This window comes from Schistocerca serialis, chromosome 2 (genome assembly GCF_023864345.2).
Source record: "Schistocerca serialis cubense isolate TAMUIC-IGC-003099 chromosome 2, iqSchSeri2.2, whole genome shotgun sequence".
In the NCBI taxonomy this organism is placed as follows: domain Eukaryota; kingdom Metazoa; phylum Arthropoda; class Insecta; order Orthoptera; family Acrididae; genus Schistocerca; species Schistocerca serialis.
Window position 1 is genome coordinate 790,162,188 of NC_064639.1, and position 72,089 is coordinate 790,234,276.

General features: G+C 42.0%; 1 protein-coding gene across 1 annotated transcript; it reads right to left on the reverse strand.

Moving 5' to 3' along the window:
* Nucleotides 1-4,862: 4,862 nt before the first annotated feature.
* LOC126456420 (ice-structuring glycoprotein-like) lies at nt 4,863-51,325 on the reverse strand. Its single transcript, XM_050092171.1, has 4 exons — nt 51,286-51,325; nt 48,789-49,555; nt 44,907-44,973; nt 4,863-5,876 (listed from the first exon to the last, which is right to left on the reverse strand). Exons 1-4 carry the CDS (start codon nt 51,295-51,297, stop codon nt 4,968-4,970), a joined length of 1,755 nt encoding a protein of 584 aa, XP_049948128.1. The 5' UTR covers nt 51,298-51,325; the 3' UTR covers nt 4,863-4,967.
* Nucleotides 51,326-72,089: the final 20,764 nt, after the last annotated feature.

Below are 72,089 nucleotides of genomic sequence, written 5' to 3' on the forward strand. Positions count from 1 at the left end.
AGGAGTATATAGAGGGTTTATACAAGGGCGATGTACTTGAGGACAATATTATGGAAATGGAAGAAGATGTAGATGAAGATGAAATGGGAGATACGATACTGCGTGAAGAGTTTGACAGAGCACTGAAAGACCTGAGTCGAAACAAGGCCTCCGGAGTAGACAACAGTCCACTGGAACTACTGACGGCCTTGGGAGAGCCAGTCCTGACAAAACTCTACCATCTGGTGGGCAAGATGTATGAAACAGGCGAAATACCCTCAGACTTCAAGAAGAATATAATAATTCCAATCCCAAAGAAAGCAGGTGTTGACAGATGTGAAAATTACCGAACAATCAGTTTAATAAGTTACAGATGCAAAATACTAACACGAATTCTTTATAGACGAATGGAAAAACTAGTAGAAGCCAACCTCGGGGAAGATCAGTTTGGATTCCGTAGAAATACTGGAACACGTGAGGCAATACTGACCGTACGACTTATCTTAGAAGAAAGATTAAGGAAAGGCAAACCTACGTTTCTAGCATTTGTAGACTTAGAGAAAGCTTTTGACAATGTTGGCTGGAATACTCTCTTTCAAATTCTAAAGGTGGCAGGGGTAAAATACAGGGAGCGAAAGGCTATTTACAATTTGTACAGAAACCAGTTGGCAGTTATAAGAGTCGAGGGACATGAAAGGGAAGCAGTGGTTGGGAAGGGAGTAAGACAGGGTTGTAGCCTCTCCCTGATGTTATTCAATCTGTATAGTGAGCAAACAGTAAAGGAAACAAAAGAAAAATTCGGAGTAGGTATTAAAATCCATCGAGAAGAAATAAAAACTTTGAGGTTCGCCGATGACATTGTAATTCTGTCAGAGACAGCAAAGGACTTGGAAGAGCAGTTGAATGGAATGGACAGTGTCTTGAGAGGAGTATATAAGATGAACATCAACAAAAGCAAAACGAGGATAATGGAATGTAGTCGAATTAAGTTGGGTGATGCTGAGGGAATTAGATTAGGAAATGAGACACTTAAAGTAGTAAAGGAGTTCTGCTATTTGGGGAGCAAAATAAGTGATGATGGTCGAAGTAGAGAGGATATAAAATGTAGACTGGCAATGGCAAGGAAAGCGTTTCTGAAGAAGAGAAATTTGTTAACATCGAGTATAGATTTAAGTGTCAGGAAGTCATTTCTGAAAGTATTTGTATGGAGTGTAGCCATGTATGGAAGTGAAACATGGACGATAAATAGTTTAGACAAGAAGAGAATAGAAGCTTTCGAAATGTGGTGCTACAGAAGAATGCTGAAGATTAGATGGGTAGATCACATAACTAATGAGGAAGTATTGAATAGGATTGGGGAGAAGAGACGTTTGTGGCACAACTTGACCAGAAGAAGGGATCGGTTGGTAGGACATGTTCTGAGGCATCAAGGGATCACCAATTTAGTATTCGAGGGCAGCGTGGAGGGTAAAAATTGTAGAGGGAGACCAAGAGATGAATACACTAAGCAGATTCAGAAGGATGTAGGCTGCAGTAGGTACTGGGAGATGAAGAAGCTTGCACAGGATAGAGTAGCGTGGAGAGCTGCATCAAACCAGTCTCAGGACTGAAGACCACAACAACAACAACATCTTATCTATTGCATTTTTCTAGATTCAGGTCAAACAAGCCCGTTTTAGCTTCTTTGAAAGTAATCATTAGGTTGTCCGTTTAAAAATAACGAGAAAAGGGAACTACTAAGCAACTAACAAACTAAATTGCAAACACGAAAACTTCCATACACAGCTCCAGGCACCTCAACACGTTACATAGTAGCTCATCACAATACAAATGTATAATGTATTCAGATATTCGAAAGTCTTCTTAACTTTTATGTAACATTTGTAGAGTGCTCCACAAAACTGATTAAAATGTGATTCTCATACTTTTTAGCAACTGCTATAAAAGTATTACACATTTAACGGGAGTAACACAGTTTCGAGTATTTATGTTTCGTACCGTATTATCACCTAGTTCCAGTTTTCTCTGGTAGGCAGATACGAGAGTTATTTGATTTTCTCATTGTAAAGAAAACGTCAAACTAAAATTTTACGTGTGTGAAACAAGTTGGATCTATTTCTTTTCCTAATGAGTATCTAAAATAGTTGTGCGATTCCACTCTGAAATTGCAGCTACTTGGTTGGTGGTATATGTAGACACTAGAATATCCCTTACTCCAGTCAAACTCAAAAATTTTGTTTGGTAGAGCTGCAATTCTTTTTCCTTTTCTCAACTAATCCACGATCGCTTATGAAAGTTTGCACAGCTTACGAAATAATGAGTTTTCCTTCTCGTCTAGCTGTCAAACACCTCTAACCTTAATTGCTTCGGTCACGAGAAGGCCTCAGGTTATTAATGTTATGAATCGAGCTAACACGTCGAGCAGTCGACGTGGACTAACCGGTTGGACTCGGCTAATAATTCGTAAGTATCTACGCGAGAGCAGTTACAACCAGTATGTTGTAACCTCTTTCTTCAGAGGATATGAGTGTGTCCATGTCACGAGAAGGACTACATGTCTAGGACAACTAGCCACGAAAATAATGCCCAGTGAAACAGCATTTGATGGAGCACAATACTAAAAAAAATGCAGTAACTATCTACGTATATGTATTCAGAATCTGCTTACCGTAGTCGTCTCTTGGTTACCCCCTATGACTTTTACCCCTCACATTCCATTCAGTACTATACTGGTGTCGGCCGCTGTGGCCGCACGGTTCTAGGCGCTTCAGTAAGGAACTGCGCGACTGCTACCGTCGCAGGTTCGAATCCTGACTCGGGCATGGATGTGCGTGATGTCCTTAGGTTAGTTAGGTTTAAGTAGTTTTAAGTCTAGGGGACTGATGACCTCAGATGTTAAGTCCCATAGTGCTTGGAGCCATTTGAATTTTTGAACTAAACTGGTGATTCCCCAATCAGTAAACTTTACCAACAGCCGTATACTTTAGGTTATTTTATTTTATTTCGGGATCAACCAGTTTCGGCAGTTCATTTTGCCATCTTCAGGCCCCATACGCTTTTTTCGAATCAACGAGCTTATCGTATAGCGCCATAAAACTGGATACTGTGAATCCACTGAGAGCTCAGTTGGTGTTTCCCTTTCGTATGAATCATCTGCACAACGATTGGGATTCGTGGTATCCAGTTTTATGGCGCTATACGATAAGCTCGTTGATTATAATAAAGCATATGCGGCCTGAAGGTGGCAAAATGAATTGCCGAAAGTGGCTGCGTTCGAAATAAAATAAAATGACCTAAAGTATACGGCTGTTGGTAAAGTTTATTGAATGGAGAAGTACGTACCAGCTGACATCCCCTGGCCATAATAGCCCGACAGAGAGTAAACTGGTGATGTTTCAGAATGTTCTATCAGCCGATCCCATCTTGAAGTGACGTTGAACTACAAATTTCTCTTCTCCCCAATTCTATTCAGTACCTCCTCATTAGTTACGTGATCTACCCATCTAATCTTCAGCATTATTCAGTTCAAAAGCTTCTATTCTCTTCTTGTCTAAATTGTTTATCGTCCATGTTTCACTTCCATACAAGGCTACACTCCATACAAACACTTTCAGAAAAAGACTTCCTAACACTTAAATCTTTATTCGAAGTTAACAAATTTGTAATCATCAGAAACGCTTTTCTTGCCATTGCGAATCTACTTTTTATATCCTCCCTATTTCAGCCATAGACAGTTATTTTGTTGCCCAAATAGCAAAACTAATGTACTGATCAGAGTATCGTATTGATGTTCTATGTCCAACCTATCAACAGTTACACTATAAAAGGTTTCAATAATTACAGTTTCGACAGATGAAGTTTGACACTGTAAACTGAAACATGCGGCCTATTTACAGCATACTCTTTTTTTTTCACAGATATCTTCTTCGTATTTGATACATAACTTACAGCTAACTGGTTTCGATTCTACGGAGGCATTGTCAGAACTAAAAATGTATAAAAGACAAAAGGTAAAACTACTAATAAAAACGAGAAGTTACAAAAATTAAAAAAAAAAAAACAAAAGATAAAGAGAAAAGAAAAATGCACAAAACAAACTGTAATCAGTCATTGTGATCTGCCGTGCCTGCTCGTGAGTTAACTGTAATTTACCCATCCAATGCGACCGAGGTACTTATGAATAAAAGAGTGTCGAGATAGCCTGTGCAACAGTGTTAATTGCAAGACGATGGAGTAACACAGTCTGTGGATCATCTCTCACAGAACATTTCAGGTGCGTCACAAACCTTACTTGCGAAGCTGACATCGCGTATGAAGCTAGATAAAAACATTCCTTCCTCATACACAAACGTGTAAGTGTAATTAGTAACATGCAGTTTGAATCATTTACACTTAACAATCGCACACATTGGGTGTGATGTTAATTACAAGAGTGACACCTAGCCTATGGCATAAGAAATAGATAAAAAAGGCTTTTATTCCTCCGTCTGATTTTGTTCTTTCCATTAGAAGGTGTTTTAATTACATGTTATTTACGCCAGGTTTGGTAATAACATTTAGTTTTATAAGGCACATCTAAGAGCATTTAATTGTTAAAGAATTTTCTCCACTGAGTGACATTTAGCTTCCTGTAACGAGAATAAGTACTAATAAAAACTTCGACAACTTTATTTTCTAGAAGTTGCGGCAGTACTTGCCGAAGAAAGTAAAAAACAAACAAAAGTAAGACATAAATAAATCTAATACTTACGAAAACTCAAATGTTTCCCTTCTGCTCAGAAAAGTGTTCTCATTCAATAGTGTTACAAAGACGTAACATGAATTGTCAACTTCTTGTTTTGTCTCACTGTCATGACAGAAGGAAGTAAACAATAATTACAACGTTACAGTGAACAGCGATTTATTTACATAGAAGAGTTTGTAACACAGGAAGTGTATGATAATAGAAACATTCACGAAAACGGAATGAATAGTTTGTACAAAGGGGTTTAACCAAGAATAGCCTTGCCGTATCCTAATCCGCCATATCCGTATCCTCCATACGCCAGTGCGGGCCCGGCAATGGCAGCCCTAGCAATGGGGGCAGCGTAGGCGACTCTGGCGACGGGGGCAGCGGCGATGGCGGGGGCGGCGTAGGCTGCCCTAGCATAGCCGTAGCCGAGGCCGGCACCGTACGCCAGCGCTGGCGCGGCGGCGATGGCGGGGGCGGCGTAGGCTGCCCTAGCAATGGGGGCGGCGGCAATGGCGGGGGCAGCGTAGGCTGCTCTAGCATAGCCGTAGCCGAGGCCGGCACCGTACGCCAGCGCTGGCGCGGCGGCGATGGCGGGGGCGGCAGCGATCGCCGGGGCCGCGGCGATGGCGGGGGCGGCGACGGCCACACGGGCGGGGGCGGCGGCAACGGCGGGGTGGGCTCCGGCCTCCTTGTGCACGACGGCGTTGAAGCCGTTGACGGGGTCGGCGGTGTAGTCGACGGTGCGGATGGAGCCGTCGGGCTCGGCCAGGCTGTAGCTGCCCTGGACGACGTCTCCGCTGCGGCTCTCGTGCTGGCTCTTGGAGTCGCCCGTCAGCGCGTCCTGGACGTTGTAGGCGAAGCTGTACTCTGGGTGCGGGTCGTACTCGGCAGCGACGGCGGCGGGGGCGGCGGCGGCCACGGCCACGGGTGCGGCGCGGATGGCGGGGGCGGCTGCGATCGCTGGAGCGTAAGCTCTGGCGATGGGGGCGGCAGCGATAGCTGGGGCATATGCCCTTGCGATGGGGGCGGCGGCGATAGCGGGGGCGTAGGCCCTAGCGATGGGGGCGGCGGGGGCGAGGACTGCAGGGGCGCCCAGGTAACCAGCGTGGGCCAGCGACAGGGCTGCCACGAAAATTATCACCTGCTGATAAACAGAGATCACAACCTTTAGGCGGCAAAAGAAAATTACGGGTGTTGGGTACTGAGGCTATTACATTAAACATCGCTATCAGCAAGTAGTATTTCAAAAATGTTCCTATGTGTGTGAAATCTTATGTGACTTGACTGCTAAGGTCATTAGCCCCTAAGCTTACACACTACTTAACCTAAATTATCCTAAGGACAAACACACATAGCCATGCCCGAGGGAGGACTCGAACCTCCGCCGGGACCAGCCGCCCAGTCCATGACTGCAGCGCCTCAGACCGCTCGGCTAATCCCGCACGGCAAGTAGGATTTCAATTTCTCACTGTGGCCGTGGCTTGTCTGGACAAAACTTACTAAAACAAAATATGATCGTATTTAATCGGAAGATTTCGGTAAGCTTAGCTGAGGAATTTTGCTGAAAAGCAAACTAGAGTGTGCCAGAATAACTCATTTGGTAAAAAAGTTCGGTAATGTTGTTGCCCTCGAAATTCTGGGTTCCAGGATCGAGCCCCAACCTGGTATTCAGTCTTAATCTTTCAGGAAATTTTAAAACAGCACACATTCTTGTGTACAGCGATGCACAGTGGAAGATTCATTCTGAACAAGACATCAGATCAGCAAATTATTACAGCAAATGGACATGTCTAACTCCTGTCTAGGTAGTGCTGCATAGCTTAGAAATCTTATACACAGGGGCTAGTGCAAAGTATTAGACGCATTATGTCGCGATTTTAAAAAGGTAAAAGCTGTGTGTGTGTGTGTGTGTTTTGTGAGGAATGCAACACATTAAATACCTACTCTGAAACCGATACATAGTGTGTCCCTCCTAAGAGCCGCCAGGCTCACTTTCTCTAACAATTAGGCAATTTCTTTTTAACAACGTGTAGCTCGACTCATCCCAAACAAATTTCTGCTCATTACGTCTTTCATGCGACGCACAGCGTTGGCTTGTTTCCCATTACAAACAAACGATTTTTAAGTGAAATTTTACGTGTCCATTTGACAGAGCGGTACCAAATTTGTGCAATATTCCTTTGATTGATGTGTAAAACGAAGAATAACCAGTATCCAAGCAGTGACAGCAGTGCTATAGCTCGCACTGACTGCTACTGCTGTGCAGAAGCGCTACTCTCTCACTGCTGGAGTAGTGATTATTCTTCCTGTTTTGCTGTTCTGTTAGTATGTACACATCAACAAAACGAATAACGCACTAGACCATGGGCACCCAAGATTTCGCCTCGCAGGCCTTGCCTGGGCCCTAGTGCAAAAGCGCTCAGTCTCACAGCACATTTCCCCCACCTCCACGCCACACTGACTGAGTACGAGGAGGGGGAGAGGGGAGAAGCTGCGAATGAGCCGCATTTAAATGCCAATGCAGTCACACTGCATATGAGTTGGTTTTATACTTCACATTTCTCAACAAAACCAAACAAATTTTCACTATTATTTAATTATCTTTGGCGCGCTGAAGACATAATATAATTGTTGTATGGTGTCAACTGCCGGCATACGGACAGACGCAGACAGTATCACAATTTCGTACTCAGGTTGCTACGTAATCGTGACTTATTAGTTTCATAATCGAATAAAGATCTTTCACATAAATACGCACAACGAAATATTGTAGCACTTTTGCTAACTCATTATGGAGACTTCGAAATTCTATCCGAGGAAAGCAGTGTATATGTCTTGGACAGTTTTAACATATAAAGACTTGACATTACAATGGGAATTACTTTTTAGGTCGATCAGTTACACGTGCACAAAGGCGCTTTCAACTGAGACAGCAAACGAAGATGAAAACATCTCGAATGCATGTGTAAGATTTACAGTTTGCAGAAAACTATCCTTGTAATTCTTTAACGGCCACAATAAATTCCTGAAACTCTTCGTTTTCTTTAATGGTAACGAGCTTAGGGAACTGGACTGTTTTGTCAGACTGTGTCCCTTCTACAATGCCATTTTCTTTTTAAATGCGTCCCCAACAAATCAGAAAGAAGTTACGTTGCAATGTCTCACTGCGCGCAGTGTGCAGTCAAGTCTACTTAAAATGCGAAGTCTGCACTCCATTCGCGATGTTCTAATTTTAGATCCTGCACTCTTTTTTTCTTTCATTAATTCAGCAATGGCGAGTTTTAAATCGAAAAATCGTTTCAGTCCTGCCCCTTGACTTAACCTACGTACTTTGCAGTAACACATGAAGTCTGCATACTCTTCGTTCAGTTGCACTGAAATGTATTGCAGCTAACAATGGAATAATATGTGCGACTTCAGAGATTTTACTATTCGTACCACCAATTTCTTCGCGTGATCTAGGCCTTCAAATTTAGCACAAAGTGCTTTTTGATGTACAGAACAATGAATCCCACCTGTCTGCATCTACATCTACGTACATACTCCGTAATCCACCATACAGTGTGTGGCGGAGGGTACCTCGTACCACAACTAGCATCTTCTCTCCCTGTTCCACTCCCAAACAGAACGAGGGAAAAATGACTGCCTATATGCCTCTGTACGAGCCCTAATCTCTCTTATCTTGTCTTTGTAATCTTTCCGCGAAATGTAAGTTGGGGGCAGTAAAATTGTACTGCAGTCAGCCTCAAATGCTGGTTCTCTAAATTTCCTCAGTACCGATTCACGAAAAGAACGCCTCCCTTTCTATAGAGACTCTCACCCGAGTTCCTGAAGCATTTCCGTAACACTCGGGTGATGATCAAACCTACCAGTAAGAAGTCTAGCAGCCCGCCTCTGAATTGCTTCTATGTCCTCCCTCAATCCGACCTGATAGGGATCCCAAACGCTCGAGCAGTACTCAAGAATAGGTCGTATTAGTGTTTTATAAGCAGTCTCCTTTACAGATGAACCACATCTTCCCAAAATTCTACCAATGAACCAAAGGCGACTATCCGCCTTTCCCACAACTGCCATTACATGCTTGTCCCACTTCATATCGCTCTGCAATGTTACTCCCAAATATTTAATCGACGTGACTGTGTCAAGCACTTCACTACTAATGGAGTATTCAAACATTACAGGATTCTTTTCCCTATTCATTTGCATTATTTTACATTTGTCTATATTTAGAGTTGGCTGCCCTTCTTTACACCAACCACATATCCTGTCCAAGTCATCTTGTATCCTCCTACAGTCACTCAACGACGACACCTTCCCGTACACCACAGCATCATCAGCAAACAGCCGCACATTGCTATCCACCCTATCCAAAAGATCATTTATGTAGATAGAAAACAACAGCGGACCTACGGCACTTCCCTGGGGCGCCCCAGATGATACCCTCACCTCCGATGAACACTCACCATCGAGGACAACGTACTGAGTTCTGTTACTTACGAAGTCTTCGAGCCACTCACATACTTGTGAACCAATCCCATATGCTCGTACCTTAGTTAGGAGTCTGCAGTGGGGCACCGAGTCAAACGCTTTTCGGAAGTCAAGGAATATGGCGTCCGTCTGATACCCTTCATCTATGGTTCGCAAGATATCATGTGAAAAATGGGCGAGTAGCGTTTCGCAGGTGCGATGCTTTCTAAATCCGTGCTGATGCATGGACAGCAACTTCTCTGTCTCAAGGAAATCCATTATATTCGAACTGAGAATATATTCGAGAATCCTGCAACAAGCCGATGTTAAGGATATTGGTCTGTAATTCTGAGGATCCGTCCTTCTACCCTTCTTATATGCAGGCGTCACCTGCGCTTTTTTCCAGTCGCTCCGGACTTTACGTTGGGCAAGAGATTCGCGATAAACGCAAGCTAAGTAAGAGGCCAATGCAGTCGATCGTGCAAACAGCCACTGGACCTGTGAACGGCCTTCATGTGCAGTCCTAAAGCGTCGACTGCACACCAGCCACCGTAGCGCCGTGAAACGGTATCAAGAAGGCGCTGACCAGCACCAATGGAGAGAGCGGTCAGCGCCACACCTCCAGGAAGGCAGAGTTCAGCGCCCCCTGTCAACGCTGACGTAACCAGCCTCCCATCGCTGCTCGGACCCAGTTCGGTCCAGACTTCGAGAGCATCAGTACCGAGTAATAGCAAGCTGATACTTAGTCTGCGTTCTGCGACTAATAATGGTATGTCAAAGAAATTTGCACGTAGGAGGCACAGGAAGCAAGTTAAATTACGTTTATTTTCCTTTTAGAAATAAACTGTCCTATTAATCTTCAAATGTTATGATTTTGGATTCCTGTCTCCGGCCATGGCAATTTCTGTCTTTCCTTGCTTGCGTCTGTGCTGACTACCACAGTAGCCGACACAACACTTCACCCAAGAACGCAGATTAAACAGCGCTAATAGCATCATTCTGCTGAACTGGAGAGGGTTGTGCCGACCGAAAAATGCCGCACAGCAGTGCTAAATGCAATGTTGCGCTGTTCCGGGTACTTCCGAGAAGGAGCGAGCAAAGCCGAGTGACATTAAGGGCTTTGGCCCACCCGTGGCTCACAAACGCCCCATGCGTGAAGTTTGGCACCCGTAGCCGGCACTAAAACAGACTAATTTGGGGCCACTCCATGGAATGGACACGTAAAATTTCACTTTAATAATCAATTTCTCTGTAATGAGAAACAAACTGACGCTCTCCGTTGACGTTGGGTGTCGTATGAAAGACGTGAGAGGCAGGATTTGTTGGGCTAACTCTGGCTACACGTTGCAAAAACTAAATTGCAAACATTTGGCGAAACACCAAAGAATGTGTTGGGAAGGGCACCCACACACGTTTTGCAAAGGCAAATGTAACAGACCAGCGTCTTTGCTGAGTCAAGATAATTGGTGCAGAAGACTAGCTCAAAGTATAGGGATTTAACCAGTAGTCAAAATTCTAACTGAACCATCAAGATAACCCCCTAAAGTAATTTAGCACGCTGAAATAGACCCAGAGGATGGAGAACAGAAGACTGGCGGGGGCTGGACACCTAATTAGGATGGAAGAGGAAAGACTACTGTGAGTAACATTCTCAGGATCCGTGGAGAGCAGAAGGGGCCGAGGACGCCCCCAGACAAGACGGGTTGATGATGTCGACAGGTATACTGAGGCGATGGGCCTGAGAAAAGGAGAATGGGTTGCGAAAGTTGGGAACACAAATGACTGGCGGAGCCTAACGTGAAATTTTGAAGAAGAAGAACTAGAGGGCCTCCTAACTCATGATGCCTTGTCGTGGATTTATGGCTTGCTCCCGCCAAGTGTAGGCCCATTGTGGTAACCAATGAACTACTTCCTTCGTATTTGTTCTCCGCCCCCGGTAGCTGAGTGGACGCCGGCACGGTAGCTCAGCGTCTTCGGTCAGAGGGTTAGCTGCCCTCTGTAATAAAAAAACTGAGTTAATCGATCAACAACGAACTTAAACGGGTGTTTTACGACGTCCGCCCAAACCAGATGCAACGAACGAAAGCGAAAAAATTGAGATTAAAAAAATAAAATGTGGTCAGCGCGAGAGAATGTGAATCCTCAGGGCCCGGGTCGATTCCCGACTGGGTGGGAGATTTTCTCCGCTCAGGGACTGGGTGTTGCGTTGTCCTAATCATCATCATTTCATCCCCATCGACACGCAAGTCGCCGAAGTGGCGTCAAATCGAAAGACTTGCACCCGGCGAACGGTCTACCCGACGAGAGACCCTAGTCACACGGCATTTATTTATTTATTTTCTATTTGTTGCAGCCATTTCCTGATGCTCATTTGCAACAATAGACCATGTATAATGTACTAACCTAACACTCTAAAAGCGGATCTTCTTAATATACGGAATGTACTGACGGCAATCGAATTGTTGATTTAATTATTCTGTCCAAAAACTGAAGCCGATCCTCCTTTAACACTACTTCCTTTGTATAAATAAACTTACGCCACGTAGCCAGACAAATGGATGACGTATTCACAGATACAAATCTTTGCAGATTTGCAACAGATGAAAAAGACCGATACGATGCCCAAATGGGCGATGTGTAGAGGATATTAGCAAACTTGCAGGAACAGCATGGGTAGCAATGGTCGAAAACGTAATGCTGTGGAAGCATAGTTTAGGCCTATCACAACAGTGATTCCCAAATGGCTAATGATGATGACTATGATGATGAAATCATGTCATTCGCAGACGGCCAGGGATTGTCTGAATATTGAGAGCTACAGACTCGGCGTTGTAAAAAATGGCTCTGAGCACTATGGGACTTAACATCTGAGGTCATCAGTCCCCTAGAACTTAGAACAACTTAAACCTAACTAACCCAAGGACATCACAGACATCCATGTCCGAGGCAGGATTCGAACCTGCGACCGTAGCAGTCTCGGCGTTGTAACAACATCGAGTGTACTGCCAGTGTGGAGCCTCACCTTACAAGCCATGTCGTCCGCTGGTCAGTGCTGGCGTCCGTCTACGGTGACGGCCGGCGGCCGCCGCTTATATACTGGTCCACGGCGGTCGCTGGCAATCCCGTTTGACAGGAACGACTCGAGAAGTGCCACCCGCAACCTCAGCGCCGCTCCGGTCCTCCGATCAGCGTGACAGCAGTCTGGCATTCCGCATTCCACATGTCGGATACGCGCGTGCGGTGTCATCTGCTGCGCTGCACACACCTCTTTTTCTTATTTATTTTGGCAGTTGATGATCATACAACCACCCATAATTTAAACACATCAGTAACACCAGCCAGTTTTAATTTTGACCTATGTACAAATCTCAGTGCAGTTGTAGAAAACGGAATATAAATTTTATAGAACTGGAATGCACAGGGTGCACCATTAATAGTGACCGGGCCAAATATCTCACGAAATAAGCATCAAACGGAAAAATTACAAAGAACGAAACTCGTCTAGCTTGAAGGGGGAAACCAGATGGCACTATGGTTGGCTCGCTAGATGGCGCTGCTATAGGTCAAACGGATATCGACTGCGTTTTTTTTTAATAGGAACCCCCATTTTTTCTTACATATTCGTGTAGTACGTGAAGAAATATGAATGTTTTTGTTGGACTACTTTTTTCGCTTTGCGATATATGGCGCTGTAATAGTCACAAACGTATAAGTACGTGGTGTCACGTAACATTCCGCCAGTGCGGACGGTATTTGCTTCGTGATACATTACCCGTTTTAAAATGGACCGTTTATCAACTGCGGAAAATGTCGATATCGTGTTGATGCATGGCTATTGTGATCAAAATGCCCATCGGGCGTGTGCTATGTATGCTCCACGGTATCCTGGACGACATCATCAAAGTGTCCGGACCGTTCGCCGGATAGTTACGTTATTTAAGGAAACAGAAAGTGTTCAGCCACATGTGAAACGTCAACCACGACCTGCAACGAATGATGATGCCCAAGTAGGTGTTTTAGCTGCTGTCGCGGCTAATCCGCACATCAGTAGCAGACAAATTGCGCAAGAATCGGGAATCTCAAAAACGTCGGTGTTGAGAATGCTACATCAACATCGATTGCGCCCATACCATATTTCTATACACCAGGAATTGCGTGGCGACGACTTTGAACGTCGTGTACAGTTCTACAACTGGTCACAAGAGAAATTACGGGACGATGGCAGATTTTTTGCACTCGTTCTATTTATCGACGAAGCGTCATTCACCAACAGCGGCAATGTAAACCAGCATAATATGCACTATTGGGCAACGAAAATCCACGATGGCTGCGACAAGTGGAACGTCAGCGACCTTGGCGGGTTAATGTATGGTGCGGCATTATGGAAGGAAGGATAATTGGCCCCCATTTTATCGATGGCAATCTAAATGGTGCAATGTATGCTGATTTCCTACGTAATGTTCTACCGATGTTACTACAAGATGTTTCACTGCATGACAGAATGGCGATGTACTTCCAACATGATGGATGTCCGGCACATAGCTCGAGTGCGGTTGAAGCGGTATTGAATAGCATATTTCATGACAGGTGGATTGGTCGTCGAAGCACCATACCATGGTCCACACGTTCACCGGAACTGACGTCCCCGGATTTCTTTCTATGTGGAAAGTTGAAGGATATTTGCTATCGTGATGCACCGACAACGCCTGACTACATGCGTCATCGCATTGTCAATGCATGTGCGAACATTACGGAAGGCGAACTACTCGCTGTTGAGAGGAATGTCGTTACACGTATTTCCAAATGCATTGAGGTTGACGGACATCATTTTGAGCGTTTATTACATTAATGTGGTATTTACAGGTAATCACGCTGTAACAGCATGCGTTCTCAGAAATGATAAGTTCACAAAGGTATATGTATCATATTGGAGCAACCGAAATAAAATGTTCAAACGTACCTACGTTCTGTATTTTAATTTGAAAAACCTACCTGTTACCAACTGTTCGTCTAAAATTGTGAGCCATATGTTTGGGACTATTAAAGCGCCATCTATCACAAAACGAAAAATGCGGTCCAACTAAAACATTCATATTTCTTTACGTACTACACGAATGTGTAATAAAAAATGGGGGTTCCTATTTTAAAAAACGCAGTTGATATCCGTTTGACCTATGGCAGCGCCATCTAGCGGGCGAACCATAGCGCCATCTGGTTTTCCCCTTTAAGCTAGACAAGTTTCGTTCTTTGTAGTTCTTTCATTTGACGCTTATTTCGTGAGATATTTGCCCCGGTCACGATCAATGGACCAACCTGTAGACACGAAGGTTATTTATGTGGAAAATGTAATTTAAAGTCTCTTACAACAAAAGGCGTATTATTTTAACAAAATAACTGTGTACAAATACACTTCACTTTATGTGTCCGACTGGTCTGCCGATGTGCTGGGTAAATGGGGCTGTCCTCCAGGCAATGCAATTCTTCTTCTCAGCTCTGCTCCCTAGGAGTATCCGCTGTAGCCTATGGTCTCGTGCTGCGAGTCTCCTCCTCCTCTAGTTTTCGACGTGAGTGGTTATATTGAAGGCCATAACTCCTTGAGAGCTGTGTTTATTAATTCATACACCCTAACATCTGTTGTTCCCAAAAGAGTGGTAACCAGAGGGAGCCTTCGTACCCAGTAGCACTCAGTTGATTTAGCGTCCCACCTATCCCGCTTATCTTTATTATATGGTTCATCTCTACTTCTTCTCCACGAGTACAAAAAGGGCTTCGGTCAGTCCTAGGAGGTACGAAAGTTTTTTTAAAACGACCGGGACTAATTTCATTCGTGTTATGGTTGTATAAAACCCTCTTCACACTATGTGATTCGTGTACTAACACGTTGACGGGATCACAGGGCGTATTGCTCTATAATGTTTCCCTTTGTCGCTGGTTCAGCTTCTCCATCCCCCACCCCATCTCTTTCGCATCGTCCTTTTAAGTCGTTGAATGAAGTCCATCTGTGGTAACGATGGATGTCATGGCGTTCCCGAAGCTCCGCTTTGTTAAGTCTTTGCCGCCGATGCCGCTGTAGTGATTATTTCAAAAATGTTTCAAATGGCTCTGAGCACTATGGGATTTAACATCTGAGGTCATCAGTCCCCCAGAACTTAGAACTACTTTAACCTAACTAACCTAAGGACATCAAATACATCCATGCGCGAGGCAGGATTCGCACCTGCGACCGAAGCAGTCGCGCGGTTACGGACTGAAGCGCCTAGAACCGCTCGGTCACACCGGCCGGCTGTAGTGATTGACACAAATTATTTCTTTTTGCTGACTTATAGCCTATTGACTTGAGTCATAATTTCATAGACGCCTGGTTGGTGTATTGCTGTGTAAAATCGTTTTCCAAGATGATGACTGTTGCTCGGGAGTCGGTTAAGATAATAATTTTGCCGTCAGTGCAGTTTCCTGCGTACTTAACTGCTTTTAAAATGGCTACTAGCTCTCCGTCACAATAGACATTTCGTCAGGAAATTTATAACATTCTCATGCTCATGTTATCTGGTTCACGAATGCACATATGATGACATCAGCATTTTTGGAATAATCTGTACATAGTATTTTAACATCGGTTACTTAGTTAGTTACGTGTTCCATCGATCAACAGCACGGAAAAACCGTTATGATGTGGAACGTCTCAAATGCACAAGAAATGCGCACAGGAAACAAGTTGTTTATTTTTACATTATACTGTTATACCTAAATATTTCTATTATCTATCCCATTCCCTTAAATGGCACAAAATGCGTATATTGTATCTCCACATTTATTTACTCATATTCAATAATTCATCAATGGTATAGAAGAGTTGTCAAGGAAGTATGATTTCAATTTGTTTTTGAAACTATTACTGCTGTCTATCAGAAATTTTATTTCTTCTGGTAATTTATCAAAAAGTTTCATAGCAGCATATTTTACCCCTTTCTGTGCCAAAGATGGGTTAAGTAAAGGATAGTGTAGGTCTTTCTTTTTTCTAGTATTGTAAGCATGAATGTCGCTGTTGATTTTAAACTGGTCCATGTTGTCGAGAAAAAATTTCATTACTGAGTAAATGTACTGTGAAGCAGTGGTAAGAATTCCTAACCCTTTAAACAGATGCCTACAAGACGTGCGACTATGAACCCCACACATTATTATAACTGCTTTCTTTTGAGCAGTGAATACCTTTTGTCTAAGTGTTGAGTTGCCCCAGAATATTATTACGTATGACATCAGAGAGTGGAAGTACGCAAAGTATGTTAGCTTACCAATTTCTACATCCTCAAAATTGGCAATTATTCTGATTGCAAAAGTTGCTGAACCTAGTCGCTTTAGGAGATTCAAAATATGACTTTTCCAATTAAGATTATTATCTATATGTACACCCAGAAACTTAGTATGCTCTATCCTGGCTACTGACTTCTTTTGATGTGTTATGTTTATTTATTTATTTATTTATTTATTTGACCTGGCAAGATTAGGGCCATCAGGCCCTCTCTTACATCTAACCAGGCATTCTACTTATTTTACATTCATATGTTTTAGTAGGCATGTTAAACTACATCTAGTACAAAAAGTGAAATAAACAATTAGAAAGGTACACCTGGAAAAATACATACATATAGAGTTTATATTCTTAGATCATAAGTACTGTTATAATTAGACATTATTGAAGAGACAAATTTTAGATAGGAGTGCTGGCAGCAGGGAGTATGAGGGAGACTCATGGTGAAGGGAGGAGAAAGATATAGAGACATGATGAAACATAATTAAGGAAATATAAAGGAAAAGAAGATTACGTGGCTAATAGATATAGATGAAGAGGAAGGCATCTCAGGAGCAAGATAGGAGACGCTAGCTTTGCTGTTTGACAGATGAGAGGACTGGCCTTGTACATTAATTTTGTGGAGAACTTTATGAGGATGATAGTGGGAAATGCTTCAACTTCTTCTTAAAAGCAGCAGGAGACTGAATTTTGCGCAACGTAAGGGGCTGTTTGTTCCAGAGGCGGACAGCGGCAACTGAGAAGGAGTTTGCAAAAGTTTTTGTTGTGTGAGTGGGCACAGTTAGGATACCAAATAAGAGTGACGTCGTGTTTCGATTATGATGGCATGACAGGTTTTTAATCTCTGAAGCAAGGTACTGGGGTGCTTGCGCGACGAGGAGTCGGTGAAGTAGACATGGAGTGTGGTAATCACGCAATTTGTCCGGCCGCAGCCACCCTAGCTCGGAGTATGAAGCACTAACATGATCGTATCGGCGGATGTTGCAGGTGTAACGCACACAGGCATTCATGGTTAGTTCTAGCTGTCTTTTGTTTTCACTACTCATGCCTTGTTGAATCACATCACAATAGTGGAGGTTCGGTAGAACAAATGCTTGCACGAGCTGGCGTTTCAAGTCCTGTGGAAATATGTTCCGAAACCTTTTGAGAGCATAGAGACAAGCAGACGACTTTCGGCACACTGCGTCTATATTCTCCGACCAGTTGAGATGCTCATCCAGAGTTACACCCAAGTTCTTCACTGTTTTCTGATATGGTATTGGAGTACCGTCGAGCAGAATAGGAGGTAGCCGTTCGCGGAAATCTGAACTTATTAATTTCTGATGGGCTATTAAGATTACTTGCGTCTATTTTGCATTTAGTTTAAGCCCCAGGTTTTTCGCCCATGTCACTACTGAAGACAGATCATCATTCATCTGAGCGATTGCAGTGTTTACATCTTCAGGTCTGACATTTAGGTAGATCTGGAGGTCGTCAGCATAGAAATGATATTTACAGGAGGACAGAACCGACGAAATATCGTTGACATATAAAGAAAACAAAAGTGGTCCTAAATGGTTCAAATGGCTCTGAGCACTATGGGACTTAACTTCTGAGGTTATCAGTCCCCTTGAACTTAGAACTACTTAAGCCTAACTAACCTAAGGATATCACACACATCCATGCCCGAGGCAGGATTCGAAACTGCGACCGTAGCGGTCGCGCGGTTCCAGACTGTAGCGCCAAGAACCGCTCGGCCACTCCGGCCGGCTAAAGTGGTCCTAAGACTGATCCTTGTGTCACTCCCGAGGAAACGTGTTTCCAGGAAGATTTTTCATTTACGCAGACAACACATTGCTATCTGTCTTTTAAGTAGCTTTCAAACCATCTCATTGCACTATCAGAGAAATTAAGCTGTTGCATTTTTCTGAGCAATATGTCAAAGTTAACAGTGTCAAAAGCTTTTCTGAAGTCCAGTAGCGTCAATATTGTTGCCTTTCGACTGTCGATGGCATATTTCAGGTCATCAGTTACTTTAATTAGAGCAGTGTTTGTGCTGTGATGTTTACGGAAACCGGATTGAAATTTGTCATATAGGCTGAATTCATGCAAGTGTTCAGTGATTTGGTCATGAAAAATATATTCAAGTGCTTTGGAAACAGCAGGCAGTATGCTAATTGGTCGGTAATCACTAGGCAGTTGCGGGTTTTCGATCTTAGGGATGGGTCGAATTATGCTTCTTTTCCATGCAGTGGGGTATATTCCGTTCACGAGGGAAAAATTAAATATGTCAGTTAAGACAGGTACTAAGATATCGGCAACATTCTTAATCATGGTTATACCGATACCGTCGTTGCCTATTGCATCAGAAGAGATTCTCATTATTGCTTTTCTTGCCGTATTTGTTGTTACATGTTTTAGATGGAAGGTATCGTTGTTAGTTATCCTGTTTGGGGATTCTTGTGGACGGTAATTATCAGCCGTGCGGGTATTCAGAGGTGCAAAGAAGAATTCATTTAATTCGTTAGCTGACACATGAAAAGTAGTTTCCGATTTTGCCTTTCCGACCCCCAAGCTACGGAGATTCTTCCATAGAGTCGTGGGCGTCAGATCGCTGCATACAAGGGAGCGAGCGTGCCTGATTTTAGCATTGCGAATGCATTGTTTCACTCTGTTCCGTAGCTTTCTATATTCTTCGAAACGCTCGGGTTTCGGATCTGCTTGAAACGCCTGTGGGCAGCATCCCTATTAGTCATCATTTGACGTAATTCAGCTGTCAGCCATGGAGCAGGAGATTTTCTTACACGGATTGTGCGCACAGGTGCATGTTTGTCATAGAGGGCAGTGAGTTTATCACCAAGTTCATTAATTTTGCCGTCGATTGTAGGTTCTCTGATTATTTGATGCCATGAGATTTCTGAGCAATCGGCTGTTAGAGCGTCAAGGTCAATACGTTTCATGTTCCTACAAGTTATGTAACGCGATTTGATCCTTGGGGGCTGCACAGATTAGGCCAGGAATATGACATCATGTGCTGAGAGGCCAGGGGGCGATGTTTGACCAACATCTCTTACTTTGTCAGTCTGTTTCATTGCGATTACGTCTATAAGAGTATGACTGTGCGCCGTATGGTGTGTAGGTTGCAATGGAAGAATGTTCATGCTATTGCAACTAAACAGTCTTCTTACGTTTATTGCGGAGGGAGTGTCTCTTAGCAGGTTTATGTTCAAGTCACCCATTACGATGACATGTTCGTATTGACACTGAAGTGAATGTAATTCCGACTGGAAGGAACTCATTGAGCTTATTTTTGGCGGCTTGTACACGACGCCAGTCAAGAATTTCCGACTTTGTGTATTTATTTCAATGAACATGAATTCAGCCTCTTTTTCTTCAGCAGGATTTGACGTACATAAGACTTTCGCTTTGAGATCTGTTCGTATATACGCGCCGACCCCGCCACCTCGCTTTTTTTATCTGTCTGCCCTAAGAAATGTGTACCCTGGGAGATGAATAGATGCAGAGGATATGTGTGATCTCAACCACGTTTCGGATAAGAGGATTACGTGGTAGTTTAGTTGGTTGAAGAGGAGGCTAAGTTCTTCGTAATGTGCAGGTAAAGACTGGATGTTGCAGTGAGCTGCTAAAAGCTCTGACGCGTTCTGCTGAGCAGCCTGGAGTAGGGTGGCAGACTGGTTGTCCCTTTGTTAGGCACTACCTGCTGCGAGGGTCACTGGCCGGTGCTTCCGCCAAGTGACATAACACAGGGGTGTGCGAGATTTTGCGCGCCCTGTTTGTGGCTCCGCGCGTGCCGAAAGAAACACGACTGCAAGAGATTTCCTGAGGTTGCGGGAGTATAGAAAATGGATTAGTGGTATCCGGTGCAAGGAAAATATGACCAAAATAGTGACGGCTGTGTGTCACTATGTATCCTATGTCGTAAGAGGAGAAATATAATTAGAGTATTTGAAACAGCTTAGGGTGGAAATAAGGGAAAGGGGAGTGATTTAAGAGGCCGATGCTGCCAGCAGAGAGATGTAAGCTTAATAATTAATAGATTATCGTAGGAAGCTAGAATTAAATTGAAATTTGCTAAAGTGATACTGATAGTGATTTTTGTTATGAACAATTTAAACCGAAGAGATGGGTGATTAATGAACTAAAGGAGAGACTAATAATTGCAATAGAACTATTACAGAATGGGAGAGAATAAATTGAGAAAATGAAAAAAGTATTAGCAGTAACTAAAATTAAGTAATGGTTAGCGCTACAGACACAAAAAAATAGTAAAAAGTTAATACAGTTACAAAAACAATTAGTTGAAGGTACAAATATGGGTATAATCAAAAAGTTAATACAATTACAAGACTATATCTGAGTATAGGGCGCTTACAATTTGCAAATGGTGTTAAGTTTGCACTTTTGGCTCGAGTAGCTTCACTTAATACTATTCGGTTCTGTCATGTTTGTGACTGTCTTCTTTCCAGCTGCTGTCTTAATGATTACTCTGCCATCCTGAGTCCACACATTCTGAAGACCGAAATGGGATATGGCACTGTTTAAAATCTTTAGCCGTTCTTGTGTCAGATCTTCCCTTATTGTAAGCCCCGTCCTTGCTAACTTCTTCTTCTGGGTAAAGATGTCTGCCCTTTTTCGGTATGAGGCAAATTTAATTATTATTGGACGAGGTTTGGTAGCACCTGGTAGTTTTCGTCCCACCCGATGGCTCCTGTCACTGTCTGCCTTGGTCACTTCAACGCCTAATTTTTCACGCGCAACCTGTATAAGCAGATTGTTTGTGTCTTCTTCCTTATTTTCTGCTACTCCAAACAGTCGTATACTATTTCGCCTTTGGTACTGTTCTAGCTCGTTTGTTGCGGCAGATAGTTTCACTTCCAACTCTCGTGCCTTTTTCTCGTATTCAGACACAGACTTTTTTAGTGCTGTAATTTCGGCAGTATTGGCCTCAACAGTTTCTCGAATTTTGGCCAATACTGCTGCCATTACAGTATCTGATATAGTGCCTGCTATCAGATCGAGATTGTTTTTATCGCGAAGCGCATTGTTTACCTCAGAGCGGACCAGCTCCGCTATACCGGGAGCCGCGGCCGCACCTTCCGCCAAGAGCAGACCCACCGCACCTGCTGCTACCCCGCTGCTGGTCGCGCTGCTGTTGACTCTTCTGTTTACCATTTTCTCGAAGATATTGGCGGAGCACAGAAAGAAAATAGCACTACTGCACAGAACACTGTTGTTTACACGATTTCCACTGGTACTAGACAACACCACCTGCGAGAACACCTTCGAATTCAACTAAATTTCGTGAGCCGAACCTAACACGTGTTACACTGCTGCCGCCATGACAGAAATTATACTTTTGCAGCAGAAAATTGGATGTACTGTGTTTTTTCAAAGTTCAGAGCAAGCCCATTCGCAGAAAACCAATTAATAAGTTTTTCAAAGACCCTATTTATATCATTTTCTATCGGACTTTCTTTTACTCAATTAATAATTATGCTTGTGTCATCAGCAAACAGTGTCAGTTCAGCATCTTGTTTCACATAAGAAGGGAGGTCAGTCACATATATCAAAAACAGGTGGGGACCCATGATCGAACCTTGTGGAACACCTAATGTAATTTCGCCCCAGTTAGATGAAGTGGCAAACTCCTCTGAATCACTTGAAGCATATAGAGACTTTTTGCTTCCTGTTCTGTAGAAATGGCTTAAACCACTCATATGTTGTTCCATTTATACCATAGAGTTATAATTTCTCTAACATAATTTTATGGTTCACACAATGAAATGCTTTGGATAAGTCACAGATTATTCCTACTGGTGACATTTTACTATTTAAAGACTCTAATATGTGGACAGTGAAATTTTATATTGCTGTCTCAGTGGAACAGCATTTCTGAAATCCGAACTGTGCTTTACTAAGTATCCCATTACTGCTGAGATGGCTAACCACTCTTGAGTACATTACTTTCTCAAAGATTTTTGAAAATGCTGTAAGCAAGGATACTGGCTGGTAATTATTGACATCAGTGGTTTCCTCCTTTTTCTATAGAGGCCTGACAATGGCATATTTTAACCTGTCTGGAAAAATACCCTGAGTCAGTGATGCATCACATATGTGACTCAAAACATCAGCTGTAATTGCTCCATATTGTTTTAATAACTTGTTAGGGATGTCATCTACTCCAACAGAACATTTATTTTTCAAAGATTTAATAATTTTCCTTATTTCACAAGGGGTTGTTAGATGAATCTTAATCTGACTAAAATTTTTCAAAACTGACTCTTCCATTTACTGCCTGCCTTTTTCTTTTGAACTATTCTCACCAATTTTTTCTCCTGCACTTAAGAAGTGATTGTTAAATACATTGGCTACCTGTGTACTGTTGGTTAAGATGGTCTCATTCTATTTAACATTAATACTATCTACCCCAGTGGTTACTCTTCCTGTCTCCCTTTTAACAACATTCCATATCGATTTGATTTTATTGCTGGAGTTGGTAATTTCTTCCCTAACATACATATTTCTTGATTTCTTTACAACTTTCTTCGGTATGTTACAATAATTTTTATAGTGTAATACTACATATGGATGTTTACTAGTTCTTGCTGTCTCTTACAGTTTCCTTTTTCTTTCTGAAGACACTTTAATACCTTTAGTAATCCAAGGTTTCTTTGAAAAGTTTGTGGTGTTACATTTAGTAATTTTATTTGGAAAACAATGTTCAAAAAAGAATATAAATTTATCAAGCAATATGCTGCATATATCATTAGTATTTGACTCATTATATACATCTTCCCAGTTTACATTTTCTAAACTTTCTCTGAAGTGATCTATAGATACCAGGTTGAGGACTGTCACACTTTTACTTAATGGTTTCTGAAGTGTACGCCCTGTTACGTTTTGTAAGTTAATCAGTTGTGCATCATGGTCAGATAATCCATTTACCACAGGGAAAGCATGTGTTTGTTCTACATCCTCTTGCTGTACAAATACATTATCTATTAGAGTACTACTGTCCTGAGCTAAACGTGTAGGGAAATTGATCACTGATTCTAAGTTATAAGTTGTCAGCAACACTTCTAGTTCACTTTTCCTATCAGAATTGATTAGAAAGTTAACATAGAAATCACCACAGATTTATAACTTCTTCTTTTTGTCTTACAGATAGCATAATAGTGGAGACCTGTACACTGTTGCTAATATCAACACAACATTATCTAGCTGAAGTTCACATGCACAAACTTCAAAGTGCTGATCAACATAAAATTTGCTTGCTTCAACAGTTCTGTATTTATACCCTTTCTTATGACAATGGCAACTCCTCCTTTATCCATACTAGATCTACAAGTGTGAGATGCTAAACTATGCCCATTTATACTGACATTTTCCATTCCCACAGTTACATGGTGGTCACACAGACAAAGTATATCAATCTCATTCTTATTTTTGAGATCATGCAGTTCCGACTCTGTTAAAAAGCTATTTTACACCGACTTGAAAGAAAAACAGCTGACTACATTAATTTTTTCCTTTACTTGAGAGAGAGAGAGGGGGGGAGGGGGAAGGCGACGACCTCCTCTGCTCCCAGGTATGGGCGCCCTTGTGTCAGACCGCTAAAACAACAGTAGGGCCGGCAGGAGTGGCCGAGTGGCTCTACGTGCTTCAGTCTGGAACCACACGACCGGTACGGTCGCAGGTTCGAATCCTGCCTCGGGCATGGATGTGTGTGATGTCCTTAGGTTAGTTAGGTTTAAGTAGTTCTAAGTTCTAGGGGACTGATGACCTCAGATGTTGAGTCCCATAGTGCTCAGAGTCATTTGAACAACAGTAGGCTGAACAGTTGCTTACATTACACGAGGAAACATTCACGGCATGACAGTGGAATATTGTGTGTTTTTGCTTAGAGCTGTACTTACTATACTTTGTTCTGTCGCAGTCAGTGCTCTTTGTCAAAGTCTTCTGTTAGTAGATTCCAGTACTGGCTGTAAAATCAGAAGCATGCAAAGAACCCCTCTAAAGCTACCATAACCTTACCATTGTTTTCGACGCATTTTCCTGCCACATATTTCTCTAGATGTGATAATCGGTGGAAGTCAATTTGTCACTAATCTGCTGAATATGAAGAATATGTCTACAATTCATATTTAAAAACCCCTCAGTGTCGCAACACCGAGGCATTTTCTGGGCAGGGGCATTGTTCTGATAAAAATTGATTTTCTTTTCTCACATATTTCTTTATTCACCTGGCTAAGAGTGCTTGAGAGTTATTAAGCGATTAGTGATTTACTTGTTGGAAGGTAACAAATAAGAAGAAAACACCTTCCGGTCAGATGTAACCTACTTAACTTTTGCTTGGTGAAGGTCACGGGATTCCTGCTCACTACGTTGGTTTCTGATTAGTTTCTGGCGTGGAGTCGCAGGTACATGACTATTAAACAGTAACATATCAGCGAGAACTGCTTTAAGGCTATATCAAGAACCGCAGTCGCGGGCGAGCCCGAGCTTGACGTTCACCCCCGTCTGGTTTCGTGCTAAAAGAAAAAAGTTCTTCAAACTGAGAATGTTAATAGGCTGCATTAACACTACTCCCGCTGTCGAGAGCACCTTCAGTATTCGTCCTATCAGGATCGATCAAAATTTTCCGTTCAAAGACCTTGCAGTCCGGAATCGGTAAGCCAATCAAGCAAACTCGCCGTGAGCGTTGAGGCAGTGATCCCTCCGACTCATCAGTTTGGAGACACCCGTTTGGTAAAACATGTCCTGCCCCGGGAAGAAGTCAGTAACTGCTTGCTGTACATCCTCGACCGATAGGAATCGTCGAACCCTTCAAGGGCTTTTTTAAGAGACAGAAGGCATGATAATTGAGTGGGGAGAGGTCAGAACTATAGGGCGGGTCTTCTGCGCTGCGACATTTGCGATATAGAGACGTCTGTTATCATGAACCAGCAGCATCCCTTGGCGCACCATTCCACAACGACTGTTTTCGACGGACATGCTGCCCCATACATATCCTCCATTCTGCGACAGATGTCTACCGGTGTTTGTCATTCGGCAGCCAAGAAAACAATAACAGCACTTTGGTCGTGTTGGATGCATTTGATAATAATGTCGTCACAGTTCATGTTCCAGCCTTTACCACACACAAGTCGGCCGGCCAGAGTGGCAGAGCGGTTCTAGGCACTTCAGTCTGGAACCGCGCGACCGCTACGGTCGTTAGTTCGACTGCTGCCTCGGGCATGGATGTGTGTGATATCCTTAGGTTAGTTAGCTTTAAGTAGTTCTAAGTTCTAGGGGGACTGATGACCTCCAATGTTAAGTCCTATAGTGCTCAGAGCCATTTGAATTTTTGAATACCGCGACAGTTGTTCCCCACGTAAACCGACGACAATATAAGAGGGCTGTTCAATAAAGAATGATCATAATTCTTTATTGTCATAATTTCTCGCGCTTAAGTTTAGTCTTATGACATTCTGTTAGCTTAATGTGCAACAAACACGCCGTAGTAGTTTCATTGTTGGGTCTCCTGGTTCGTGCCTGTGAGAGGCAGGCAAGGTCAGACATGTTCCGTATCGCATACCGCTGCAATGGAGGTAACACGCAAGGAACAATAATGCGGTTTTGAAATTCTGCTTTCGGCTCAATAAAGTCTTCACCTGATGCCTATACAATGTTACAGGAAGCCTGTGGAGAGTCTATTCTTCGCTACAGCACAGCTCGAAGGTGGTGTAAAATGTTTAAAGAGGGGAGACAATCAATTTGAATGGGAGGTGTACCCGGTGCTCCAGTTACTGCTCTTGCGGAAAAAAAATGCACACTGCTGCTGTCATTGTGAAAGAGGATCGGCGAATTACCTTAAGATCACTTTCTGAAATACTGAACATTTAATTGAGTGCCACCCACACGTTGGTGACAGAATAATTACATATGACAAATGTTTGTGCACGATGGGTTCCAAGGCTGTTGATTCCCGAGCAAAAGGACATTAGCGTGTAGGTCTACATGCAATTAAAGTTGATGTTAGAGTAAGATGGAGAGTTTCTTTCAAATATAATCACTGATGATGAAACGTGGCTACAGCATTTTGATCCTAAGAGCAAACAGCAAAGCTCAGTGTGGAAATCTCTATCACCTAGCCCCAAAAAAGCAAAAGTGGTTGCTTCTGCTGGGAAACTTATAGTCACCTCACTCTTTGAAATTCATGAAGTGGTTTATCAGCATGGTGTACCAGCACACACATCAGTAACTGTAAAATACTACAGGGACGTCATGAAAACATTGCAAGTCCATTTCAGGCGCAAAACACCACATTTCCATGAAGTAGGCTGGATGCTGTACCACGATAATGCGCGGCCGCATGTTGCCAATGTTGTTGCTGAATATCTTCCAAAAATGAACGTGGAGTGCATCCCTCACACTGCCTGTAGTCCGGATTTAGCACCACGTAACTTTTTTATATTTCCTAACATGAAGAAACGCCTTCGTGGGAGGCATTATCAATCATCAGAAGCAGTGGTGAAAGCTGCGGAGGCGATTTTGAAGGACCTCTCAAATAATGGTTTCCAGCATGTTTTTGAAGACTGATAGAAACGCTGGGACAAGTGCATCGCATTCATTAGAGACTACTTTGAGAAGAACCATCAAAATTATGAGGATAAGGTATGTCGTTATAAAAAAATGATTATCATCCATTATTGAACAGCCCTCGTAGATTTCCATTTCTCTCCCAGGCGGGCTCCGACCTGTCCGGATATAACAGAAACGTTTGATGTCACCGACCTGTGCGGAAAGTCTTTGTGCCTACAACGCTAACCAAAGTGCGGCATGTAGGCCGAAATCATCAGGTACGCCGGGATTGACAGCCCTCAACCCTTGCATGCCAGACTTAAGGACTCTCATATTTTCGTTATTTTGATTCAGCAACCCAGGCAGGCGTGAAGTGCGAACGCAGTCCGTGTGTCTGTGTCTGGTGCTATAGGAGTCTGTGATTCGTTTTATGCAAGTTTTCGTCGGGTGAAAAAGAAAATAAAAATAAAAGCGTGGATGTGACATCCTGAAAGATCAGTTGTGACAAAAGTGTTCATGAAATAAATTTTTAAACCGAACTGGCAGTGTTTGTTTCTTCGGGTGTACAATTTGATATAAAAAAATATAGTGTTACTATAGCTTCATCTTTTCATGCAGCTGAAGAATCGTATGTTTCGTGCAAGTAAGGATTAGTGGCTGCTGAAACTGTTCCTACCAACAGACACAGTGTATGACAGTGTTATTGGGGAAGGAACTATAGCAACACAAAGAAAATCGTCTAAGGAAAGTAACGCCCTTCGAGTTGACGATGATCTTAGCGATCCGAGAACAGGCTGGTATTATAAACGGTAGTTATAGGATATGAGGAATTATGGAAGACCCACGAGATATTATTGAAAAAATCTAAAATTTGCTGTGGATAGCGAGACAAGAAATTGGTTTACAGTTTTTCATTGCTTTCGTCATATTTTAAATGACGACAAAGTTACCGTATCTTGAACAGGTACATTCTCTAATAAAAGATGCCTTATATTGACTTTGTTGCAAGTTGCTTCATTCAAGTTCTGGCTCTCTCACAAGAAATGATTTAAGAGAATGACAAAGCTCGTCAAAAGTTCTCTCTAACCATGAACTGCCTCGCAACCGTGTTAATGAACTGTGCAAGTGGAAAGAGCTTTCGCAGAGAGCTGAGAATTCAAAATTAATATATCAGGCTACCCCAGATCAAACTGATCAGTTTTGTTAATGTCATTTTCCATAATGTATTTCCATGCCGAAAGAAATCTTCCATTAAGATGTGACAGTGAAATGTTTGGAAATCCAGGTAATGAAAACTTTTTAGGGAAAGTAGAATTAATGCCAAATTTTGATCTCATAGTGAATGTTAATATTAATTGTGTGGTTAAACTTGGATGATTGGTTACTTACTTAAATAAGGATACGCAAAATAAAATCATTACCATAACGTCTGATGAAATCGTATCTACCACAAGGCATACCATACTCACAAATAAATATTATTCAATAATACTAGACTGTACAATAGATGTAAGTCACAAGGGATCATTAAGTGTGGTTTTAAGATGGTAGATGTGTTTTCAAAATTAGATGCAATCGAGGAATTTTTACTTTTTTTCTTTTTTATTTTTAAGCGAGTGACACTGCCGGAAAAGGCCTCTCAGAATTTTTGCTTCAGGTAGCACTATCCTTGGCACACCAGTTGCAGATATCCGGGGACAATCTTTTGACAACGGGAGCAACATGAGAGGAAGAAGAGTGACACTCAAGTTTGTTTCATCGAAAAAATCCAAGGGCTCATTATACCCCTTGCTGTGATCTTAGCTTGAACTTGGCTGTTAGTGATGCAGTTAAGTAGCCTGTAACTGTGTTACATTTGTTTGGCGAAGTTCAAAATTTCTTCAGATTATTTTCTGCCTCTGTAAAGCGCTGACAAGCACTCAAGAATCACATAAACGTGAGTCTGAAGCCGCTGTGAGATACAACTTGGGATGCTAGGATTGAAAGTGTTTGAGCTGTGAGATACGAGCATTAGCAGAGTAAAGAAGAAAAAAAAGAAAGCACTCCCAAAAATGATCCAACGTGTTTCAGTGAAATATGTAGCCTCTTTAAAGAAATCACAGAATTTAAGTTTTCTTTGTGTACTGTGATGTGACGCAGTGTTCCATGTCGTGTCAACAAAGTCAATAAAGCATCAAGAAGATATGCAGTTAGACACGGCAGTAAAATTAATAAAATCAGCGCTTAGCGTTATTGAAGGATACAGAGCCAACTGTTTTGAAAAGGCTGAGGAAGAAGAAGAGGAATTTGTTTCAGCTTTAGGAAATGTAGCTGAGTTAAAAAATCAGACCTGCTACTGTTAAAAGGCAGCTTCATTACGAAAGTAAAAGCTCTTGTGACGTGTTCAGTGGTATTTACGACATTAAGAATTTGACAACAAAGAAATACGATCTCAAGAGAGGATGCAGAAATCTTACATGTGTAAGAGAGGCTAAAATGAAGTCAGAAGACATAAATTCACAGGATCTTGTAAAGGAATTGGAAATGTTGTCCCCTATGCTTCCACAAACTGCCAACATATGCTTTGAAATACTTCAGCACATCTTAGAAAACAACTTGCAAGACATTTTCCCCAATTTTAACACGTGCGTTAAGAATATTTTTGTGCATGTATGTGTCTGTAGACTCTGCAGAATGTAGCTTTTCCAAGTTAAAGACAATTAAAAACTAATAGAGATCTTCAATGATTAGCAAGAAGCGGCTAACATGTCTAGTCGTAATAGCAGTGAAAAGAGTCAATACGCGTTCGTTCGACACGGGGATGTTGGTGAAGGTTTCCGCTGCTCGAGAAGCACAAAAATTAAGGTTTAGATGAGTAAGTGTTTATACAGTTTAGTAGAGTTATCCTCGTCTTATTTATCGTTAGATAGAATTTATTAAATTATGTACCTTATTTTGCATAGTTATAGCGTGGAATGTAATAGGTTTTACTACCTGGTCAGTCGACGTTCGCTCAGAACAATTGTGGAATTACATTATGTGATCAAAAGTATCCGGACACCCCCAAAATCTTATGTTTCTCTTATTAGGTGCATCGTGCTGCCACCTACTGGCAGGTACTCCATATCAGCGACTTCAGTAGTCATTAGACATCGTGAGAGAGCAGAATGGAGCGCTCCGCAGAAGTCATGGACTTCGAACGTGGTCAGGTGATTGGGTGTCACTTGTGTCATACGTCTGTACGCGATATTTCCACGCTCCTAAACATCCCTAGGTCAACTGTTTCTAACACAATACTGAGGTGGAAACGTGAAGGGACACGTACAGCACAAAAGCGTACAGGCTGACCTTGTCTGTTGACTGAAAGAGACTGCCGACAGTTGAAGAGGGTCGTAATTTATAATAGACAGGCAACTAACCAGACCATCACACAGGAATTCCAAACTGCATCAAGATCCACTGCAAGTACGATGAGAGTTAGGCTGGAGGTGAGAAAACTTGGATTTCATGGTCGAGCGAATGCTCATAAGCCACACACGACGCCGGTAAATGACAAACGAAGCCTCACTTGGTGTAAGGAGGGTAAAGATTGGACGATTGAACAGTGGCAAAATGTTGTGTGGAGTGACGAATCACAGTACACAATGTGGTGATCCGATGCCAGGATGTGTGTATGGCGAATGCCCGGTGAACGTTATCTGCCAGCTTGTGTAGTGCCAACAGTAAAATTCGGAGGCGGTGATGTTACGGTGCGGTCGGGTTGGATTTTCATGGATGGGGCTTGCACCGCTTGTTGTTTTACGTGGCACCATCACAGCACAGGCTTACATTGATGTTTTAAGCACCTTCTTGCATCCCACTGTTGAAGAGCAATTCGGGAATGGCGATTGCATCTTTCAACATGATCGAGCACCTGTTCATAATACACGGCCTTTGTCGGAGTGGTTACGCGACGATAACATCCCTGTAATGGACTGGCCTGCTCAGAGTCCTGACCTGAATCCTACAGAACACCTTTGGGACGTTTCGGAACGCCGAATCGATAACTTCCCCTCACCGCAGCATTCCGTCAAGTGTGGGCTGCCATACCCCAAGAAACCTTCCAGCACATGACGAACATATGCCTGCGAGAGTGGAAGCTGTCATTAGGGCTAAGGGTGGGCCAACATCATATTGAATTCCAGCATTACCGATGGAGGACGCCACGAACTTGTAAGTCATTTTCAGCCAGGCGTCCGGATACTTTTGATGACATAGTGTATACTAACGCGTGAACAACAGTAACAAGTAATAAAGCATTACGAAAACTAAATTTAAGAATGCATATAAACCGAGTTTATTTCTACGACAGCTCTCACCAGCTGCTTGTCTTGTTTGTAAAAACAGGTTAACGTAATATGTAAGTAGGAAACCTAGCGCTGGAGCAGCCACTTTTCTTTAAAGAAAATCACAGTGTTAGGCTCAGTCGATACAGCTGTTGCCATGTCTGCAGTAACCTGTGGTTACTTCATTTTATGTGAAATATTGTAAATAAAATTTTTCCATAAGAGGTCTGTTCAAAAAATTGTAGAACTATGTCCACAAAATTTTTCTACACTTATCTATTGCTTACTGTGCAAGGTATTCTTCGAAATACTCTTCTCCGCAATTGATACACCGCTCCCAACACCGTTTCCACTTCCGGAAGCTGTCTTGGTACGCCTCTTGCTGGGTCGCGCGAAGCAAATCTTCGTCCGTTCAACGGGGTTTTCGACTTTAGAAATAAAAACAAAGGTCCACAGGACCCATGTCTGTAGAGTACGGAGGATAAGGCAGCACGGTGATTTCGTTATTTGTGCAACAGTCATGCACCAACAGTGGTGAATTTGCGAGTGCGTTATCCATAATGCAAGAGCTATGGAATTGGCTCGCTATATTTTAGCCCGTTTCCTTATCATATTTTCTCGCAGCCATTGAAACACGTCCTGGTGGTACCGTCGATTAATAGTTTGTCCTTATGACACAAATTCATCATGAATTAATCCTTCAAATTGAAAGAAAACTATTAGCATGTCCTCCGCATTTGACCTGACCTGACGAGCTTGTTTTGGTGTTGGGGAACCTTCCCCGACTACCCGACCCATTGTGAAGACTGAACATTGATCTCAACATCATAGTCGTAAATCTACGTCTCATGGTAAGTTATGATTCTCTTAAAGAACGTCTTGTTCTCATTTGCGCGATTCAAAAGCTATTCGTAGGTTACGAAGAAAAGGTCTTCCTGGTCTTGACTTCATGAGCCGTTGAAACGTCCCCTTAGAAAAATTATACATGACTGTGCTTAAACTGACACACAATATTTTTTTAGCGCAACACAATCTGACTTTCAATAATCCCTACAAAAGAATGGCCCTGACTAACATTAACCTATACCTTTCACAAATCACTTACCTCACAAAAATCTTCGTTACTCGAACTACTGCAATACAGCGAGCGCCACTACTGCCAGCTAAATAAAAGATTATAACTACTGAAGGCACTAACTACTGATAGACATAGTTAGCAAATGAAAGATTTTGATAGAGAACAAACAATGTATTTACTTTAATAGTGTTCAAAAGTCATAACATATATAGCAGTTCATGACATCCATTCTTACAAATGTACTGTTTCTGATGGACACATGTCCAGATCATCCGCTCTCAAAAATCCGCCATCTCACTTCGCCACATCCACCACTGCTGGCGGCTCACCTCCAACTGCGCAACGCTACGCGCTGTTAACATCCAGCTGCCCAACACTACAATAGCTGACAACAATGCAAACCAGCCACAGATTGCACACAGCACAGCCAGTGATTTCCATACAGAGCGCTACGTCGCGTTACCAATAAAAAAACCTGCACAGCCTACTTACATAGCCCCCATGCTCCCCACAAAAAATTTTACTAATTGTTTTGGGCAGTGGCCAATAATGATTTGATAAAATTTTTCATAATTACAATAACAATGATATCAAATGCAGACACTTATTGATACAATGTTGGTCAAAAGCTAAAATTTTCTCACAGTCCATAAAGACAGTCCTGATCATTCATCACAGTAAAATTACAGTGTTTTTTTTTTTCCTCAAAGTCTGAGCAGTAAAAGAGAATGCACACAGAAGTAGTGGATTTCCATGCAGTCTTGAAGAAGTAGTGTTGTCCTTCCAACGAAAAGACAGTGCTGACTCTTGACATGCAGACAGGTAATGGGCCACAACAGAGCAAACCCACAGCAGAGTCAGTCGAAGTTTTGAAGAATATTGGTAGGTAGGTCATCACAGAGGAGACCCACTGTAGTCCTGGTAGAGAGTATGGTATTGGTGGGCCACCAGAGGTGCAGACCCACTGCAGTCCTTGTAGAAATAATGGTATTGGTGGGTCATCAAAGGTGCAGACCCACTGTAGTCCTTGTAGAGACGGCCAGCAGCCATCTGTTGCGACTGTGCAGGTGCACAATCACCATCGCAGAGTCTTGCAGAGAATATAGCAAGTCCATAAACCACCACTTGTACACTCACAAAAAAATTTGTTTGAAATGTCCTTAGTACCAGCAATGCTGTTATCCAGTCCCGTGCTGAATTATTAACACACGTGCAAACACTATCAGTCCCTACTACTCACATATTGTCCATATACTATGACCAACAGAAACGTATGCAGTGAAATGTAACTTACAAGTTACTTAATTTGATGAACTGGTGTCAATTACAATTTTATAACATAAGAATACAATAACAAAGACACAAAATACATCATTAAAAAACATAACAATACAGAGAACATTTGTAGTAATAGGGGCTTTACAAAAGAATAGAAATAAACATATACATCAGTGTTACAGGAATTATGACATAAGTAAATACATAAAAGATCAGAATAACTTTTGAAACATCAACTTCACACATGAGCATTAAAACAATACAGAATAAATAATGTCTAAACATCTTTACACAGTAAATAACATATTATCAGAAAAATTCTACAAAGTAACTCTCATCAGATAAACACATAAAGACAGGAAGAACACAAATACCCAAGGGTACACAAACACATAGTGGGATAACACAAGGAAAGGACAGGGTTTGTTTTACTGCAGTATTCTGCAAACAAAACTTTCTTTACTTTTCTTAGAACTCCCTTCGTTCTTCATTATTTCCAAAAAGTCCTATCTATACCTGCTTACTGTACTTTTTTCGTATAACTTCTCAATGCATTTCTTCCAACTCATCGCAACTCATTCTCTTATATAGTCTACCCCCTCTTAAGCTAACTTAAATCTACTGAGCTCAGATGCATAAACTAAGGGATGAGGCAATGCAGCAGCACAAAACAATTAACATAAACAGCAATGACAAAAAAAAAAAACGGAAATTGGTAAAGCAAGCAGCAGTAAATGTAATAACTTATATCTAAACATGACAAACCTGCAAGCAGAAAAAATAGTACACTAAAGACAACAATGTAGATATGTTGTTGTTGTTGTGGTCTTCAGTCCTGAGACTGGTTTGATGCAGCTCTCCATGCTACTCTATCCTGTGCAAGCTTCTTCATCTCCCAGTACCTACTGCAACCTACATCCTTCTGAATCTGCTTAGTGTATTCATCTCTTGGTCTCCCTCTACGATTTTTACCCTCCACGCTACCCTCCAATGCTAAATTTGTGATCCCTCGATGCCTCAGAACATGTCCTACCAACCGATCCCTTCTTCTAGTCAAGTTGTGCCACAAACTTCTCTTCTCCCCAATCCTACTCAATACCTCCTCATTAGTTACGTGATCTACCCACCTTATCTTCAGCATTCTTCTGTAGCATCACATTTCGAAAGCTACTATTCTCTTCTTGTCCAAACTAGTTATCGTCCATGTCTCACTTCCATACATGGCTACACTCCATACAAATACTTTCAGAGACGACTTCCTGACACCTAAATCTATATTCGATGTTAACAAATTTCTCTTCTTGAGAAACGCTTTCCTTGCCATTGCCAGTCTACATTTTATATCCTCTCTACTTCGACCATCATCAGTTATTTTGCTCCCCAAATAGCAAAACCCCTTTACTACTTTAAGTGTCTCATTTCCTAATCTAATTTCCTCAGCATCACCCGATTTAATTCGACTACATTCCATTATCCTCGTTTTGTTTTTGTTGATGTTCATCTTATATCCTCCTTTCAAGACACTGTCCATTCCGTTCAACTGCTCTTCCAGGTCCTTTGCTGTCTCTGACAGAATTACAATGTCATCGGCGAGCCTCAAAGTTTTTACTTCTTCTCCATGAATTTTAATACCTACTCCGAATTTTTCTTTTGTTTCCTTTACTGCTTGCTCAAGATACAGATTGAATAACATCGGGGAGAGGCTACAACCCTGTCTCACTCCTTTCCCAACCACTGCTTCCCTTTCATGCCCCTCAACTCTTATAACTGCCATCTGGTTTCTGTACAAATTGCAAATAGCCTTTCGCTCCCTGTATTTTACCCCTGCCACCTTCAGAATTTGAAAGAGAGTATTCCAGTCAACATTGTCAAAAGCTTTCTCTAAGGGATGTAGATAAGGGAAATGTATAATCACATCTTAATGACTATGTAATTAAAGTGGTGCACCACAAAAACTAATTCTACAAAAAATTACCAAGTACTTGAAAAGAAAATTATATATGCATTTACTGTTATTAGTCCCTTCTTATTGTTCTTTCCATTCCAAGAGCTCCTTTTCCGAAGAATGTGGATCATAAAATAATTATTTAATAGATCTGTTGACAGAAAGTGTTCACATTAGCAAATGCATTTAAGTTTATTTTATAAAACCAATGCTGCAACACAGCTGGAAAACAGATATCAAATGAAATAAGCAATTATGCAAACCAAAGCATAAAAACATCATTCAATAGCTATGTGGCATTTCATAAGTCAGTAGCTCTCAACGCTCGTAGAAAAACACTTGTCATAATCAGGTTTGCAGATGTAAGAATATTTCCCATCAATTCATAAGCATTTCAGTAAGTAGCAAAAAGTACGATATGTTTCCAAGGAATGAGCGTGTCGTATTTGCGATGCTTTCTACAATGGAATGTCAATAGCGAGGTTAATGGTCTCTTTTTTTTCCACCTAATGGCTTTTTCTCCAGGCGACTCGTACAGCTGGTCGCCCATAATGCATTATGTCAAGGTCTCTTAGCTTTCTTACCGAAATATTTACGACACCAGTTTGCACTACAGTGACAGTCTCATATAAAAAATAGCACAGGCTGAGAATTTGCGTTACAAATGTGTAAAAACGAAATCCTACAAATATAACAGCGTCCAAATAATTTTCGTCGGCGTTGTGATACATTTACGCATATACATACATTTCATAACTCTTGAAGTACGATTCTTGGTTTCCAACATCCCTTTTCACAAATCAGAGTCCCTAACCACTACTCATTATGCCTTACCTTATTACACATATACATATTCGTCGACATTCTTCAATATTTCATCATTATAAATATGTAGCATAATCAAATTCCTCATATAGCATCAGCCTATTGATCATAAACATACCTCAACAGCATAATACACATCGTCGTCGTAAAAATAACATCATAACACCTCAGTCAAATCTCAAAAACGTCGTAACTACCTGCAATAATTTCAAAACCTAAAAAAAATTCTCTGCTCATTTCAATAGTGTCATCTACCTCAAACGTACTTTAAAATCGTGATCCCATACCAAATACATCATTCAGAGCTCTCAAAGTATCACAATGGTTCCGAAAAAATATGAACAGTTCACAAAGTACAGACGAAATACAATTTCATAAGTGTGAAGTTATCTAACTGTGTAATTGCGTAAACATCTGTCACTGACATAGTAAAAAGAATGTTTGTTTCTCTATTAAATAATCAGATAGCTGTGTAATTCTGTGTTAGAGGAATATGGTACCGATGTGTAAAGTTGTATAAGCAAATACCATATTAGCTATGGCTCCTTGTGCTTGCCAAACACATGGTACACAAAGTAGGCGTGTACCCCCCTGAGGATTATTGTATTTATACCCTCAGGTGTTGCAGACTATAGCAATGGAATGAAATGTATCACAGAAAACTTTAAAAATAAATGTTTTAAGTACAAGATTAATCACTCAAATACGTGTACTGTAGCGCTAAACTGTGCGTCTTGTTGTAACATAATCTCTGTCATTACTTAAGGGTAAAAAATGTGCCAAGTGTCGTAATTATAGTCGTCTGTAAGCAAAGTTCTGTGGAACTCAATGTACTTACCTCGTAATAAACAAAAGCGAAATGCTATGCGTACAGATATCGTAGTTAGTACGCTTATTGCCGTGATGAAGAAAGTACTGTACTGTAACGTATTGTTGTGCTACGGAAAAGGCTGTCTCATTGAGAGCTATACCACAAAAGTTACTACTAAAACATGTTTTACTTTCCAGAATAATACATAAAAACTGTGCAGATATAAAACAGATACACCGCAAAAGCAACAATTTAAATTGTGTCACACATTAGTAGCGTTGTGATATAATCGTGTAGCTGTGAAAGAAACCAAATACTAAGTCATCTTTAATCTCACAGAAAGTACTTCAAGTAATGAATGTCTTTTCAAGTAAACCAAAATGTTGCATTAAAATCTCACTAGCAGAACCTGTATATGTTCTAAGTATGTAAGCCTTATAGTCGTTACGTAATCGTGCAACTAACAAGCAAAAAAAACCAAAATGTTGCATTAAAATCTCACTAGCAGTACCTGTATATGTTCTAAGTATGTAAGCCTTATAGTCGTTACGTAATCATGCAACTAACAAGCAAAAATGTAAACACACAATAACACTGTGTCGTCTGTTCACTATAACAATGCATTCTTAATTACTGTCTAAATATGTTTCCTAGGTTCTTGAGTGGATAGTTAGCTTCAAAACGTTGTTGCAAGTTAACAGTTTCTAAGTGTGACAACGAGTACTAGTAACGTGAAGTGAAAATTTTTATAGCAAAAACTAAGTTAAAAAACAGATTATTTTTCAATAAACGGTTTTACATGTGAAATGTGGTGCAAGCCTTTACTCTTCCTACTATGCAGAGCTCCAGCTTCAACGGAATTGTCATGTGGTATATGGTACATTGGTAAAGAATCCTCAAATTTTTCTCAGGGTTAGCGTCTATGATATTTTTTTCTGAGCCAGCCGGCGCACGTGGCTGCCTGCGGTGCGAGTCATTGTCTGGCTATCTCTTTGTTGGCATGCGTCGTTATTGGGATTAGGAGACCTGCCCTGTTTGAATCCCGCCAGTTCTGATGAAATTCAGGTCTGTCGTTATGATTATATTGTCTGTCGTCATGTCGGTAGTTCCTGTAGTTTCTTTCTTGTCGGTTAAGTGGTGGAGAATTTCTCCCTGAATCGTAACTGCGCGCTGGACCGTTGCATCTGAAGTTATTCTGTCTCCCTTGATAATAATTATTTAGGTTCCCATATTGTCTGTTTCTCTGATTGTCTCCGTGATAGTCATTAGCGCGGAGAGGTGATCTTTCCCTGTAATTATTACTACTCTACCAACGGTTGTCATGCGGGTGGTGTCTGTTTTGGTCACGATTTACGTTGTAAGAATAGCCTTGTCGTGTCCAGTTATTATTTCTTTCCTCGCGGAGTTGTGATGGATGTGACCTGTAATTGGTGTGTTCCTGTTTTCGCGTCCCGCGAATGTCAGTATCGATTTCCAATTCTTGTAAGAGTCCCTGAAAAGCTTCACTGTCGGTTTTGCAACGTCCTGCCAAAATAATATGTCGTAAATGTTCAGCCAATTTGATTAAGCAAATGCGGATGAGTTCTGAGGGGCTGTATGAGTTTGACAGGTACTGATTCTTGTGCAACATGTCTTCAAAATATTTCACAAGACTGGAAAATTCAGATTGTTCGAAATGTTTTATCATTATGATGTTATGTTTTACTCGGTCTTGTGCAGCTTGAGACCAATATGCTGAGAGGAAGGCATGATAAAATTCTCCTTCACTGTGACAATCGTGAATGACCGATCGCATTCTTACAGCTGGTTCATTCTCTAAATAGCCACACATAAATTCTAATCTGTGCTCTAATGACCAGTTGGGAGGAAAACAATGAGAGAATTGATGAAGCCACGCTTGTGGCTGAATGTCGTTGCCGGAATTCTTGAATGTTTTGAATTTACGTGTAGTAATAAACAGCTTATAGTCAAAATCACCACGTCGGGGAGTCGCATGTCGGTCATTGTTACGTCGTTTCGGCGGTTCCATCTCGAAATTCGGTGTACCTTGCCAATTTCTTTCATAATTTCCGAAGTGTCCTGTGTTATTATTTTGTGGCTGTTCCATATTTCTAAACGGGGAGTCGCATGTCGGTCATTGTTACGTCGTTTCGGCGGTTCCATCTCAAAATTCGGTGTACCTTGCCAATTTCTTTCATAATTTCCGAAGTGTCCTGTGTTATTATTTTGTGGCTGTTCCATATTTCTATTTCTCTCTTCCCGTATTGTAGCGCGAGTGTTATCTGAAATATGTAATTCTTGTATTACCTGTGTCAACTGATCTTGTACTTCCCGGATTTCGCTTTGGTGTTGTGTGTTAATTTGATTCTGATTTTGTTTGAATTTCCTAATTTGTTCGTACTCTTCAGTATCATTAAAGACTACCGGTCTTGTGTCATTCAGATTATCATCTACCTTCGTAGATAAATTAGTGAACTGATCCGAAAGTTCGGCTACTTTCTCCGATAGTGAACTTATTTCCTCAGTGTGTTTTTCTGAACCAAGTTTCAGGGTGTCCATTTGTGTTGAAATCGTATCTACTGTGTCCTTTAAGTTTTCCTGAGCTTTTGCAAGTTGCATAACCGAATCGGTAGATGCAGCTGAGTCAAAAAAAAAAAAAAAAAATGGTTCAAATGGCTCTGAGCACTATGGGACTCAACTGCTGTGGTCATAAGTCCCCTAGAACTTAGAACTACTTAAACCTAACTAACCTAAGGACAACACACAACACCCAGCTATCACGAGGCAGAGAAAATCCCTGACCCCGCCGGGAATCGAACCCGGGAACCCGGGCGTGGGAAGCGAGAACGCTACCGCACGACCACGAGATGCGGGCCTCTGAGTCAATTTTAGCTTGCAAGATGTCGTGATTTTCATGAACAATAGTTTGCAGTTTCTTTATGGCTGCTTCGTGATTCTGTAATGCACTTTCATGACGCGAAAAAATAGGTTGGAAATGCTCACAAATTTGTGTTTTTACGTCATTACAGACTTTTTGACATTTCTATTCGGTTTTATGTAAATCAGTAGTTAAATCTTCACGTGTTTGTTCAAGCATGGTGTCTAACTTTTGAAGATTTTGTTCCATTGCGTCTAACTGTTGCTGTGTTTGTCTCTGGTGTTGTTCCATTGTGTCTAACTTTTGAAGATTTTGTTCCATTGCGTCTAACTGTTGCTGTGTTTGTCTCTGGTGTTGTTCCATTGTGTCTAACTTTTGAAGATTTTGTTCCATTGTGTCTAACTTTTGAAGATTTAGTTCCATTGTGTCTAACTGTTGCTGTGTTTGTCTCTGATTTTGTTTCATTTGTTGCATTAATTGCAATAATAATGTATTAGTGTCTGGAATCTGTTCCTCTATGCTTTTCGGCAGTGCATTGGCACCGGCAACATTCACATTTTGACGAGCAGAAAATGTGTCTTGACTTATTTGAGAAAACGGTGAAGACACAAAACCTGAATTTACAGTATTTGCAAGATTGTGTCCTGTCATATCGGATTCCTGAGGCGAACTGTTGCCTACCGATCGATCGATAATGCTTCCCTGTTCACTAATTGTTTCACTGTCTACACCATTATTTGCAGCCCGCTTCATTTCCCTATGCACAATAACCAAATTACTAGTTTGAACATTAGTTAATTCATTACACGGTGGCGCTAACACACTGCTTTCGTCTTCACTGTCATTTCTCAGTTTACTTTGGAGCCTAGTATTACGTTTTTCACACGCCATTATTGTCACAATATTTCACACGACAACACAGAAAAGCACAATTTGAAGAGCAAAAATAAGAGAACACATTAACATAGCACTAAAAATAATATCTAGTTAATTGCAAGCGCAGCTGCGAAATACTTGGTGCAAATCTACATGCATGCCACAACTGTTTTACTGTACAACAATGAAAAACTACAACTACAGAGGAAATTCTCTCTATAATTACGCGCTAGCAATAAACAATAGCTACACTAATTACACACAGACTGCACACGGCACAGCCAGTGATTTTCATACAGAGCGCTACGTCGCATTACCAATAAAAAAATCTACACAGCCTACTTACACCATAATGGTTCAAATGGCTCTGAGCACTATGGGACTTAACATCTGAGGTCATCAGTCCCCTAGAACTTAGAACTACTTAAACCTAACTAACCTAAGTACATCACACAGATCCATCCCCGAGGCAGGATTCGAACCTGCAACCATAGCGGTCGCGCGGTTCCAGGCTGACGTGCCTAGAACCGCTCGGCCACGGCGGTCGGCCTCATGAGTCGTAGGAAGAACTTGGAGGCACCATGATGCATTCCAAGGTGCTGTGTCAGGATTTCATGACATGATCCAACTGAAATGTCACATTTCTCAGCAATCACTCGGACAGTCAGTTTTCGATTGGCACGCACAATTATTCCTGACATGAGTGTCGTCGGTAGATGTCGAAGGGTTTCGTAATACCAAGTGCGGCTTAAGCAATCATCACCGTAGGCTTCCTGCATAATTTGGTGTGTGTCTCTAAACATTTTCTCGAGATTCACACAAAATTTTATACAGCATCGTTGGTCCTCTAACCTTGCACCTCGAAATTTGGAAACTGTGTGATACAATGTGCTACTAAATACAGCACTGAGCAATAACTAACAGATATACAACAGTGAAACTTCCAGCAATTACACTTCAAACACTGACGTGTGCAGGGATGGAAACCGCATTTCGTTCCAACACACCATAGGTGCTAAATTACGAATGTTTCGGAATTTTTTGAACAGGCCACGCACATAACAAAATAAGCACACGCGTATTTGTTCTTAAATTTGCAAGTTGAAGAAAAACATTATATCAGACTTTGATTTCTGACGTACTTTCGGAGAATTATTTTGCAAGCGACTTTGCAACAATGAACATCGTAACCTAATGTGATGCAGAGGGGACTTTTCCAAATGTGAAAACTATTTTGAGAGATGTAAGAAAGGCCTTTCTGAAAGATTTAGTAAAGTATCTAGTAATTTATTATAACAGACAGAACTAAAATCATTTCAGAATTAGTTTAGTATTACTGTAATGTTAGAAATGCCTAATAAATTGTTGGATTCTTATTTTCCCGTTTCTATTTTGTGTTGGTTTCAGGTCTGGGTTTTGTTCATTTTAAGTGTATATTCGTATATTTTTGGTGGATATTTTCCTTGTTTTAGTATATATTTCAGGTAGTTTTTCATATTTTAGTCGATAAATACATAAATTTAACACGGCAAAGCCGACTGGCTGTCCAGCCAGGGTGGCAGCACCCACCCTGTTTATATTCGAACCAAAAAGAAAAAAATAAATGGAGATATTATGAAATGTACACCGTTCGGTATTCTTAAAACTCGGTCTGAACACATTAGACTCCATACAAAAAGATAATTGAATTAAAATGTGTTTTTACCAACAAGTTCTAAGGCCACGCGAAGTCGCTGGTAAGCCAGTACTTAAGCTGCTGGCCCATCTACTACATAGATTCAAATCAACTTCAATCCATCAACAAATATATATATATATATATATATATATATAAAATCATGGAAGCTATACAAAGTGTAAACAAAATTACAATCTATACTTTCTAGGAAAAAGTAGGGGGGACCAAAATCAGTCTTCGCAGGGGAATTCCGAAATTCCCGAAATTCGTTAGACCGGTGCATTATTTTGAAAATGGTCCATGTGTCGTGGAGAAATTCGTTTGCATATTTGCTTTAATCCTCATTTAATTGATATGTTACACACCTTGCACGAACTTTTTTGTAGATAGTTTTTCATGTAAAGTGTTCTGTACTCTTCATACATATTTCCCATGGCTTCGCTATTTCATGCATCTTTAAAACTACAAGCAACATTCTGGTACCAACAAGTTTTTGTGGAGGGCAGTCACAGATCTGAGAAATTGTTAATGACAATAAAAAACACTCACCACTCAATAACCATTTGAATTATCATAAAAACTATAACAATGAAATAAGTTAAGAATGGTGAGCTGCTTCCAAAAGTCACATAGTTCTATGAAGGTGCTTATATCGCAACCACTGGTTTCTCGTCGGTACATACACATCTTCAGGTTTATAATGTTATCAAGACACAAAGGAATTAATGACATTAGCTACCAGTGGACATTAATTTAAATCAATAAGGAAAGTTGAAAGTTTGTACCGAACTAGGTTTCGAACCCGGATCTCCTTCTTACTAGGCAGATGCGCTGATCGCTGTGCCATCCGGACACAGTGGTCATCGCAAAAGCACGAACCACCCTAGCACGCCTGCCGACTGACCCAATTCTCAACTTATCCACACATTACTGTTGTAGTGCTCCTTGCCGGCCGGCCGTGGTGGCTTGCGATGGTGGCTAAAAGGAGAACGTTTAGGTCATTTCAGACTTGCATTCTAAATATTCCTTGTTATTTTGCGATCACTGCGAGTACAGAAATGGTGGACGGGCTCACATGTCTCTAGGGTTGTTTCAATTACGCTGCACAAGTTTCTCTGTGAAGCCCTTCCACATCTTCCATACGGTCTCGATTTGTCCACAAACGATTTCCATATTTTTGGAGCCCTGAAGGAAGAAATTCGTGGCCGTCAATTTGCTTCGAAGAGGCGCACGCCTGCGCACATACATGGTCCCATATGTAAGCCGAAAAATTTTTCCATGAAGGCATTAACCGTCTTGCTCACAGTGGGATAAATGTTTTAACAGATGTGGTTATTATTTCTGAATCAATAAACCGTTTATTCACTTTTCTTTCCATGTGTCTCGTGTTCGTCTGAGAGCCCCTTATACATTACTCAAGAAAATCTCATGAAATTTTTTCCCGTAACTTTAGTTCATTAACGAATCTGATTGAACACACTTGTGGAAATTTTGAGAGTAGCCAAAGTTTTTTGTAGACACTACACTATACAGTCCTGTGATGCTTTCAAAACAATCCCACAATTTCGGAACAATCGTTCGGCCGGAATATTTGGATACAGCTGCCGCCTTTACGGACTTGCAAAAGGAGGCTGCACAATTGTGATAATAGTAAAATTGGACACCGCTGAATGGTCAGGTGAATACCGTAGGATACCTCAACAAATGGGTCGGCACTTTTTTTCTGTTTTTATAGGAGAGAGTAAGATACGCGATGGTTGGTGAAGATTTGGAAAACTTTGGAAGTGATCGTAATTTAAAAATTCCGGCGACTATGATTTCGTGGACAGCTAGTCATGAAGAACTATAAATAAGTGGTCCAGTCAAGCGTAGGGCCTAAAGGCTTAGATTCACAGAGGGTAGTTTGTTCATAGGTAGAACCATTACCATTTTAGAAAAGGCAGAGTTATTGACGAAGCCATAAATTTTTAGTTATTCTAGTACAATTCCTTCCGCAGAGGATGTTGTCTGCAACGTTTGTGGACATTGCAGACGTCTTCAACGCTTATTGTAAACTACAATGATATAGAAGTAACATATTTCTAAGTCTTCCCTGTCCTAAACCACTATAACAATTTTTGGGGTGCTATAAAAACTGAGTTGCTGAAGTGAACTATAGTTTATTATAATGTAATCAAACGGACATCGAAAGCCTTGCCGTAGGGCTCAGCATATGTTCCTGTTTTCTGCGACTTCACTGTGTCACCGCTTCTGGAAATCAAAAATGGATTCAGCGCTACAGAAGATGTAATTCTCTATGTCGACAGTGTGATTTTTATGCTCTTGTGAGATTGCAAGACATTGTTTGGAGAGAGGGTGCCTAGTGTCACGTGCAACAGGAGGAATAAATTCGCAACTGTTGGATACAAGACCGTTACTGATACAAGATGATCTGCGTGCTCGTAACCGGAAATAATAAAGCATTTAAATTATGAGACACACCGATCTCACCGCTTTCCGTCCTCGTTATTCTGTTTGTCTGGGCGCGAAGCACTTTTTCTACAGTGGTGTCAACATGAGAAGCAGTGAAATAACAGACAAAGTTTTCTACGAATGTACCGCGTACGAGATACTGCTGCGTGAGGTAAGGCTACACCACGGCACCAGCTTCGCAGCGGTTACCACGTCTGCTGGTGGTATAGGGCAGTGCCGCTCTGCTATTAGCGGTAGAGGCAGTAGTGAGGTGTGTGCAGCGGACTGTGCTCATGCGACTTCCTGCCGCCTTCCGCTCCTCCCTGTGGACGTACCTTCACCTTCAGTGTATTACCGGTGACAGAACAGTAAGATGCGCAACTACCTGTTTTTGGCTTCTAATGAGAATTTTGATTATAAACAAAATTTTGAACAGTAACATGCACCTCAGGTACTGGAGAGTGGAAATCTAGCTTCAAGTATGGGGCACCTTCAGTAACGGTCGTGATATGTACATTCTCCCTAACAGTCGGGAAAGGTTGAGACCATAGACGTCCGCAAGCTCCCCTTCTCGGAATCTGGGTACAGACTTTTTATTCAAAACAGAATACTCTCGAATTTCTAGCTCCGACTGTCTGGGAGACGCTTCTAAACTGTAGATTCACACTGTCTTGAGCGACAGGAAATATTGTGACCAACAGTGACTACCAGTCTTGTGCTTTTTTTTCACGCATTTCATGAGAAATTATGCTGATTCCATCGCGCGGTGGTAAATCCGAATCTTTATAGAGCGGTGCTGAAATATTCTCCTTAATCATTTCTCGTCTCTTTCTTGCACAGCACTGCCCGTGCTGCAGGAAGAGACTGGTGTGACACCCTGGCGCGTGTTCTCTTAGTTCTGCGTAACCGTCGCAGGAAGATTCACCTCCCCAACTTACGTTCCCCTACTGCACAACGAAACCACAACAGTGGTCTGACGTATGCACGTAGAAAAAGGAAACCTGAGACGACTTGCAAATTCTACATTCAGTTTTAAACGGCGGAATTGTTACAGTATACACTGAAGCACACTGCCGTCTGTAAATGTGTGGGTACAAATGCTTCAGTCGAGAAAGGAAATTCCATTTTATATTCTACACGAGAGGAAAAGAAAAGCGAAATCTCAACGTCGAGGAGATGTCCTCACCAGGAGTTGGAGCCTTCTCAACTCTCCGTAGTACAGCGCCACTTGCAGTCGAGAGGGTATGACTGCACTTAGTTCAGTCCTAGGCTGCTAAAATTCGACCACACCGGTTAATTTCAGAGTTATTTTGCACGATTTCTCACGTTCATCTAGTCGGTTACAGGCTCTAGGTTACACTGTATGTACCACGGTGAAAAAATGTCGTTTTAAGAACACATTTCGTTCAGTTTTTGTTTATCAATAAAGGTGATAAAATAAATCTATTAACTTGATCATATGTTTTTTGTAAGCAAGGAAAGTGTTGTAGATGATATCAAATATAATAAGCCTTCAATCAATGTATACAGCTTGGTCCTCCACTTCGAGGAATATTTACGCCTACTTGCAACAGTACTAAAATGGTAGTCTCACGAATAGGAACAGCAAACTCTGGGTTCATTGTCAGTTACGAGGCTGACACGTTACCGACGGACAATAGGAAATACACTCCTGGAAATGGAAAAAAGAACACATTGACACCGGTGTGTCAGACCAACCATACTTGCTCCGGACACTGCGAGAGGGCTGTACAAGCAACGATCACACGCACGGCACAGCGGACACACCGGGAACCGCGGTGTTGGCCGTCGAATGGCGCTAGCTGCGCAGCATTTGTGCACCGCCGCCGTCAGTGTCAGCCAGTTTGCCGTGGCATACGGAGCTCCATCGCAGTCTTTAACACTGGTAGCATGCCGCGACAGCGTGGACGTGAACCGTATGTGCAGTTGACGGACTTTGAGCGAGGGCGTATAGTGGGCATGCGGGAGGCCGGGTGGACGTACCGCCGAATTGCTCAACACGTGGGGCGTGAGGTCTCCACAGTACATCGATGTTGTCGCCAGTGGTCGGCGGAAGGTGCACGTGCCCGTCGACCTGGGACCGGACCGCAGCGACGCACGGATGCACGCCAAGACCGTAGGATCCTACGCAGTGCCGTAGGGGACCGCACCGCCACTTCCCAGCAAATTAGGGACACTGTTGCTCCTGGGGTATCGGCGAGGACCATTCGCAACCGCCTCCATGAAGCTGGGCTACGGTCCCGCACACCGTTAGGCCGTCTTCCGCTCACGCCCCAACATCGTGCAGCCTGCCTCCAGTGGTGTCGCGACAGGCGTGAATGGAGGGACGAATGGAGACGTGTCGTCTTCAGCGATGAGGGTCGCTTCTGCCTTGGTGCCAATGATGGTCGTATGCGTGTTTGGCGCCGTGCAGGTGAGCGCCACAATCAGGACTGCATACGACCGGGGCACACAGGGCCAACACCCGGCATCATGGTGTGGGGAGCGATCTCCTACACTGGCTGTACAGCACTGGTGATCGTCGAGGGGACACTGAATAGTGCACGGTACATCCAAACCGTCATCGAACCCATCATTCTACCATTCCTAGACCGGCAAGGGAACTTGCTGTTCCAACAGGACAATGCACGTCCGCATGTATCCCGTGCCACCCAACGTGCTCTAGAAGGTGTAAGTCAACTACCCTGGCCAGCAAGATCTCCGGATCTGTCCCCCATTGAGCATGTTTGGGACTGGATGAAGCGTCGTCTCACGCGGTCTGCACGTCCAGCACGAACGCTGGTCCAACTGAGGCGCCAGGTGGAAATGGCATGGCAAGCCGTTCCACAGGACTACATCCAGCATCTCTACGATCGTCTCCATGGGAGAATAGCAGCCTGCATTGCTGCGAAAGGTGGATATACACTGTACTAGTCCCGACATTGTGCATGCTCTGTTGCCTGTGTCTATGTGCCTGTGGTTCTGTCAGTGTGATCATGTGATGTATCTGACCCCAGGAATGTGTCAATAAAGTTTCCCCTTCCTGGGACAATGAATTCACGGTGTTCTTATTTCAATTTCCAGGAGTGTAGCTATAGATTCTTCTTATTACTCCATCTGATCTTCTTCTTTCCAAGGAAGTTAATTCGTCAACTGTAAATATAACGTAGATTTTGTTATTGTATCTAGTTTCATATGTTTCTTTCAAATGCAAAAGTTGTTGATTTATCTCCATTGAGTAATATTTATATCGCTGTAAAGAAAAAAAGTCTAAAAATACTTCAGACTTTGACTTTCGTTTTCTAGAAAGTGGGGCGGTATGGCTGAAGAAAATCTAATATTCATAAAGTCTCCAGCTGAACATTTTAGTTGCCCTGTTTGCGTTTCACACAAAACGTTCTGAGTAAAAGCGTGCTCGAGTAATTGTGTTGTAAAGAAAATATGTGAAACAGAGCTTTATTATGCTCGCCGCCGTGATAGAGGAACAGAAACTGCACTATTAATTTAAAGTGAACAGAGGTTTATTTACATATCAGACTTTGTTACACAGAAAGTGTAGAATAACAGAAACATTCGCAAAAATGCGAATGAATAGTTTGTACATTAGCGTTTACCCAAGAATAGCCTTGCCATATCCCAAACCACCGTATCCGTATCCTCCATAAGCCAGAGCGGGTCCAGCAATGGCCGCCCTAGCGATGGGGGCGGCGTAGGCAGCCCTGGCGATAGGGGCAGCGGCGATGGCGGGGGCGGCGTAGGCTGCCCTAGCAATGGGGGCGGCGGCAATGGCGGGGGCGGCGTAGGCTGCTCTAGCATAACCGTAGCCGAGGCCGGCACCGTACGCCAGCGCTGGGGCGGCCGCGATGGCGGGGGCGGCGACGGCCACACGGGCAGGGGCGGCGGCAACGGCGGGATGGGCGCCGGCCTCCTTGTGCACGACGGCGTTGAAGCCGTTCACGGGGTCGGCAGTGTAGTCGACGGTGCGGATGGAACCGTCGGGCTCGGCCAGGCTGTAGCTGCCCTGGACGACGTCACCGCTGCGGCTCTCGTGCTGGCTCTTGGAGTCGCCCGTCAGCGCGTCCTGGACGTTGTAGGCGAAGCTGTACTCTGGGTGCGGGTCGTACTCGGCAGCGACGGCGGCGGGGGCGGCGGCGGCCACGGCGACGGGTGCGGCGCGGATGGCGGGGGCAGCTGCGATCGCTGGAGCGTAAGCTCTGGCGATAGGGGCGGCAGCGATAGCTGGGGCATATGCCCTTGCGATGGGGGCGGCGGCGATAGCGGGGGCGTAGGCCCTAGCGATGGGGGCGGCGGGGGCGAGGACTGCAGGTGCTCCCAGGTAACCGGCGTGGGCCAGCGACAGAGCTGCCACGAAAATTATCACCTGTTGATAACCAAAGAGCACAACATATAGGCAACTATAGGCCAGAGATTATACGCATTAAACATTGCTAACGGCAAATCAAGCATCATATAAGAATAGGCTCCCAAGGCCGTTGTTGACGGTAATAAGAAAATCTTGTATTTTGGTACTGAGTCATTGTTTCCACAATCTCCCGATCCATTGTTTCGATCTCTCTGTCGTGGGCTTTTCACCTGCAGCTGCCCGCAATGTGCTGTCAGCTTCCGGAAGAAGGCGCCAGTAAGACGACCGAAACGTCGGATGCCTAGGTTACGGAAAGACTGACGCTATACCAAAACCCGAAAACTTTTAATATCGCGAAATTACAATATATATTCACACAGTAATCATGTATTATCTGAAGAAAGACTCAAAATTAATTGATGTCATATGCAGTGTATTTGCTTCTACCATATTCTCGCTTCGTTAAATTTCCTTTCACCCAGTTAAAGACTGTTAACTGACAAGTTACGATTTGATGCCTTTTGAGATTCCACTGCTTTCAATTATGCTGAAATGAAGGCTCTTTTATCATATAAATTGACTTAAGTTCAATAAAATGTTACAGTAGATATACGCAGTCATTTCCTGTCTAGATAACGCCGACGGTTTACAGTTTAGAAAAATCAATCGTATTAGAGCTAGATTAATGTTACTAGGCTCATAAAGCCACATTGTGAAAAATGATGGAACACTGTGTGTGTAGTCAGTTCTCTGCTGTCTTACATACGCCGTTTGTAGAAGAAATGCGGAGGCAACCAGAATCTACATCAAGATGAGCAGAGCGAAGTATTAGCTGAATATATCAGTTAGGAAATCATTAGTGGTTTGGCTAACGAAGTCATCACAGTAACCACCTCAAATATTTTGAAACATTATGGGAATGCTGATTCATGTTTGCTAGGACTGGATTTGAGGCGTGCGACTACACAATGCAGCAGGGATCATTTGAACAAATTTCGACAGTTGAATTAAGGGCTTGAAATTCGTTGTGAACTGTGGTCACGAAAGTGGAGACTGAATGGCTTACCGCACAAAACATACCCCCCCCCCTCCCCTCCACGACCACCACCGCCCCACTATAACGGTAACTCTCCAAATTTAAGTTGAAAATTGCATTAATCTTCTACAGAGAGTTTCAGAAATTTTGTTCCTGCAATTCAACGATGCATTTGTAACAGACTTGCTCAATCAAAGCGAGTTTGCTAGGAATATGGGCAACTATCTTACACTGATTTCTGGAATATAAACATGATTTTTTTTGTGAAAAACAATTGTGACTGTATAAAGAACCAATACTAGAGACAAATACTAATAAGCCCATAAATTAGATTAAGAAAAAGGATACTAGACCAAATACAGGTGTTATACAGACAATCGATTCTCCAATGCTCGCTTTTGGTGTAAATTAATGGGGATGTCGCTAAGGGTAGAAAATACTTCTCACCAGCTACCTTACAATGGCATGGGTGGTACCTACGTAGGTGAATTTGGTGATTACGGCAGTTGAAATGTGGAAAATCTGTGAAGCGCGTTCCTATAAAAACGCTCTTTCTGTACGAGTCAATATATAAATTAGCTATTGCGAAACATGTTGGGTGGACTGCGTGTTCTTCACACACGACTGGGGTACCGCGTGTGTGAAACGTATGAGTATTGGAACCTATTGAAACAGTATCACGGGTCAACTACAAGGGTGTCCTGAGCCTCACCTTGCAAGCCATGTTGTCCGCTGGTGAGTGCTGGAGGCCGTGTGCGGTGACAGCCGGCGGCCGCCGCTTATATACTGGTCCACGGCTCTCGGCGGCAATCTCGTCTGACAGGAACCACTCGAGAAGTGCTGCCGCAACCTCAACACCGGTCCTCCGTACAGCCTAACAGCTGACCGGCACTCCGCATGCCCAGATATATCGGTTACGCTCGTGCGGTGTCATCTGCTGCAGTTTACAGATCCCTTCAGAGTAGAGCCGTCCAACTCCTACATTAAGAATGTTATCTATTTCTGGTATGCGACCCTTTGGTAGCGCCAAAGACGCAAATTCCGAAACTGCTCTTGCTGTTGACAAGTAAGAAGGAAACGCACAACGCAGCACTGCGATTAGAGTTATAGCATCTATAAAATGTCTTTACCTTGTATCAGTACTCTAAAAACAAAAATGTACTTCTTAATGTTGTGCCTTTATAATCATCCAGTCAAGCTCAACACCATAGTGGCTATTAATAATGATTCGCTTCGCTCAGTGGCCGGGTGCAAGTCTTTCAATTGTATACCACTGAGGCGGCTTTTGTATCCCTTATGTACCCCAGTTATCCAAACGCGAAAGGAGACCTGTGGTGTCACCGCCAGACACCACACTTGCTAGGTGGTAGCTTAAATCGGCCGCGGTCCATTTAGTACATGACGGACCCGCGTGTCGCGACTGTGTGATCGCAGACCGAGCGCCACCACAAGGCAGGTCTCGAGATACGGGATAGCACTCGCCCCAGTTGTACGACGACTTTGCTAGCGACTACACTGACGAAGCCTTTCTCTCATTTGCCGAGAGACCGTTAGAATAGCCTTCAGCTAAGTCCATGACTATGACCTAGCAAGGCGCCATTAACTGTATCTGAAGATAGTCTTATTTGTATTATCAAGAGCGATGTACCACAAGGATGGAATAAAGTTAAGTATTCGAGGAGCTGCATACTTTTCTTATTAGCTTTCACTACTTACCTGTTCCAGAATTCACGCCCGTCTGCATTAGATAGCGTGCATTTCGGCCTCCTATATCTACAAGGTGTTGGCACATTTGCCAACACATCAAGACCTATGTGTTTTCCCGGCCATCGAGGCGCACCCACACAGCCACCTAAGTATTTTAATGTTAGTTATGACGATACGAATGTGAGATCAACGCAACACACAGTCCCCGACCGGAGAAAATTTCCTACCCTGCCGGGAATCAAACCGGGGCTCCATCGTCTACCAGTCCGTCGCCCTGACCAGCGCAGCAACCGAGCTGGACGGACCTGCCGTTAAAAGTGGAATCTGAACGACGTGTCGTTTCTGGTGACTTCTCACATCGTTGGGAGGTGATGGCTAAGTTTAAATCAGACTGAAAATTTCCGTGGTGCGGCCGAGATTCCATCCTCTGACCACGTGGTTTGTAGACACGGCCTTTACCGCGAGACAATGTTTTTCTTTTCTTGTGGGGGCGGGGGGGTGGGGGGTGGGGGGTGAGAGCAGGATTGAGGGAGGTGCCATCTCCCCTTATAGTCCATTCTGTCTCTCTCCAAAACACGATTTAGATGGCTAGCTTCTCACACTACATTCTTCAACCTGTTTTACTACTTTTTCTCCTGTTCTTTCTCTTTGTTTATCTTATTTTCCGAAATAAAATTTCTTCGTGTTTAAAATCAAAAATGGAATGAGAAGTCCTTCCTTTTGGAGTGCGGTATTCTTTCTGGTCCCGTTATTACCATTAGCACTTGTAATATATCGTATAGCACTTGTGTCATTCGTGATCTTTTTTCTCATTGTAAGGCATCATGTAGCATTACATAAACACAACTACATCTACATAATTATTATGCAGTTTGTAGTTAAGTGCCTGACAGACAGTTCGTTAAACCATCTTTAAGTTATTTCTCTGCCGTTCCATTCTCGAACAGCGCGCAGGAAAAGCGAACACTTAAATTATTCCATGCGAGCTCTGAGATCTCTTATTTTATTATGGTTATCATTCCTTCCTATATAGGCCTAGTTGGGGGCCTTAAAATATTTTTGCGGTCTGAGGAGAAAGATGGTGATTGTACTTTCGTGAGAGGATCCTGCCGCAGCGAAAAACGCCTTTGTGTTAATGTTTGTCACCCTAATTCACGTACCCTATCCGTGGCGCTCTTTCCCCTTTTCCGTGATAGTATAAAACGGGCTGCACTTCTTTGAACTTTTTTCGATGTTCTCCGTCGATCCTATCTGATACGGGTCACACACCGCATAGCAATACTCCAGAGGAGGTACAAGCGTAGTATAGGCAGTCTCTTTAGTAACCCTGCTGCAGTTTCTCAATGTTCTGCGAATGTAAATCGTAATCGTTCGTTTGTTTTGCCCACAACGTTATCTATGTGGTCGTTCCAACTTAGGTCTCGTAATTGTCATCTCTAACTACATAGCTACATGTGTGGTTTATCATGTAACCGAAATTCGGCGGATTCCTTGGTCCTCATGTGGTTGACTTCACACTTTTAGATATTTAGAGTGAATTGCCAGTCTTGGCAAAATATCTTGCAGTTTGTTTTGATCATCTGATGGCTTTATAAGACAATAGATGACAGATCATCTGCAAACAATATGAGAGTGATACTCAAGATTGTCTCCTAAATCCTTCGTGTGGATCAGGCACAGCAGAGAACATGTAACTCTTCCTTGGGGAATGTCATACATTACTTCTGTTTTACTCGATGACTTTCCGTCAATTACTAAAATGTGACATTTCTGACAGGAAATCACGAAACCAGTGAGTCAACTGAGCCCATAAGTACACAATTCGATTAGAAGTTGCTTGTGAGGTTCGGTGTTCAAAGGCCTTCGGGAAATCTAAAATTATGGAATCAATTTGATATCCCCCGTCAACACTACTCATTACTTCGAGGGAATAAACAGCTAGATGTATTTCAAAAGAACGATATTTTCTGAATTCGTATTGGCTGTTTGTCAATAAATCGTTTTCTTAGAGGTAATTCGTTGTGTTCGAAAACAGTGTGTGTGTTCCAAAATCCTACTGCAAATCGACGTTAGCGACAAGATTATATAATTCAGCGTATTACTCGTATTTCCTTTCATGGATATTGGTATGACTTGTGCAACGTTCCAGTCTCTAGGTATGGATACTCCACCGAGCAAAGGGTTGAATATGATCGCTAAATATGGAGCTATTGTATAAGCATACTCTGAGAAAAGCCTGACTGGTATATAGGCAGGACCTGAAGCCTTGCCTTTATTATGTGATTTAAGCTGCTTTACCGCGCCGACGATATCTACTTCGTAGTTATTCGTGTTGGCAATTGTTCTTGTTTCGAATTCTGGAATACGTACTTCGTCTTCTTTTGTGAAGGAATTTCCGAAAATGATGTTTATAATTCTGGTTTAGTGGCACTGTCATCAGGAACACCACCATTGATATGGCGCAGTGAAGGTACTGATTGTGTCTTTTCACTGGTATACTTTGCATACGACAAGAATTTCCTTCGATTTTCTGCCACATTTCGAGATAGATTTCATTGCAGAAAGTATTGGAAGCATCTCGCATTGAAGTTCGCAATACGTTTTGAGCTTCTGTAAAACTCCCCCAATCTTGATGGTTTTGCTTTTTTCTAAATTTGGCATGTTTTTTCCGTTCCTTCTCCAACAGGGTTGTGCAATGTTTTGTATATCATGAGGGATATGAACCATATGCTATTAATTTATTTGGTGTATGTCTCTCAACAGCCATCGACACTATTTCTTTGAATTTAAGACACATCTGGTCAACGCTTACATATTCGTATTAGAAGGAGTACTGTCTCTTAGTTGGGCCTGAAGAGAATTTTGATCTCCTTTTTTAAATAGTTATATGAGATATTTTGCGTTTATTTTCAATGGGGGTAAATGTTGTGGTATCCTGTCTTGTCACAACAGCCTTGTGGTAACTAATCCCTGTATCCGTCACGATGCTCCCTATTACGTCGGGATTATTTGTTGCTTAGAGGCCAAGTTAGTCTTCGCAAGCATTTACACTTCAAATAGGCTCCTGAAGTAATCGTTCAATTTAATTTTCTGAGAACGCTTTCAGGACGATTTCGGTAATGTTTTACGCTTACCTCCGACTTTAAATATATATTTCCACCAACATATCGTGGCTGGATTGACGTCTGCACCATCTATAACTTTAAGACTGGGGAGGGGGGGGGGGGGAACCTATTTGAAGTGAGGCTCAAGTTTTCTTTGCTGCACTGTTCAGTAACTGTAAAACCTGAGTTGAGGGGTCGATATAAGGAACCACTTGTTAATTTATTCCGTTTGTCAGGTATTATCTCAAACCACCACAAAGGTCTATCTACTTTGCTTTCAGTACAATGTAAACTACTTCCGACAGCTATAAGTACTTCAACACCAATTGTATTTAATCTATCCTTTGTGAACACGGTTATGCCCTTTGTAAAAATTTCGGCTGAACGTATTTCCAGATTTTGCCAGCTTTCCGTGCTATAACGATTTGAGCTTCAGTGCTTCCTGTTAGCGCTTGGAGCTCTGATTCTTTTCCAACACAGCTACGGCAATTTGCAATTACAATAACTATATTTTCTAGGTCTACTTTTCCCTGTTTGTCATGCAGTTCTTAGAGTGACGCCCTTTCTGTAGTTTCGCGAGACGCTCTTACCTAAAAAGCAGCCCAGTCCCTCCACAGCCTCAAGTATCCTTGTAGCCACTTCTTGAGTGCAGTAGACCCGTAACCTTTTAAGCGAAACCCGGAAACCCACTACCCCATGGCGAGCAATCTGCAGCCCCCATGGTGGCCATCGTCTGAGCCTCTGATTCAGACCCTTCACTCGACTCTACAGATGGCGAGCTCCGCCTTGGTCTCACAAGCAAAACTGGCAGTCTTTGCTGGTTCAGCTACCCGCCTGAAACCAGAGAGAATTTTTTCTGATCCAAAGTGACACACACCGTTAGTTCCGATATGAGCTACCACTGCAGTTATCTGCATCCTGTGCTCTTCATGGCATCGAGAAGCAGACTTTCCGCATCTGGAATGACTCCTCCCGGTATGCACACAGGGTGCGCACTGGATTCTTTCCCTCTTTGGCAGCCATATCCATAAGGGGCCCAATTACGCACCTAACGATGGAGCCCACAACTACCAGTAAACCCATCCTCTGTAAACGCCCAGACCTTACGGCCGAGGTGCTTCCTTTGGAACACGCGAGTGATTTCGCCTGGCACAGGTTCTTAATCATCCATAAATAGCCCACAAAACCTGTTAGTCAGATGAACCGGGGTGGCCATCTGATCGGCTTCCCAGAAGAAAGTCTTTCACTGCCTGCCTCTTCTTGGAGTGACCTCTCACTCGACTACCGGTGAGGAGTCAACTTCAGTGCAGCAGCACCTGGAACGGCCACAGTAGTGGACCGATCGGGGGATACGAAGGACGAGCAGGATGTCCCCCGGATCCCCAAGTCCAACCCCCTTACAGTGGCACCCACTGCCGACAGCCTCAAGCTATGAGACGAAAGACACCACCGGCTAGAACTTTGCGTAAATTGTAACCAACTCGGCTCGCATCTTAACACAGCAGTCACAGACCCTTTTCATACAAAAGACGGCAAAACAGTGCAGTATATAGTTCTTAGAATGCTAGACTGTGACTGGTAAACACACTAACACGCAAAGAAAAGCACGTAAACTAGCATCCACAAAAATGGTTGAAAATAAGTCGCTCCTCTTTGAAGCTCGTAAATATCTGTATAATTCGCAAACAAACGGTGTACTACCTTTATCTGCCGACACTGCCTCGACCCAAACAAAACAAACAAAAGCCTGTATGATACGGGAATCGATACAAGCGTCGATACTGGCGCCGGTACTTTTACCCTAGACTGCTATAGGCGTCAGACGCACTAGATTTAAAACCTCTGGCTTAATAAAACACTATCGCGGCCATATATAATCCACATTCTGTTCTTGTTCCTTCCCTAGAACGATCGACTCGAAAGTATACGTACTTTATCATACGAATAAATGCTAAGTATAGAAGTACGTGGTAATCATTTAAACTGAGCCCTCAGTTAATGAAATTCACATATATTATTCAAAATAATTTTGAACTCGAGGGGATAGACAATATTACTGAGAAAATTGTAACATGTTGTGTACACTCGTTTCTACACTACGTGATCAAAAGTATCTTGACACCCCAAAAAATATTATGTTTTTTATATTAGATGCATTGTAGTGCCACCTATTGCCAAGTACTCCATTATCATCGATGTCAGTAGTCATTAGACATCGTAAGAGAGGGGAATGGAGCGTTCCGCGGAACTCACGGACTTCGAACGTGGTCAGGTGATTGGGTGTAACTTGTGTCATACCTCTGTACGCGAGATTTACGCGCTCCTAAGCATCCCTAGGTCCACTGTTTCCATTGTGATAGTGAAGTGGAAACGTGAAGGGACACATACAGGCAAAAGTGTACAGGTTGACCACGTCTATTGACTGACAGAGACCGCCGACAGTTGAAGAGCGTCGTAATGTGTAATAGGCAGCCATCTATCCAGACCATCACACAGAACTCCAAACTGCATCAGGATCCACGGCAAGTACTATGACAGCAGGCGGGAGGTGAAAAAACTTGAATTTCACGGTCGAGCGGCTGCTCATAAGTCACATATCACGCCGGTAAATGCCAGACGACGCCTCACTTGGTGTAATTAGCGTAAACATTGGACGACTGAACAGTGGAAAAACTTTGTGTAGAGTGATGAATCACGGTACACAATGTAGCGATCCGATGGCAGAGTGTGGGCACGGCGAACGCCCTGTGAACATAATCTGCCAGCGTGTGTAGTGTCAACAGTAAAATTCGGAGGCTGTGGTGTTATGGTGTGGCAGTGTTTTACATGAAGGGGACTTGCAACCCTCGTTGTTTTGCGTGGCACTATCACAGCACGGGCCTACATTGATATTTTAAGCACTTTCTTGCATTTCTACTGTTGAAGACCAATTCGGGGATGGCGATTCCATCTTTCAACACGATCAAGCACCTGTTCATAATGCACGGCCTAAGGCGGAGCGGTTACGCGACAATAACATCCCCCGCCGACCTCGTGATACGCCTCACCGACCGACGTCGACACCTCTCACTCCGTGAAGAAATGGTTGCTATTCTCCAAGAAACCTTCCAGCACCTGATTCAACGTATGCCTGCGAGAGTCGAAGTTGTCATTAAAGCTAAAGGTGGGCCAACATCATATTGAATTCCAGCATTACCGATAGAGGGCGCCACTAACTTGTAAGTCATTTTCAACCAAGTGACCGGATACTTTTGATCATATAGTGTATCTACAAGGCAATTACTCGAGAGGGCAAATGCTCACTTTTATTACGGCGAAAATTCGAATATGCAACTTCGAGACCTAACTCAGAGACAACTGTGAACAATAGTTTACAGCAAAATTATTTTGCATTTTGTCTTGTGCCATCAGATACGACAAATAATTATAATATCATATATTTTTGCTTGCAAATGCGCCGACACATTGTATACAAGAGTGTCATCGGTGCCGGCCGGCGTGGGCGAGCGGTTCTAGGCGCTTCAGTCTGGAACCGCGCGACCGCTACGCTCGCAGGTTCGAATCCTGCCTCGGGTATGGATGTGTGTGATGTCCTTAGGTTAGTTAGGTTAAAGTAGTTCTAAGTTCTAGGGGACTGATGACCTCAGATGTTAAGTCCCATAGTGCGCAGAGCCATTTGAACCATTTTTTTGTGTCATTGCGTAACGCTACCTCCCCTGCTCGGACGTACGTTAGCTCTATAAAGCCTGTACTGTAATACGTTCACGGGCTTCACCTTATAAACAAGGATTTTAGTACATAAGTTGACCGCGTGTATCTAATGGAAGCAAGATCGGACTTATACTCAGTCAATAACTACAGTGATGCATCAAGTAAATGTAAAGTATAACTGCTCGTTCACATGGACAAGAAGTACACACAGTAGATGCTAATAACGATTAATAATTCGGCCGCCAGCCTACTTAGGCAATGAGTGAGTTTTTTCTTGTACAAGTGGGTGCATGTACAAGCATAGTAACACGTAGTAATGATGCGTTATATGGCAAAGTTTGGAACCGGAAAAATCCACTGAACTAAAGTTTTCTCCTTTTGTACTAATTTGGACGAGCTAAAATTACACAACACCACACTGCAATGATTACTAAGAACTGCATTTTGTATATTGATCAGACTGAAATCGGGCATAGATTGCCCTAGCATCGACAATCTTGAAAGTACACACACAATGTCACTATTAAGGATGTAAAAACACTAATACACTTAGGATTAATATAGAATTTAGCTTTACTGGTCAAATCTGATCAGCACATTTCAAGGTTTGAAAGAATGGACAAGAGAAGGGGGGGGGGGGGGACCCTGAAACTGTTATGGTCGTTAAACTGAAACTATTAAGTACTGAAGGCAAATTAACACTCAAAATTATCAATCTATGGATAACTACTCTTTTGTCTTACTTCTGAATAATTTAACTGTCATTATTTCTGTCTCAAATTAATTAAATAACACTGCTAACTCAATTCGAAAAAAACTCTCTTCCAAGTTAGTCATACTTTTGTTCTTTACTAACATTTGCAATAACACACAAAACTTTAGACTTCTTTATAGCATAGGTTTGTCTGCTGATAATTCTTATTAACACTAATTTTAAACTTTCAGTTCAGGATACTCGGGTTGCACAATACGAGGTAAGGACCCCGTCTAGGACAGTGATCAGGATCAGTAATGGCTAAGGCAATTCTGGTAAAAGTCACGTTATTATTGAACAGTTAGAAACAGTTTCGACACTGGTCCACACAGACACACTTCTAAAGATGAAATAAATGTTTGACCTGTGCAAGTCGGTGCGACGGATGGCGGGCAGCGAGATAGCGGGCAGCACGGCAAACATGCAAGCACGGCTATGGCTCACACTACGTCGGCACTTTCCATCTTCTTAGCGTCGTAATCTTTCCAATTTTGTGGCTCAGAATATAGCCATGCCAAGTAGTCGTCGGAATCGGTTCATCCGAGGCTCAATGGAATCCACTTTTCCTGGATAGCCGCCTCGGTACAGTACGTGTTCCTCTGACCGATTCACAACTCCGACTGTTGCTCGCCTCCGACTGTAATACTGAGCCCATTGTGCCGAACCGCGCCAGTGTGCGTTTTCCCGCCTCGCCTGCCTCCACCTTTTCCCGCTCCCCTACAGGTAGGGTATTCACCACAGGTTTTCTACTACACATATCCTAATGCATTACCTACGTATGGACCAAGTGTATAAATTACAATTTTCACATCTTACAATAGTTTTAACATTAAATACACTTCCCTTTGATTACCACATTATTTAAAATCTAACATAAATAATAATATTCATTTCAAAAGTTACTCACAGTTTCTTTAACATCACGATACGAACCGAAAAAGAAGTTCAAAACATTGCTTACATTAATTTATCTAAATTCATAAAGTAAAAAATTATTATATGTACAGTTGTCGTTACAATTGGTCCTCGAGGAATCCCAGCTAGTATTCCTTGTCATTGTTTCAGTCCGACTCTAACACACACTCATTATAAAAAAAAAAGGATTTGTATGTTTTAGAAGAAAGAATGTTCATAGTTTATAGCCGAACGTCAGGTACAAAGAAAACAAAAGGGTATTTAAACCTGCTGAAGAAACAGAAACCCGAAGACATCTTCAACTATCGAAAAAGATAATGACAAGCTGCTAAGAAATAGCACAGATACATCTATATGAAAAATGGTAAAAACAGAATTACTGAAATAGAAATTCAGATAACCTGAAGTACGAAATTGAGGCACCACATGGCTAGTCTGAACTCAATTTTAATACACTGCCGGAAAAAAAAATGTAACAGTCTCAAGGTCAGTCATTTTGTTGGCAAGTGTGGTGAGAGGTAGTTCGCCATTGTAGGAGTGTACGATAGCAAATTCAGACCATATTAATTACACATGTCACAGTAAAGGGTTTCCAAACAGACGCATCGATACGTGATATACCCTTCCCTGTGGCAATGCAGTCATTTATTCTCACATGCGAACCATCTTAAAGATGCCGGGTGGCATCCTGCGATAGATTGCCCCAAGCATCTTGCTCCTTTTGTTGCAAAGCGACAGCGGTTCCTGCAGGCCCTCGAGATCGAATACGTAGTCGCTTCATCATATCCCATACGCGTTCATTTGGCGAGATGTATGGTCGTATTGCTGGCCAAGGCAGTTCCTGTACATAACAGAAAGAACGTTGTGTGACAGCAGCCGTATGTGGACCTGCGTTGTCCTGCTGAAAAAGCAAGTCTCCTTCCTGTCGAATAATGCAAATAGCTCGGGAATAACATCATGTACAGTGTAGGAGCCGTTGGATACTTTACTTTGCAGAAGCACTACGTGCGAATGCCAGTTGTAACTGATGGATCCCCCTCAACATGAAGTCTAGGATGAAACCTAAGTGCTGTGGATGAATAGATTCTGGAACAGGCATCTCACCAGGCCTATGCCGCAAACATCCATCATTTGCATACAGACAGAACATTCCGTCATCAATGAAGACAACAGAGCGCCATTCAGCTCTGCTGTCAACTCTCTCCCGATATTAGAGTAGCCATGCTTAGTGATGTGACGTCAGTGATAGCCTGGTCAGAGTCATATGTGATCCTGTTGCAAGGAGACTGTCCCATAAGGTTTTTGATGACACAGCAGGTGTAAGACGTAGCCAAATTTCGTCCCTGGATGATATTCGGTGCATCTGCACTACGCAGACGTCCACAATCTGGTCTCTAAGTGTGGAAATGTTGCAAAGAACATTGTTGAAATCAGTGACATACTACCGATACATTGTGCCCAGCACGTGCAGCAGTCAGTTGATACTTCCCTTCAGCTTCCGGCAGGCCCATATTGCTACCCCTTTCAAGTGGATGAAGCTGTTTAACGGGAGTGTGCGCTCGCCGATGGGCTATGGCTGTACCGTATAATGAATGCTGCAAAAGGTGTTCACCTCTGCACTGGGTAGACTTATGCTTGCAGAGTAAAAAGAATGGGTGTAGACATGACCCCTGAGTGTCATCTGAACAATATTCATACAAGACGTAACACGGATTAACTAATATTTTGGAAGATGCTATGAAACGACTATGCGGATAACAATATTATGTATGACATAGCCTTAACATGTTTAAATTAAGTGAAATTATTAGGAGTTATCAGTTTACCTGCCCTGAAAGAAATGGGAAGGGTTACGTCGTGAAATCCTTGAACGAGTGCTATCTATCCGATACTTTGTGCCCGTGGGCTATATTGATTAAAATGATCTTATGATATTGATTAAAATGATCATATGAGAGATTATTTTCAGTATGTCCCGTACGGCAAACGGCCTTTCTTACGGATGACAAATAGTTGAATACAAGATGATTATTGGGTGTGTCTAACACAACTGCAACTTTCGAAGTGGAGATAGCAACACACCACGCCCAGGGGACGGGCAAGTGATGTTAATCAAAATCTTTCGGATTTTTCAAAAGGTAGAATCTTTGGCATGTAGGACGTGGGAGCATCATACCGACAGAATACTGAGAAAGTTGACTATAGAGCAATGGCAGCCGAACGAGTGGTAGCGAGATGCATTCAGGGACTTAGGACGTGTGACAAGAAGAGTAGGCACGGGTCCTTCGAGAAGGACTAGACCACGAGAAGATCTAAGAATTATTCGACTGGCTCTGACAAATACAGGAATGACAATAGCTGAAATCCCGGCAGATATTAGAGGCAGTCTCCATCCATTGTCGGGGATCGATTAATGGAAGATGGGTTGAGGTCTGAAGTTGCCGCCCGTCGTTTACTAGTGACACCACACCACGGGCAATAGATACTTGCAAGTTGTACAGCCAGTGTCAAGTAGACACTGAATGGCAATCTCTGCTGTTCAGTTGTGAATCTTGAGACTTCACTATTGTGTTGTTCATACCACGAACTGCTATCTTGCTGGCCAGCGCCGTCGAGGAAGATAATAAGCAGAAGGGATGCAGGTTGTCCGCACGTAGTGGACACTTGTGGTGGTGTTTTCGATTACTACCCCCTGCCCTGAGTAAATGGTGCAGTGCATGTTGTGACCAGCCGTTCTACTCAATTGTGTTCCCAGAGACGACCATCGACCTCGTGTAATAAGAAACCTGATTCATCAGACCACAAGACACGTTTTCATTAATACACGGTCAGATCTCGATGGTCCAGTGGCCACTGCAATCGCAGTTGAAGATGTCGTTGGGCAACATAGGACAAGTAGCGATTCTCTGTAGCGCGTCCCCTTGTGGAATGTAGGGCACTGAACGGTGTGCTCAGAAACGCTAGTGCCTGCACCAGCATTATACTCTCCCTCAGGTCAACGCCTGTTCTACTTTGCAGAGCGAGCAAGACCCCAACATTCTAGTTTCGTGATGATGCGTGGATCTCCAACACTTTGTCGAGTACACATGGATTCGCCCTCTGGCGTGGATGTGTCTGATGTCCTTAGTTAGGTTTTAAGTAGTTCTATGTTCTAGGGGACTGATGACCTCAGAAGTTAAGTCCCATAGTGCTCAGAGCCATTTGAACCATTTTGAAGTCGGAGTGAGGCACTTGGTGTAGACGAGGTTCTCTTCGAATTACTGAGATTCTTGGGAGAGACAACAGTCATAGAACAGTTTCACGTAATATACAAGACATAGCAGACAGACGAAATGTCCTCAGATCTCAAGAATAATGTAATAAAGCTTTTATCCATTATTGATGTGGAACACTGCGGCTGTGAAGAGTAAATATTTCCAGAAATAACTATAACCAGTTGCCTTTTGCGATGCTTCAGTTTTTATCGACCGGTTTCGAAGCATCTAGTGACTTATCATCAGATGGTACTAAATTTTAATAAATCTTTGGGCTCTTGTGGGGTTCGTTTAGCTTTGACAAGATAGAAACACGAAACAATTAAACACTGAACGTGACGAGAATTATTTACAACATAAGACTGACGTGAAGGAATTACAGTTAACAGCAACCCTCGGTTTATTCCTGGTGCACACATTACTCTGGACTCATATTGTTTCCCAGTTCCATTACATCTAAGCTCTACACATAGGTTCTCACAGACAGCAACTCCCCCTTGCTTTACAGAATGTAAACAAACCAAAGAGCATGACTGAAATTAGTGTTCAAAGAATCTGTACTGAGGCAGATATTTTCTTTGGTCAACGTTCATACTTCTAAAATTGCACTTTGGTGACACTAAAAAGTATGGGTTTATGTTACATTCTATTATGAAAGTAACAATAATTCATTGTTGCACAATTAACATGTGCTATTTACAAGGTTTATCAAGCTAATAGTTCAGGATAATATTTCGTCTATAATATTAGAAATGACATTATGTTTGACATAATAACTTTTGATTATAACACACTGATTATTGATTATGAACTAAATAGCAGAGCTTAGCAAGTCGATGGATTGATTTAATGACAACGTTAAGTAACGTGGGCATTTGGGAGGGTGATATACAGGAGATGCAGTGTGTGTGTGTGTGTGTTCATATATATGTGTGTGTGGAAAAAAGAGACAGTGATGAGTAGGTGTACCACTGAGAAAGGGGTGTTGTGAGGAGGTAGAGGTGAGGGACTTAGTGGGGGATGGGGGTTGTAAGGATGAAGTTGTTGTGTGTGTGATTTTGTGTAATAGGTCTACATCTACATCTACATCTACATTGATACTCCGCAAGCCACCCAACGGTGTGTGGCGGAGGGCACTTTACGTGCCACTGTCATTACCTCCCTTTCCTGTTCCAGTCGCGTATGGTTCGCGGGAAGAACGACTGCCTGAAAGCCTCCGTGCGCGCTCTAATCTCTCTAATTTTACATTCGTGATCTCCTCGGGAAGTATAAGTAGGGGGAAGCAATATATTCGATACCTCATCCAGAAACGCACCCTCTCGAAACCTGGCGAGCAAGCTACACCGCGATGCAGAGCGCCTCTCTTGCAGAGTCTGCCACTTGAGTTTATTAAACATCTCCGTAACGCTATCACGGTTACCAAATAACCCGGTGACGAAACGCGCCGCTCTTCTTTGGATCTTCTCTATCTCCTCCGTCAACCCGACCTGGTACGGATCCCACACTGATGAGCAATACTCAAGTATAGGCCGAACGAGTGTTTTGTAAGCCACCTCCTTTGTTGATGGACTACATTTTCTAAGCACTCTCCCAATGAATCTCAACCTGGTACCCGCCTTACCAACAATTAATTTTATATGATCATTCCACTTCAAATCGTTCCGTACGCATACTCCCAGATATTTTACAGAAGTAACTGCTACCAGTGTTTGTTCCGCTATCATATAATCATACAATAAAGGATCCTTCTTTCTGTGTATTCGCAATACATTACATTTGTCTATGTTAAGGGTCAGTTGCCACTCCCTGCACCAAGTGCCTATCCGCTGCAGATCTTCCTGTATTTCGCTACAATTTTCTAATGCAGCAACTTCTCTGTATACTACAGCATCATCCGCGAAAAGCCGCATGGAACTTCCGACACTATCTACTAAGTCATTTATATATACTGTGAAAAGCAATGGTCCCATAACACTCCCCTGTGGCACGCCAGAGGTTAATTTAACGTCTGTAGACGTCTCTCCGTTGATAACAACATGCTGTGTTCTGTTTGCTAAAAATTCTTCAATCCAGCCACACAGCTGGTCTGATATTCCGTAGGCTCTTACTTTGTTTATCAGGCGACAGTGCGGAACTGTATCGAACGCCTTCCGGAAGTCAAGAAAAATAGCATCTACCTGGGAGCCTGTATTTAATATTTTCTGGGTGTCATGAACAAATAAGGCGAGTTGGGTCTCACACGATCGCTGTTTCCGGAATCCATGTTGATTCCTACATAGTAGATTCTGGGTTTCCAGAAATGACATGATACGCGAGCAAAAAACATGTTCTAAAATTCTACAAGAGATCGACGTAAGAGATATAGGTCTATAGTTTTGCGCATCTGCTCGACGACCCTTCTTGAAGACTGGGACTATCTGTGCTCTTTTCCAATCATTTGGAACCCTCCGTTCAGAGCAATTGTTTAGTTTTTCAGGGTTAAGGGTTCTTCAAAATTCGGAAACAATAGGTTATTTGTGATATACATTTTTTTCATTGAAAATGGTGAGTGATGATTTATTATTATGGTTGAAAATCTGTAATTATTCCAGTAGACCCATCTTTATTGCTTTGACTACAGTGTATCGAATATGGAGATCAGTTTTTCTGTATGTAACTGAAAATCTATTTTGAATTAGCTAGGCAACAAAATAATATTTATTTAGAATTTTTAAACAGAGTGTGCTTTTGGGCAAAGTTTTTGGTTTTATATCTGTAACTGAAAATGTATTTTGATTAGGTGGGCAGCAATGCAAGATTTATTCAGAATTTTTTAACAGAGTGTGCCTTTGAGCTAAGTTCTTTTTTTCCTAGTTCAACTACTTAGAACCAGGAGAAGTTGTCATAAATAATTTATATATACATCAGTTTTTTGAAAAGGTTGGTTGGCTGTTTCAATCTTATGAACTATTTTTGTTTTGAATTCGTTGTTTGTATGGAAAGCCACATATATACTAAGGTCTGATGTTTAGTTTAGAATTAGTGTGTAAAATAAACATGCCAAACGTAATTCCAGTACTAACACTATAGATGAAATATCAGAATGTTGAGCAAAGGAAATACCTGCCCCGAAACAATTACTTTGACCACTAACTTTAATCACGCTCTTTTGTTTGTTTACATTTTGTATAGCGTGTAAAGTTGCTGCTATCGGCAAAGTTTGTGATGTGCTTAGAATTAACGGAACTGGAAATCGTATATTATGCTTTACAGAGTAATGTATACACCACGAATAAATCAATGATTGTGAATACCTATAAGTAATGCCTTCAAATCGACGTTATAAATAATTTTCGACACATTCAATGCTTACTTGTTTCCTTTTTTCTATCTTGCCACAGCTACACGAACCACACAGTGCCCCTAATACTAATTAAAAGTGTGTATTATCTGCTGAGGAGTTGCTAGGCGATTCGAAACCGATCATGGTAAATAACTAATAACTGAAGCATTATAAAAGGCACTTTGTTGCAGTTATTTCTGGAAGCCAGTGTGTGACAGTTCTAACCCAGAAGACAGTTATGAATATTAATGTACGATCACTTGAGTAAGTCACTGTTGCAAAGTACTAAAACGAACAGAATATTACACAGATTATTACATGAATAGAAGACCACTTTGGGGAAGATCAATTTGAGTTCTATAGAAATGAAGGAACGTGCGAGAAATGCTGAGGGTACATCTTACCTTAGAAGATAGGCTGCAGAAGTATTGGACTGCGTTGGCTGGAATACACTATTCCAAATTCCGAAATTGTCTGGGATAAAACACAGGAGGTGAAAGTTTATCTACAACTTGTGCAGAAATCAGACTGCTGCTGAGGGAACAGGACATGAAAGGAACGCAGTTGTTGAGGAGGGAGTGAGGTAAGGGCTAGGGTATGTTCAGTCTGTACTTTCAGCAATTAGTGAAGAAAACCAAAGAGATATTTAGAAAGAGAATTAATGTTCAGAGTGACGAAATAAACACTTAGGTTTGCCGCTGAAGTGGTAATCCTCTCAGATAATGGAGGACTTGGATGATCAATTGAACGGAATGGATAGTGTATCGAAGAGAGACTATAATATGAATATCACTAAAAGTAAAATATGCTGAAGTTATTTGTAATGCCTCATCTCAGAGCTTTCATGGGATCATTTACTGAACCTGATAACCCCTTCTTTTCAGCAACACATATAAGAGACTTATTAAAATGCTCTGAAATGCTGAGTGCATCTGTAATCACTGTAGCATTTGCTATTCCACCTTACCTATGGTTCTAACTACCTCTTCCTGCACTATATACTATATTTACCTTTTTTAACTGCCTATCTCTTCTCATAATGCATATTCTAAGATTTCTGGATTATTTTCTTCGGTATTTTGCATTGTGCCTAATAGGAGCTATGGAACAGTGAAGAGCTGTTGCTTACAGGTAGATACTTTCCTGTTTATCTTAGAAGATATCTTTATTCCCTGATACTCTTGTTTTTGGTAGACTTTAATTTAAGTGGGGTTAGTTCTGAGGAAAGTACGTGTCTTATATTTTTCGTTCATGTCGTGAGCACTGTATTCATTATTTCACATAATATCATTGAGTAGTTTTCTAAAATACCCCAGCTTCTTCTGAACAGGGAAGTAACTTCGTTTCATCGTCTGAAAGGTCATTGATTATCGATTTTGTGATATCTACATCTACTTACATACTCTGCAAACTACCGTACGATACATGACTTTTCTGTTCCACTCACAAATACTGCGAGAGAAAAGTGACAGTCTACCTGCCTTCGTGCGAGCCCCAATTTGTCTTATCTTTGTGGTTCTTAAGCGAATCGTGTGCAACAGAACCGTTTTCCAGTCAGGTTTAGACACTAGTTCCCTAAATTTTCTCAGGTATTCAGGGAAAACAGGATCTCAATAGATGCAGTTTTCTCTTTAAGACAGGTACTGGAGAAATCCATAGTGTTTAATAACCCAGCCTACCTCTGCTTCGTTGGCTTGTCGAAAGCCTTCGTTAGGAAAAGAAAAAAGGATATAATTCAGACCTTAAGACACAAGGGAGCAGCAATGGGTTTAGTGAAAATTATAGAAGATAGATATAGAGATAATAAAACGAGACTTAAAACACACAAACGATACACAAATGAAATTATACCACGTGAAGGAAATTGACAAGGAGACTCATTAAGCCCACTCCCGTTCAACTTAATAATGGACCACATCATTGACGATACAAGAAAGAAATTGGTCTATAAAATGGGAAATAACGTGGTATATATTACATGTCATGATGAGCATGCTTTACTGATAGCAGATAATGAGTATAATTTACATAGTTTACTTCATAAATTTAATAAAACACCTAAGCAATGTTACATGGAAATCTCATCTAAAAAGACTAAGAATATGGTAGCGTCGAAAGTAGTTGTACGATGTAAATTATAACTAGATGGTATGTCAATTGAACAAGTGAGCAGCTTTAACTATCTGGGGACTGCTATCACCATCTATGAAGACATGACCATAGAAGTGAAATATCAAGTTAATGGCAGTAATGATAGCCCGATGCCTGGAAAGTATTGTACGGAGAAACTATGAGAAGTGAGGGAAAAACAAAAATATATAAAACAATGATGCGTCCTGTTTTAACATATTCAGCAGAAACTATGGCAGAAACGAAACAATTAAACAATTGTCAAGGGCAATGGAAACAAAGGTACTAAGACAGATCCAAGGAGTATCCTTGTGGGCCAAACGAACAAACGTGTCGTTAAGATAACGATGTGGCGTACAAAATATAAATAAATGGATGGAAACAGGATAAGAAATAAGAAGTATTACGTGGAAAGGATGGACCTTTCAAGACAAGCTATATAAGACCAACAAATTTATCACGCTTCCTCTAAATTTCTTCGATGTCTTTCTCTAATCAGACCTGGTGGGGATCATAAACACTCTGGCAATACTAAAGAACGGGTCGCTTTAGTGCTCTATACGCTGTCACATTTACTCATCCACCACTTCCTCCTAAAATTCTGCCAATTAACCGAATTCTACCATTCACCTTGTACGATTACAGCAGTCGAGAGGGTATGATTGCACTACTTGAGAAGCTGGAAAGAGGTGTAGTGACTTAGGTCAATTCTAGGCTGCTAAAAGGCGACTACACCGGTTAATTTGAGAGTTACTTTAGAAGATTTATCACTTTCATCTAATCTGTTACCGGCTCTAGGTTACACTGTACGTACCCAAGTGAAAAATGTACATTTAAGAACACATTTTGTTCAGTTCTTAGTTATACCAGTCAACATCAATAAACAGAAATCATAAAACCATTAACATGATCAGATGCTTTTTGCAAGCAAAGAATGTGTTCTAGATGACACCAAATCTAATAAGCCTATATTCGATGTATACAGCTTGGTCCTCCACTTCGAGGGATATTGATGTTGGTTATTTTTCTTGGTATCCAATAGGATGTTATCCACCATTCTGATTTTTTTCTGTTACATAATTTTAATTTTCGTTTCACAACTCATTAAGAGAGTGTAAATAAATATTTTCTAAAAAAAATTTCAAGCTTTATTTCATAACTCGTTGAATACGCTCTATTTAATAATATGATGATGGAATTTTAGATCGCTGAATCAAATCGGTGGCAATCACATTCATACTAATAACATAAGAAGGTAGACTACGCACAAGCAACTGAATATGCTTACCGTTTAGATAACGGAGTAATCTACCTTTAAAATACTGACTGGTTAAATACAATAATTTGAGGTACAAAAATGTTTTTATAATTCCTGATAAATTTAATTACTGCTACACGTTTTCAAATTCATCGAATCAGTTGCAAATTAAGAGTTTTACTCCTGTCGGAAGAACATTCTGCGGACGCCCATGGCTGGAACAATATCATACCAACTGATGTAAGAGCGTCTTCTTACAGGCCACGGCTCTTATTCACATCTATCCGACTGTGAGATGCGTGCTAGTCCACGGAAGTCACTGTATCATGTTGTTGATCGGTGTCAAGTATATCAACAGCTACCCCATAGAGTCTTTCAGTAGAGACAACTTTGAGAGATCTTATTTTACAGTACACAGATATATAAAAAAGCCATATTGTGGTGCAAAATACTGTTATTATCATGCACCGAGAAGTCCAGCTGACAGATGTAATTCTGTTGTCCAATTTTTAGCACTAAAAGAATGACCTGAGGACAGAAACAATTCGTGCAAAAATTGTTGCTGCAAACAGAACTCCCGTTCAGTAAAATTGTGTACAGTATTGTCAGATTGTGAAAGCATAATTTACGAGAGTGGTAGCTACTGCATGTATCACATAGTGTTAAAAATCATACCCTATTCTGCCCCCCCCCCCCCCTCCCCAATCAAATTCCGTTGAATTAGTATCTGACTTAGCAAACAGCCTGCACCACTACCAACAACTTCTTACGTTAAAGTCTCTGTCATTCTATGTGAAGGCTGTTATACAGACAGCCATTGTGGTTAACCTCTCACACAGAATTTTGGGCTTCTTTTGAACTTAGTCGCCGATGGAGTCCATGGTTAGTGACGTAGAAAAGACGCTTCTTAACCATCTACAAACATATAAATTTCATCATTTACGTCTACTTGCAACAGTACTAAAATGGTAGTCTCACAGATAGGAACAGCAAACTCTGGGTTGATTGTCACTTACGAGGCTGACACGTTACCGACAGACAATAGGAAATAGCTATAGATTTTTCTTATTACTCCATCTGATCTTCTTCTTTCCAAGAAAGTTAATTCATCACATGTAAATGTAACGTAGATTTCGTTATTGTATCCAGTTTCATAATTTTCTTCCAAATGCAAAAATTGTTGATTTATCTCCATTGAGTAATATTTATATCGCTGTAACGAAAAATAATTGAAAAAATACTTCAGACGACGACTTTCGTTTAGTAGAAAGTGGGGCAGTATGACTGAAGGAAATCTAATATTAATAAAGTCTCCAACTGAACATTTTCGTTATCCCATTTGCATTTCACCCAAAATGTTC

Coding starts and splice junctions, on each gene's coding strand:
- LOC126456420 (XM_050092171.1), bottom strand. Junction 44,974..48,788: donor TATGGCAAGGCTATTCTTGG/GTAAACGCTAAT, acceptor TTTGATTTCCAG/AAGCGGTGACACAGTGAAGT. Junction 5,877..44,906: donor CCTACGGCAAGGCTTTCGAT/GTCCGTTTGATT, acceptor TGCCGCCTAAAG/GTTGTGATCTCTGTTTATCA.